This window comes from Salvelinus fontinalis, chromosome 18 (assembly GCF_029448725.1).
Source record: "Salvelinus fontinalis isolate EN_2023a chromosome 18, ASM2944872v1, whole genome shotgun sequence".
In the NCBI taxonomy this organism is placed as follows: domain Eukaryota; kingdom Metazoa; phylum Chordata; class Actinopteri; order Salmoniformes; family Salmonidae; genus Salvelinus; species Salvelinus fontinalis.
In genome coordinates this window covers 48144663-48214393 of record NC_074682.1, presented here as the reverse complement: position 1 = coordinate 48214393, position 69731 = coordinate 48144663, and the positions used below count along the sequence as shown (strand labels likewise).

The window sequence follows — 69731 nt, the reverse complement described above, 5'->3', positions numbered from 1 at the left end:
GCTGTTTTTGTGGCTGCGGCCACCTCGTAGGGTCCTTCTCTCCTCGGCTGATCCCACTTCCTTCGAAACACTCGAACGTAGACCAGATCCCCTGGTATCACTGGGAGAGGTCCCTCAGGTCCAGGCTCCGGCACCGTCTTTTTCTCCTGTGAATATATAGCTTTGTGTATTTTGGTTAGGTACATCACATATGATTTTAATTCACTTTGCAATATATCCAAGGAGGGACCTTTATACAGTCCTCCTAACATTGGTATAGGCATGGGTCGACCCGTAAGCATTTCATGCGGCGATAGATGCGTGTTTCTGTTAGTTTCCATGCGGCAACTCATTAGTGCAAGCGGTAAAGCATCCACCCAATTAAGCCCTGTAGATCTACAAATCTTTGTTATCTTGTTTTTCAGAAAACCGTTAACTCTCTCAACCATCCCCTGCGATTGGGGATGATAAACACATCCCAGCCTTTGTTTCATCCTTAGCTGCTGTATTATTGTTTTTACAACTTTTTGTATAAACGCTGAACCATTGTCTGAGCTAATTTCGGACGGAATCCCGAATCTGGGAATTACTTCTGTTGATAAGAATTTTATCACTGTTCCTGACCCCTGATCCACCGATGGTACTGCTTCTACCCATCTGCTGAACCTGTCTATGATAACTAACATGTACCTTTTACCCCGTATAGGTTTTATCATGTCTACATAGTCCATCACAATATGTCTAAACGGGCCTTCTGGAACCGGTATGTGACCTATAGGCGTAGCTATACCTTTACGTATGTTGTTTTTTGCACATATTTCACATTTTGACAAAATCTCATCTACTGTTGCCTGTAGATATGGTGACCAAAAACCTTGTTGTTTGATTTTTCTTATCACCTCCCCCCTTGCACAATGATCAATATCATGTGCATCATTAATAAGTAGCGTCAGTAGAGTGGTGGTGGCTAATATGGCACCATCATGTGTTCTCCATATCCCATGTCTATCTACAGAGGCCCCCCTCTGTAGCCAGGTACTTTGTTCAGTAATTCCAGCACGAGCCTGAATTTGAATTAGCTCAGTAGGAGATGTAATAGGTGCAATAGCAACCATGTCCATTAATGGTGCAATGAGAATTGGGACAATGCATTTGGATGCTTTCTTGGCAGCTTCATCTGCTGCATTATTGCCCCTAATTACAAAATCATTGCCTTTTCTGTGCGCTTGACACTTGATTATTGCTAGTTTCCGAGGATACATTAATGCTGTCATTAATTTAACAATTTGTGCATGATGTTGGATGGGAGTTCCATCACTCTTTTGAAATCCTCTCTGTTTCCAGACTGCACCAAACAAATGGCATACGCCGTGTGCGTAAGCGGAATCAGTATAGATATTAACTGTTTTACCTCTACCCAGCCCACATGCTGCAGTCAGAGCCTGCAATTCAGCTAGCTGGGCAGAGCAAGGCTGAGGACAATGCTCTAATATTTCCTCAGTGAAAGCTTTCCCCTTTTGCTTAACTACCGCAAACCCTGCATGATTACCCATATAATCTTTAAAACAAGAACCATCTACAAAGTAACTTTCCAGGTCATATCCCTCTTGACCTATTAATGGAATTGATTCTAAGTCTGGACGTAGTTTGGTAAATGTTAAAGCCTCGGCTACACAATCATGTGCTTCTCCTTCAAAATCAAATGGAATCCTTTCTGCTGGATTCACAGTGTTACATCTTTTAATGAGAACGTCTGGATACGTGAGTAAGCTCATATAATCCATCGTCCTTGCATTAGTTAACACAAATTTACCCTGTTCTATCAACTCCACTATTTTATGATGGGTGCTGATAATTACCGGATACCCCATGGTTATAGTTGATGCTTTGTCATATGCATAATGCAATGCAGCTAATCCCTGATAACACGGTGGGTATCCCTGAGCTACCGGATCTAATTTAGAGCTATAATAGGCAATAGGTTGTTTCTTCCTACCACTACAAGTTTCTTGCATAAGAACAGCTGCTGCATAATTGTTGCACCTGTTTGAGACGTATAACAAGAATGGTTTAGTGTAATCTGGGGTGGCTAGAGCTGGTGCTGTTTGCATTTCTGTTTTAAGTGTTTCAAATGCAACCAACGCATCAGTGTTCCAATCTAGTCTTGCTCTTAGATTAAGCTGTCCAGCTTCTTTCATTATTTCTCTCAGAGGAGCTGTTTTAACTACATACTCTTCTATCCAATCAGAACTAAATCCTGTCATTCCCAAAAAGGTCATCATTTGGGCTACTGTTTGTGGTAACGGTGCTTTGCTAATACCCTCTAGCTGTCCAGGAGCTATTGCCTTAGTTCCATGAGCTATTGTTCTGCCTAAGTACTCAACCTGTGGTTGACAGTACTGTAGTTTTGTTTTAGAGACTTTGTGTCCCCCCTCAGCTAGTCGCCGCAGTACTTTTAGTGAGTCAGAGTGACATTGCTCCAAAGTTGAAGCACAGATCAACAGGTCATCCACATATTGGATCAATGTACCATCTAACATTAATTCCTCCAGGTCTGCTCTCAATATCTGATTGAAAAAATGCGGACTATCCTTAAAACCCTGTGGGGTCCGAGTATAAGACAGAGTTTTGCCCCTATATCTAAATGCAAACAAATGTCTGCACTCCTCCGCCAGGGGTATACTAAAAAACGCTCCACATAGGTCAATAACCGTGAAGTATTTGGCCTCCGGGGGAACATTGGTCAGCAGTGTGTGAGGGTTTGGGACTTCAGCAGGACAATCCTGCACTATATCGTTAACAGCTCTTAAGTCATGGACCAGTCTCCATTTTTTACCATCGGCTTTAAGAACAGGTAGCAAGGGTGTATTGCAACCACTGGGCATCTCTATCAATACTCCTGCCCTGAGCAGTCCTTCTATTGTCAATCTTATTCCTTCTTCAGCCTCAGGCTTCATAGGATACTGGGTTTTCCATGGAAGTTTGGCATTAGGCTTTATTTTGACAGAAACGGGACTAGCAGATTTAACTAGTCCTACGTCTGTATCATGTTGCGACCATACCTCAGTTGGTATGGTTTTCTCCATCTCTGCTCTATGTTCACTGATTAATCCTATTCCTTCACCTAACACTACCTGCTGGCCTGCACTAACCTCTACCTCCCTTGGATCACCTATCAACATAGTAGTGGTAACTATTTTGATGAATGATTTATCTTTTGAATGAAAGATTAGTGGATTGTCAGTTTTATCCCACTTCTCTTTCCCAACTTCCTTCATCATTGATCCTAGATCTTTAGATGTATAACCCTGATTTACCAGTAATGTAATGTGAGGGACAGAGTCAGAGACATTGAACCATTTCTGCACAAATTCAGACCCGTCTCCATCCATCACATCCATTGCGGCTCCCTGCTTTCCAATAACTATAATTTGAGACATTATTGGTGCTTTCCTTCCATATGCCCCCATAACCCAAAGTTGTTCAAGCAATGGGTCCTGATGTGGGTCAAATTGCATTGTGCAATGATACTCAGATTTAGCTCTAACTGCTTTAGGTATTTGGGCCTGGATGAATTTACCCCATTTCCTGACAGTTCTATCTACATCTACTTCAATGCCTCCTAGCCAATATACATTAGCTGTTCCTTCTGTACCCATCACCGGTAATTGTAATCCTGTTTTTTCAATTATTACTCCATCAGGAGAACATTTAATTTGTAGGCCCATCTTGCATAGTGCGTCTCTTCCTAATAGATTAACTGGTGTTTGATCTGACACTAAAATTGGAATTGTGACTGATTTACCATCAGTCGTTAGCCGAACTGGAGCGGTCATTGGAATTAACTGCGTATTTCCCGAGAATCCTATTGTTTTGGCATATTTACCAGACATGGGGAGATGAGAGGCATAATTTGGACTCACACATGTGTAAGTAGCTCCAGTATCTATCATCATGGGTGTACCTCTGTTTTCTATTTGAACCTGCAGTATAGGTTCTTGATCAGCCCTTGTTGTTATTATTGGAAACTGACCCTCCCCTTTGGGATTCCCTGGGCATCCCTAGTTTTGTTGATTAGGCCCTGACCATGTGTTCACAGGACCTGAAGGTTGGCTAGGGTTGCCCCGCCAGTCGTTATTTTGATTCCAACTATTCTGATTTTGTTGGAAGTTTGGGGCATTATTCGTCGGTGGCGATCTACTATTTCTATTTCCCTCAGTCCGATTCTGCCATGGGCGTGTAGGGCACTCTCGCCTGTTGTGTCCTGTTTTCCTACATCCCCAACAGGTGCCAGGTGGCCCTCGAGAGTCTACAGATCCCTTGCCTTTATCAAATTGTACAGTTTTCTGTTGTTTTTTCCCCCCATTCCAAATCGGGGGCTGTGTGTACACATTTACTACTGGCGGTGCAGTTGACACTTGGGCCTGCCCAGGGCCGAACAGCTGTGGCTCTCCTGGGGAATCAGCAGCCATTGTTCCCATCTTTGGCCCAGGGGTAGTGACGACAGCCTGGACTTTCTTCTTCCCTTTGTTGGTTAGTTCATCCAACTGCAGCTGGATCAGTTTTCTCTGAATGTCTTTTCCTTGATCCATCTGTCTCTGTTCATCTTTTCTGTGTTTCTCTACTGCATGGACCACGTAGTCACAGAATTCCCTGTAGGGTTTTGATGTGAGTCCCACCACATCCTCCAGCCTGCTCTTTACTGGCTGGGGCATGGCTTCTATTATTGAATTTCGGAACATAGTTGTCATTAGTTCATTGCCCTCAGGGTCTTGCTCTGTTTCCATCCTCCACCTTTTCAACTGTCCATGTAGGTAGGTAGCTGGGTTTTCTGTGGCTCCGATATCTTCACCTCTTAGTGCTTTGGGATCCACTTTTGTTGGATATGTTTCTCTTAAAGCACGCCAGATGGCTGGTCTGTATCTGTCGAACAGTAATCCATCATTTATCACTCCCCCACCTGCACCATCGATGCCACCGTCCTGCATGATCTCTCCCATAGTATGCATACTCGTCACCCTGGCCAGTAGTGCCCTTATGTCCCCCACCGCCAGCAATTTCCCCACTGTATGTTCTTCAAAGGTTCTGATCCATTTACCTGCCCCCTCATGTAAATCTGGTAGACGAACAACCAAACCTTCTAAATCCTGTGTAGCCCATGGCGTATAATGTCCCTGATCGCCTTTTATCAGAATCGGACATTGTTTTCCATAAAAGCCAGATTCTTTTCTTGACCCTTCTCTACGAGCCCTGGGGTAGTCTTCAGACAAATCATCAGTTATGTCCTTATTTGTGCTGCGGGCCCGAGCTTTTTCTTGTTTTTTTAGTCTTCTCTTACTTTCTTCTAGTTTTGACTTTAATAGTTCCAATTCCTTATCTATTTTTTGTCCAAGTAATTGACCCTCTTCTTCTAGTCCGTCCCTATAGTGTCTGTCACTATATTCCTCTTCTTCTTCCGATAACTCCTTATCTACTCTTGCTGTTTCTAATGCTGCCAGAGCCTTTCTTAAACCCCCATAACAATTAAAGCCATCTCCCTCAATCCTAGACTCTTTTGTAGTCTTTTTCTGGTCCTTTTCTGTTGAATAAGATGATGCACATGCTGCTTCAGACTCCTCCCTTTCTTCTCCTTCTGTTACTTCTATGTCGCCTTGTATATCCAAATGACCCTTTATCATTGGAAATTGTCCATTGAAATAAGGTGGGGGGTTAGACATCCATTCTTTTTTCTTTTTCATTGTTTTGTCATCTTTCTTCAGCATTTCTCTTGCCGTTTTCATGCTTTTCAACAAACCAGATCCTTCTTCTTTGAACATTTTCAGTATTTCATTCTCTCTTTCTCGTTTATTTCTTCTTTTTTGTTTCTTGTCATTTGGTTTGTGGTTCTTTATTAGTGTCTCCATTTCCTCACACACAGAGACATCCAATGTTCCCACCGCTGGCCATTTGGTACTTAGTTTTCTTGTGCGTTTTTCCCATTTCATTGAAGTTTTTATTATTTCTTTTTTACTCAAGGGATGCCTTGCCCCTAAGATCTCTACTGGTGTTCTATTCATTTTATTATAGTTCTAATCAATTTTTATGATTTCTTTTTAATACCTTATCTTTACCTTTATTTATTTATATTGTTTATACTTTCTTACCTCTACTTCATGTTCCTTATTGGTTGATTCTATATTCAATTGATTAGTGAGTCAAGCCTCCCCTTTATATTCTGGCCACTCGATTTTGCACCCCTCTCTGCTCTTCAGGCTATTTTTAGACTGTAACTTCTGTAGACACAGAGTGATTTATGGCCTGTTTCACCGTACGTGAATTCTTTATGTCCTGGATTCCACTATTTATCTTAACCTACCTAGATTCGTTTTTAACTTTATAGTATACTTTCAATTTATCGGCGATTCTGTTTTCTCTTTTGTTACCCAATGTACTAACCGTATTTATAATATTCGGTTAACGCCTTTTTAAGTATTTTTATTTATTATTTGTTTTGACACCTTTTTTAGTATTCTACTATGATCGCTTATTACTTTGTCACATCTGTGTTTTTATCCTTGATTTACAACTTATTTTACTTCGACGTTTCTTAATTCAGCTCCCTCTATCTAAGTAGTTAGAGGCACCCTTCCTCAACCTTCTACTCTGTCACAGGAAGGCTGCGCGCTCCCTCTTCTGGACGTTTGCCTACACACACACAACCTGTCTTTCCTTATGTTCTGTCTACATAGATCCACTCATTCTCTTACAGTATTTTCATACATTCGTTTATTTTTCCATTCGTTCATTCAATCACTTTGTTTTCACCTAAAAACAACTTGCAGTCTGTCTTTATTGACTTAATCCCTTTCTTCAACATAAGCCTAGGCTAATTGGATTTCTACGATATGACGAGAGACTACTGTCTAATCGGATCAGCTTGTCTTCATATCCTACCCAAACCCCCAATACTGATCTTTTCTTCTTTCGTTCGAGTAGTATTGTGGCGTGACCTACTGAATTACAAAACCCTGTTAGCTAGACAGAGCGGTTTTTTATTCGCAGGATTTCTTTTGCATTTGAACGCCGCACAATCGGGCAAACGTTCTAAATATTCATCCGTACAGTCCTCCTTTCAGAGCGTTAACCATTAAATATTTTTTTAACTACTGATTTATGTTTTGACCTTATTAACTACTTTTGCAGTTGAACGCCGCACAATCGGGCAAACGTTTTTCCTACAACCTAATATTTATAAGCTACTTTTGCAGTTGAACGCCGCACAATCGGGCTAACGTTCTTCCTACAACCTAATATTTATAAGCTACTTTTGCAGTTGAACGCCGCACAATCGGGCTAACGTTCTTCCTACAACCTAATATTTATAAGCTACTTTTGCAGTTGAACGCCGCACAATCGGGCTAACGTTCTTTCTGCCTTCTAAATATTCATCCGTTCAGTCCCCCATTCTGGGGCGGTAGCCATGAAGTATTTATTTACTAAATATTCACCCACAGACTATTCTGCTGTAAATATCCCACCCAATCAGACCTCCTTAAAAATGTTCCTTTTTTAAAGAGCGGTATCGTGAATTCCTAATTACTTATTTATTCAGTTCTCTGTTATCTTTAGAGCCGTTATTCATAAGTAACCTGTCCAAGCATTCCTTCTACTAATTTTATTGAAGAGGTATCACAGGGTTTTCTACCTATTATTTATCTACTGATTTATGCTTTTAATCGTATAAACTGCCAGTTGTAGCCCTGCGCCTGAGCCCAGCCGCTCAACTAGAGAGTACAAACAGTCGCGCTGATCAGCCCACACAAGGCTGCTCAAAATGAATGGTCCGACGAGAGGGGCAGTCCGAATCACACACACTCGACACGAGTCGCCCGCTCAGGTTGACTGAGGTGTGTTTACGCACATCCCAAAACAGATCCTGATACGGTCGAACCCGGCCAAGCAGAATCAGACGGAACAACTCCCCCAATCAAACCAGACACATGAGCCCGTCTCGAGCAGTCCAACCAGAACAAATGCCCGCTCCCCCCAGCCAAACACCCAACACAAGCGAAGTTCACAGTTCCAGTTCACTCAATCTCTAGACATGCGCATTCATACAAAACCCAAATTCACACATGCATGCACATTTATTTGAATTCAAAAGCTCTTTCGTTTTTATCGTTTTTAGGAAATTTGAGAGAGAGACCTACATGACATTCCTCGCGCTGAGACAGGAACTCTGAAGCAATCTACACAAACATTTCAACTATTGTAAGAACTTGCTTACCTTATTATAGTTGGGCGGCCACCCTTGTTTGTCAGACTGTCCAAAGAACCCGTCATCAGCCAAGAACGTCCCCGTCCCTGTCACTCCTGGCCAAGCTCGCCAAGTTCTGTCGTGGAAAATCACTTCAAATATAACTCTTACAAGAACTTTTGTGAACTCAAATAAATGTTTTTATTACAATTGTATTGCAATCTGGAATGTCCGCGGAACACACCCTCCTCCGAAGTCCAGTCCTTTATATTTATACCCATATAATATTATGCTCATCCCCGATGAAGTCATTCACCACCATCTGCTTTCAATCAGTTTATCATGGTGGCCAGACCCTCTATCCCAGTGTCTCAACTTTCTTTAAGCCTATGTGTCTAACATGTATGTACATAATGGACTGGTCAGACTATATGTCTAGTGGGTCTAAGTGCCCTAAACACATATTTCTCTGACATGTGTATCTCTTTAAAGAATCAGCAGACTATGTGTCTAGTGTCCAACTTCTTTAAGCGCCTATCTTTCTGACATGTGTGTACATAATGGACTGGTCAGACTATATGTCTAGTGGGTCTAAGTGCCCAGGAACTGACATGTCTAGTCAGTCTGTCAGCACAATGGAGAAAATACAAGAGCCAGAACGTCCCTTAGGAAATTTCCATTACCACAGTCTCATAATCAATGTAAACATGTAGTCCATTACTTTAATGTTCAGCTGTCCTATGTCTCCATATTTTTATCCATGTGTCTTATTTTATTACTACACTACCACAATATTTAAAATAGAAACAATGGAGCTCAGAGTAACCGATGACTAGATATCATTTTGGCTCAACACTGTTTATGGTGTTCCCCTCACATTGGGAAGAACAGGAAACCACTGAATAAACAGCCGTTATCGCTATCACCATAGAGACTGAAGCTTGAGGGGAGGCGCATGTAGACCAAGTCTCCCTCTATCTCTAGAATCACTCCATTGGATACACTCACAACATTTCTGTGACTGTTCCACTGATGAGGCCACATTATACTCTGGTCAATCTTGAACAAGTATACTCTCAGGTATTGCGATTAGCGCTTGTCCATGGCACTGACCCTGAAGTAGTAGACTCCTCTAACTGGTGCTTTGAAGACACCTGCATCAGAGGAAAGGCAGCGTGAGATCAACACTGTTCATCTCTCATAGACGCTGAAGCAGCCTCTTATAGTGATGGTGGACTCTCTCCCTGTGGACACTTGTGTTATATTATATCGATTAGTGTGTGATCAGTACCTGTAATTGGACTGTAGGCTTGGCTTATGTTGGTGAGGACTTTAGGGTCAAACAGAGCGGTGTCAGTATTGAAGGGTCCAACATTAATACCTAAACCAGCAGAGAATTCCACCTTTGGCCTCTCATATATTGTTGTTATCGAACACACTGTACTGTATGCATGCCATCCCCTAGAGCTAAACATTTCAGAACTACACTATATATACAAAAGTATGTGGACACCCCTTCAAATTAGTGGATGTGGCTATTTCAGCAATCTCTATAGACAAACATTGGCAGTAGAATGGCCTTACTGACGAGCTCAGTGACTTTCAACATGGCACTGTCATAGGATTCCCCTTTTTCCAAGAAGTCAGTTCATCAAATTTCTGCCCTGCTAGAGCTGCCCCGGTCATCTGTAAGTGCTGTTATTATTACACAAGCTCACAGAACGGGACTGCCGAGTACAGAAGCGCGTAAAAATTGTCTGTCCTAAGTTGCAACACTCACTCCCGAGTTCCAAACTGCCTCTGGAAGCAACGTCAGCACAAGAACTGTTCGCAGGGAGCTTTGTGAAATGGGTTTCCATTGCCAAGCAGCCGGACCCAAGACTAAGATCACCATGCGCAATGCCAAGCGTCGGCTGGAGTGGTGTAATTGGACTCTGGAGCAGTGGAAACACGTTCTCTGGAGTGATGAATCACTCTTCACCATCTGCCAGTCCAACGGATAAATCTGGGTTTGGTGGAAGCCAGGAAAACAGTACTTGCCCCAATGCATGGTGCCAACTGTAAAGTTTGGTGGAGGAGGAATAATGGTCTGGGGCTGTTTTTCATGGTTCAGGCTAGGCCCCTTAGTTCCAGTGAAGGGAAATCTTAACACTACAGCATACAATGACATTCTAGACAATTCTGTGCTTCCAACTTTGTGGCAACAGTTTGGGGAAGGCCCTTTCTTCTTTCAGCATTCATTTATTTTTATTTTTATTGGTAGTTAGTCTTGTCTCATCGCTGCAACTCCTGTACGGACTCAGGAGAGGCGAAGGTCGAGAGCCGTGGGTCCTACGAAACACAACCCAACCAAGCTGCACTGCTTCTTGATACAATGCCCACTTAACCCGGAAGCCAGCCGCAACAATGTGTCGGAGGAAACACCGTACAACTGGTGACAGCGTCAGAGTGTACTACGCACGGCCCACCACAGGAGTCGCTAGTGCATGATGAGACAAGGACATTTCTGCCGGCCAAACCCTCCCCTAACCCGGACGACGCTGGGCCAATTGTGCGCCGCCCCATGTGTCTCCCGGTTGCGGCCGGCTGCAACAGAGCCTGGACTTGAACCCAGAATCTCTAGTGGCTCTAGTGCCTTAGACCACTGCACCACTCGGGAGGCCCTGGAATGAGATGTTTGACGAGCAGGTGTCCACATACTTTTTCTAATGTAGTGTATATTGATCATTGTCTAATATGCTACATTGGAGGAAATAAAATCATAAAATTATTCAATTTCTCTATATACAAATGTTTGACAACACGTTACATAGTAACAAACTCGACTATTATAATAACAATATATTATGTAATTAATATATATTTAAGACGTAAAAAAAAATAGTAAATGAATTACAAGGCTTAGAATGTCTGTTTTCTTACCTTTATTCTCTCTCATCAGCTCCTCCACCTCCCTTCACTGGCTGTCACTCTGACCCCCATGGCTGACAGTTCTGCTAATTCAGCCCGAAAAATACATATAAGAAAAAATGTCTAGAGCACTCTGCCTGACCAAATGATCAATAAAACCCTAATTTTATACTTTCATATGCATGCCATACCTGCATTCTCTCTCTTCAGCTCTTTCGCCTGGCTCTCACTGGCTCTCGTGACGTGCCCAAATGACTATCCTCTGCTGTACTCCATGTTCACCCATGACTGCGTGGCTTTGCACGACACCAACTCCATCATCAAGTTTGCTGAACAAAACCCCGGTTGTAGGCCTGATAACCAACAACAACGAGTCAGCCTATAGGGAGGAGCTGAGTGAACTGGCATTGTGGTGACATGACAACAACCTCTCACTCAACGTCAACAAAACAAAGGAGTTGATTGTTGACTTCAGGAAGAAGAGGAGGGAACACGCCCGATCCACATCAATGGGACTGCAGTAGAGAGTCATGAGTTTTAAGTTCCTCAGCATCCACATCACAGAGACTTGTCATGGACCACCTCCACTTTGGTCAACAGGGCGCAACAGAGTCTCTACTTCCTAAGGCGGCTGAAGAAATGTGGCATGCTGCCCCGAGTCCTCTCCAAATATTACCGCTGTACCATCGATAGCATCCTGACCGGTTGCATCACAGCCTGGTACCGGAATTGCTCCATCCATGACTGCAAGGCCCTCCAGCGGGCAGTGAAGACGGCCCAGTAATTCACTGGGAACCATGCTCCCACCCATCCAGGACAACTACTCTAAACGGTGCCTGAGAAAGGCACGGAGCATCATCAAGGATCCTAAACACCCCAGCCACGGGTTGTTCTCTCCCTTAACGTCAGGCAGATGGTATCGGAGCATGAGGTTTGACACCAACAGTTTCTATCTACAAGCCATCAGATTGTTGAACACTCTTGAACTGGACTGATCACCTGCTCTGATTCTCCACACCTTAGCATACATGCACTCACTCATGCACTCATTCACACAGACGCACACACACACACACACATATACATTCATGCTACACACACAATCACAACTGCTGCTACCAGACTCTTATTATACGGCTCAATTTATACACTTACCCCCCATCCCCAAAACCCATGTAAATATTGGACAATAAATTGTGCCTTCCTGTATTATGCTTATGCTACAATGTTTAATCTATTCTACTAAAGCATTTACTTTATGTTCGTATTCTTATCTTTTACTATTTCTCATTATTGTTGCATTGTCGAGAAGGAACCTGCAAGAAGGCATTTCGTTGGGCAATGTATCCCATACATACCATTAATAAGACTTAATGAAAACCACTAATAAAACTGTCCCTCTGGCCTCCATGGATGACAGTTCGGCTGCTTGGGCTGAGAAAACATGTATGTCACCTTTGTAAGTGTTATACCTGTATACATGCTTTAGTAGGTCTCTTCTCATTTTTGACCTCTTATCTTAATTTGAGAATGTCATTAAAAGCTAGCTGCTGCTATTTATTTCTTGTTCAGCAAGACCAGCTACAGTAGTATTAGGCCTTTCAATTTACAATGAACTGACTGGGGTGACTGGGGTAATTGGGGTGACTGGGATGACTATGGCGACTGGGGTTACTCTGGATGCAGGGGATGCAGTTCTTTTGAAGTACACAGGGGGGCATCAAGACCCAATAAGTAGGCTACCATCTCAGTTGGTGAGTGGAACAACAAAGCAAAATCTTATTGTTTCAATACCAAAGTCGAAGAGGAGATCTGTATGATGTACAATAAATGAATGAGTCATGTTTAATAAGGATATATTTGAAGACTAATGATATTTTATCATTTGTATATCTGTCCAATTGCGAGCAAGAACACAAATTAGTGTAGTGGACAAGAATGAACTCCAGGGCCTGTCTACAATCAAAATAATTTGCTATGTTTAGTGCAATCAAATGTCAACACGATTTAGCATATTTCCTAATAACTACTAATAACTAGTGATGGCAGGAACAATGTTATGAGAATTGAAATTTAACCAAAAATTGGGCCAGTTCAAGTAAATGCCTCCTTATTCTGGGAACAATGGGTAGTTTGTTCCTATTTGATGTGTTTTGGGTTTGATTATTGTCACCCCCCCCCCCCCTCCCCGAGACATTCTCTCACCAGAGACTCATCGGGGTGGAGGGTTGTGGTCATCTGTGGCCATCTTATATGTGTTTTATAGAGGCTGATGTCAGCAGTGTATAAGGCAAGGCTGTTGTCTAATGAATTACTTCAGCAACCCACATGGAGTTATTGCAGACATGACGAGGCACATGGGAAATGAGATGGGTTGACTAACCACAGTTCTACCTTCAACTTACAGGTTGGCTGTATTATTATGAATGAATAGTTATAACCCAAAACATTATTGAAATGTTGGTTAACCATTTTTAGACATTTCCCTAAAATGTACTGTTGCCTTATTTTAAAAGTCAGTGCAGGTTTGATTTTAGCGGGATAGTACCTAATGGCTTCATTGGTCCATATGGAAGAAGCGTTCCCAGTTAAAAATTTCCCCAACATGCTGTCATATAGCTGTGATATAACTCAACCTTGGTTTCTGGAAGTTGAATGTGTATCTGACAGCGCAACTGTACTTTGGCCAGTTTGTCACTATACACAGGTACACTCTTAGAAAAAGGGTTCCAAAAGGGTTCTTCGGCTGTCCCCATAGGAGAACCCTTTTTAGTTCCAGGAAGAACCCTTTTTGGTTTCAGGTAGAACCCTTTTGGGTTCGACGTAGAACCCTATGTGGAAAGGGTTCTACATGGATACAAAAATAGTTCTACCTGGAACCAAAAAGGGTTCTTCAAAAAGTTATCCTATGGGGCCAGCCAAAGAACCCTTTAAGGTTCTAGATTAGACCCTTTTTTCCAAGAGTGTAGGCCTAACTGTAAGCTTCAGGGAACCCAAATTTGCAGCAACAGGTGGGTCACAAATAAGACTGAATGACTTGATTGGAGCAAGCATACTAATAGATGTTGTTCTATCAACATGTTAAATGTGCAACCAGAGGGAAAACAATTCTAAATCACCTGTACTCCACACACAGAGATGAGTACAAAGCTCTCCCACGCCCTCCATTTGGTAAATCCGACCATAACTCTATCCTCCTGACTCCTCCTTACACGCAAAAATTAAAGCAGGAAGCGCCAGTGACTCAGTCTATAAAAAAGTGGTCAGATGAAGCAGATGCTAAACTACAGGACTGTTTTGCTATCACAGACTGGAACATGTTCCGGGATTCTTCCGATGGCATTGAGGAGTACATCACATCAGTCACTGGCTTTACCAATAAGTGCATCGAGGATGTCGTCCCCACAGTGACTGTACGTACATACCCCAACCAGAAGCCATGATTTACAGGCAACATCCGCACTGAGCTAAAGGCTAGAGCTACCGCTTTCAAGGTGAGGGACTCTAACCCGGAAACTTACAAGAAATCCTACTATGCCCTGCTACGAACCATCAAACAGGCAAAGCGTCAATACATACTACACCGTCTCCAACGCTCGTCTTATGTGGCAGGGCTTGCAAACTATTACAGACTACAAAGGGAAGCACAGCCACAAGCTGCCCAGTGACACGAGCCTACCAGACGAGCTAAATCACTTCTATGCTCGCTTCGAGGCAAGCAACACTGAGGCATGCATGAGAACATCAGCTGTTCTGGACAATCATGCTCTCCGTAGCCGACGTTTGTAAGACCATTAAACAGGTCAACATACACAAGGCTGCGGGGCCAGACGGATTACCAGGACGTGTGCTCCGGGCATGTGCTGACCAACTGGCAGGAGTCTTCACTGACATATTCAACATGTCCCTGATTGAGTCTATTATACCAACATGTTTCAAGCAGACCACCATAGTCCCTGTGCCCAAGAACATAAAGGCAGCCTGCCTAAATAACTACAGACCAGTAGCACTCACGTCCGTAGCCATGGAGTGCTTTGAAAGGTTGGTAATGGCTCACATCAGCAAAATTATTCCAGAAACCCTAGACCCACTCCAATTTGCATACCGCCAAAACAGATCCACAGATGATGCAATCTCTATTGCACTCCACACTTCCCTTTCCCACCTGGACAAAAGGAACACTTATGTGAGAATGCTATTCATTGACTACAGCTCCACGTTCAACACCATAGTACCCTCAAAGCTCATCACTAAGCTAAGGATCCTAGAACTAAACACCTCCCTCTGCAACTGGATCCTGGACTTCCTGATGGGCCGCCCCCAGGTAGTGAGGGTAGGTAGCAACACATCTGCCATGCTGATCCTCAACACTGGAGCTCCCAGGGGTGCGTGCTCAGCACCCTCCTGTACTCCCTGTTCACCCACGACTACATGGTCAGGCACGACTCCAACACCATCATTAAGTTTGCAGATGACACAACAGTGGTAGGCCTGATCACCGACAATGATGAGACAGCTTGTAGGGAGGAGGTCAGAGACCTGGCCGGGTGGTGACAGAATAACAACCTATCCCTCAACGTAACCAAGACTAAGGAGATGATTGTGGACTACAGGAAAAGGAGGAACGAGCACGCCCCCATTCTCATCGACGGGGCTGTAGTGGAGCAGGTTGAGAGCTTCAAGTTCCTTGGTGTCCACATCAACAACAAACTAGAATGGTCCAAACACACCAAGACAGTCGTGAAGAGGGCACGACAAAGCCTATTCCCCCTCAGGAAACTAAAAAGATTTGGCATGGGTCCTGAGATCCTCAAAAGGTTCTACAGCTGCAACATAGAGAGCATCCTGACTGGTTGCATCACTGCCTGGTACGGCAATTGCTCGGCCTCTGACCGCAAGGCACTACAGAGGGTAGTGCGTACGGCACAGTACATCACTGGGGCTAAGCTGCCTGCCATTCTGGAACTCTACACCAGGCGGTGTCAGATGAAGGCCCTAAAAATTGTCAAAGACCCCAGCCACCCCAGTTATAAACTGTTCTCTCTACTACCGCATGGCAAGCGGTACCGGAGTGCCAAGTCTAGGACAAGAAGGCTTCTCAACAGTTTTTACCCCCAAGCCATAAGACTCCCGAACAGATAACCAAATGGCTACCCGGACTATTTGCATTGTGTGCCCCTCTTTTTACGCTGCTGCTACTCTCTGTTTTATCATATATGCATAGTCGCTTTAACTATACATTCATGTACATACTACCTCAATTGGGCCGACCAACCAGTGCTCCCGCACATTGGCTAACCGGGCTATCTGCATTGTGTCCCGCCACCCACCAACCCCTCTTTTACGCTACTGCTACTCTCTGTTCATCATATATTTATAGTCACTTTAACCATATCTACATGTACATACTACCTCAATCAGCCTGACTAACCGGTGTCTGTATATAGCCTTGCTACTTTTATTGCCTCGCTACTGTATATAGCCTGTCTTTTTACTGTTCTTTTATTTCTTTACTTACCTATTGTTCACCTAATACCTTTTTGCACTATTGGTTAGAGCCTGTAAGTAAGCATTTCACTGTAAGGTGATACCTGTTGTATTCGGGGCACGTGACAAATAAACTTTGATTTGATTTGTACTGTATTTTATTGCACATTACAAAAACAAAAAAAGTTGTTATGGTTTTCAAAACTGTGTTTCCCAAATAGCCTATTATTTCTGTATCATGACACAGACACAAACACACTTCCACATACGTTGCTACAGTCTATTATCTATCCTGTTGCCAAGTCACTTTACTCCTACCTACAGTTTATTATCTATCCTGTAGCCTAGTCACTTTACCCCTACCTACAGTATACTGCTGCTACAGTCTATTATCTATCCTGTTGCCTACCTACAGTCTATTATTTATCCTGTTGCCTACCTACAGTCTATTATTTATCCTGTTGCCTACCTACTGTCTATTATCTATCCTGTTGCCTAGTCACTTTACTCCTACCTACAGTCTATTATCTATCCTGTTGCCAAGTCACTTTACTCCTACCTACAGTCTATTATCTATCCTGTTTCCTAGTCACTTTACTCCTACCTACAGTCTATTATCTATTCTGTTGCCTCGTCACTTTACTCCTACCTACAGTCTATTATCTATCCTGTTGCCTAGTCACTTTACTCCTACCTACAGTCTATTATCTATTCTGTTGCCTCGTCACTTTACTCCTACCTACAGTCTATTATCTATCCTGTTGCCTAGTCACTTTACTCCTACCTACAGTCTATTATCTATCCTGTTGCCTAGTCACTTTACTCCTACCTACAGTCTATTATCTATTCTGTTGCCTCGTCACTTTACTCCTACCTACAGTCTATTATCTATCCTGTTGCCTAGTCACTTTACTCCTACCTACAGTCTATTATCTATCCTGTTGCCTAGTCACTTTACTCCTACCTAGTCTATTATCTATCCTGTTGCCTCGTCACTTTACTCCTACCTACAGTCTATTATCTATCCTGTTGCCTACCTACAGTCTATTATCTATCCTGTTGCCTAGTCACTTTACTCCTACCTACAGTCTATTATCTATCCTGTTGCCTACCTACAGTCTATTATCTATCCTGTTGCCTAGTCACTTTACTCCTACCTACAGTCTATTATCTATCCTGTTGCCTACCTACAGTCTATTATCTATCCTGTTGCCTACCTACAGTCTATTATTTATCCTGTTGCCTACCTACTGTCTATTATCTATCCTGTTGCCTAGTCACTTTACTCCTACCTACAGTCTATTATCTATCCTGTTGCCAAGTCACTTTACTCCTACCTACAGTCTATTATCTATCCTGTTTCCTAGTCACTTTACTCCTACCTACAGTCTATTATCTATTCTGTTGCCTCGTCACTTTACTCCTACCTACAGTCTATTATCTATCCTGTTGCCTAGTCACTTAACTCCTACCTACAGTCTATTATCTATTCTGTTGCCTCGTCACTTTACTCCTACCTACAGTCTATTATATATCCTGTTGCCTAGTCACTTTACTCCTACCTACAGTCTATTATCTATCCTGTTGCCTAGTCACTTTACTCCTACCTACAGTCTATTATCTATTCTGTTGCCTCGTCACTTTACTCCTACCTACAGTCTATTATCTATCCTGTTGCCTAGTCACTTTACTCCTACCTACAGTCTATTATCTATCCTGTTGCCTAGTCACTTTACTCCTACCTACAGTCTATTATCTATCCTGTTGCCTCGTCACTTTACTCCTACCTACAGTCTATTATCTATCCTGTTGCCTACCTACAGTCTATTATCTATCCTGTTGCCTAGTCACTTTACTCCTACCTACAGTCTATTATCTATCCTGTTGCCTACCTACAGTCTATTATCTATCCTGTTGCCTAGTCACTTTACTCCTACCTACAGTCTATTATCTATCCTGTTGCCTACCTACAGTCTATTATCTATCCTGTTGCCTACCTACAGTCTATTATTTATCCTGTTGCCTACCTACTGTCTATTATCTATCCTGTTGCCTAGTCACTTTACTCCTAACTACAGTCTATTATCTATCCTGTTGCCTAGTCACTTTACTCCTACCTACAGTCTATTATCTATCCTGTTGCCTAGTCACTTTACTCCTACCTACAGTCTATTATCTATCCTGTTGCCTCGTCACTTTACTCCTACCTACAGTCTATTATCTATCCTGTTGCCTAGTCACTTTACTCCTACCTACAGTCTATTATCTATCCTGTTGCCTAGTCACTTTACTCCTACCTACAGTCTATTATATATCCTGTTGTCTAGTCACTTTACTCCTACCTACAGTCTATTATCTATCCTGTTGCCTAGTCACTTTACTCCTACCTACAGTCTATTATCTATCCTGTTGCCAAGTCACTTTACTCCTACCTACAGTTTATTATCTATCCTGTTGCCAAGTCACTTTACCCCTACCTACAGTATACTGCTGCTACAGTCTATTATCTATCCTGTTGCCTAGTCACTTTACTCCTACCTACAGTCTATTATCTATCCTGTTGCCTAGTCACTTTACTCCTACCTACAGTCTATTATCTATCCTGTTGCCTAGTCACTTTACTCCTACCTACAGTCTATTATCTATCCTGTTGCCTAGTCACTTTACTCCTACCTACAGTCTATTATATATCCTGTTGCCTAGTCACTTTACTCCTACCTACAGTCTATTATCTATCCTATTGCCTAGTCACTTTACTCCTACCTACAGTCTATTATCTATCCTGTTGCCTAGTCACTTTACTCCTACCTACAGTCTATTATCTATCCTGTTGCCTAGTCACTTTACTCCTACCTACAGTCTATTATCTATTCTGTTGCCTCGTCACTTTACTCCTACCTACAGTCTATTATCTATCCTGTTGCCTAGTCACTTTACTCCTACCTACAGTCTATTATCTATCCTGTTGCCTAGTCACTTTACTCCTACCTACAGTCTATTATATATCCTGTTGCCTAGTCACTTTACTCCTACCTATATGTACAGCACATATCTGCATCAATTACTTCGTAACCCCTGCACATCGACTCGATACTGGTACTCCCTGTATATACAGTGCTTTCAGAAAGTATTCATACCCCGTGAATTATTCCTTATCTTGTTGTGTTACAGCCTGAATTGGATGAAATGGATGAAATAAATAAAAAATGCACCTATCTACACACAACCCCCCATAATGACAGGGTAAAAATCTGTTTTTAGACATTTTTGCTAACTTATTGAAAGTGAAATACAGAAATATCTAATTTACATAAGTATTCACACCCCTGAGTCAATACATGTTAGAATCACCTTTGGCAACGATTAAAGCTGTGAGTCTTTCTGGGTAAATCTAAGAGCTTTGCACACCTGGAATGTACAATATTTCCCTATTATTCTTTTCAAAATTCTTCAAGCTCTGTCAAATTGGTTGTTGATCATTGCTAGACAACCATTTACAAGTCTTGCCATAGATTTTCAAACAGATTTAAGTCAAAACTTTAACTCGGCCACTCAGGGACATTCACTGTCTTCTTGGTAAGTGCAGACTTGGCCTTGTGTTTTGGGTTTTGTCCTGCTGAAAGGTATTCACCCAGTGTCTGGTGGAAAGCAGACTGAACCAGATTTTCCTCTAGGACTTTGCCTGTGCTTAGCTCCATTCTGTTTATTTTTTATCCTGTAAAACTCCTCCGGCCATTAATGATTACAAGCATACCCATAACATGATACAGCCACCACTTTGCTTGAAAATATGGAGAGTGGTACACAGTAATGTGATGTATTGGATTTGCCCCAAACATAGCACTTTGTATTCAAGACAAAAGGTGAATTTCTTTGCCACATTTTTTTGTTGCAGTATTACTTTAGTGCCTTGTTGCAAACAGGATGCATGTTTTGGAATATTTTTATTCTGTACAGGCTTCCTTCTTTTTACTCTGTCAGTTAGGTTAGTATTGTGGAGTAACTACAATGTTGTTCATCAATTCACAGTTTTCTCCTATCACAGCCACAGGGTTGGGTAGGTTACTTTCTGAATGTAATCCGTTATATGTCCAAAATTGTAATCAGTAACGTAACTTTTGGATTACCCAAACTCACCAAAGTAATCTGATTACATTCAGTTACTTTTAGATTACTTTCCCCTTAAGAGGCATTAGAAGAAGACAAAAATGTATGTTGCCAAATGATAAATATATATATTGCAGGATAAATCGATGTTAAAGTTTACATAGCCATACATGGATGTTCAATTTTACTTTATGTGTTGGTTATGTAGGCTTCATCTAAACCATCCCTTTATAATACATTTAATAATACGATTAAATTATATCTTTACATTAACTAATTATTACAACTACAGATTGCCCCTTTAAGTCTATCAAAAGTGTGTGAGTTTGAGCATGTGTCCATTAGGTCTATGGATGTATTTTTTATCAACATGTTGATACACGTTGACCTGTTTAAAGGTCTTACTCACATCGGCTGCAGAGAGCGTGATCACACAGTCGTCTGGAACAGCTGGTGCTCTCATGTATGTTTTAGTGTTATTTGTCTCGAAGCGAGCATATATGTAGTTCAGCTCGTCTGGTATGCTCATGTCACTAGGCAGCTCTTGGCTGTGCTTCCCTTTGTAGTATGTAATGGTTTGCAAGCCCTGCCACATCCAACGAGCGTCGGAGCCGGTGTAGTACGATTCGATCTTAGTCTTGTATTGACGCTTTGCCTGTTTGGTGGTTCATCGGAGGGCATAGCGGGATTTCTTATAATTTTCCGGGTTAGAGTCCCGCTCCTTGAAAGTAGCTCATTGCGGATGTTGCCTGTAATCCATGGCTTCTGGTTGGGGTATGTACATATGGTCACTGTGGGGACGACGTCATCAATGCACTTATTGATGAAGCCAGTGACTGATGTGATGTACTCCTCAATGCCATCGGAAGAATCCCGGAACATATTCCAGTTTGTGCTAGCAAAACAGTCCTGTAGTTTAGCGTCTGCTTCATCTGACCACTTTTTTGTTGACTGAGTCACTGATGCTTCCTGCTTTAATTTTTGCTTGTAAGCAGGAATCAGGAGGATAGAATTATCGTCAGATTTGACAAATGGAGGGCGAGAGAGAGCTTTGTATGCGTCTCTGTCTGTGGAGTATAGGTGGTCCAGAGTTATTTTCCCTCTGGTTACACATTTTACATGCTGATATAAATTTGATAAAAACAAATTTAAGGTTCCCGGAATTAAAGTTCCCAGCCACTTGGAGCACTGAATGAGCGTTTTCCTGTTTGCATATGGTGGAATACAGCTCATTGAGTGCGGTCTTAGTGCCAACATCGGTCTGTGGTGGTATGTAGACAGCTACGAAAATTACAGATGAAAACTCTCTAGGTAGATAGTGTGGTCTACAGCTTATCATGAGATACTCTACCTCAGGCGATCAAAACCTTGAGACTTCCTTAGGTATCGTGAACCAGCTGTTTACAAATATACATAGTCCGCCCCCCTTGTCTTACCAGACGCTGGTGTTCTATCCTGCCGATACAGCGTATAATCAGCCAGCTGTATGTTGATAATGTCGTTGTTCAGCCACGACTCTGTGTAGCATAAGATATTACAGTTTTAATGTCCCTTTGGTAGTTTAATCTTCCTCGTAGGTGATTGCATGTTAGCTAGTAGAACGGAAGGCAGTGGGGGGGTTTATTTGATCGCTTACGAATTCTCAGAAGCCAGCCAGACCTCCGTCATCTTTTTCTCCATCGTCTCTTCACGCAAATGACAGGGATTTGGGCCTGTTCCTGGGAAAGCAGTATGTCCTTCACGTCAAACTCGTTAAAGGAAAAAAAAGCTTCTGCCAGTTCGTGTTAAGTAATCGCTGTTCTGATGTCCAGAAGTTATTTCCGGTCATAGGAGACGGTAGCAGCAACATTATGTACAGAATAAGTAAAAAAAATAAGTTAAAAACAATGCAAAAAAACAAAACAAAAAACGCATTCGGTTAGGAGCACGTTAAACTTCAGCCATCTTCTTCGGCGCCACGATACGAGCAGTTTCCTTCTTCTTCGGGAACTGAGTAAGGAAGGATGTCTGTATCTTTGTAGTGACTGCATGTATTGATACACCATCCAAAGTGTAATTCATAACTTTCCCATGCTCAAAGGGATATTAAATATCTGTTTTTTTACCCATCTACCAATAGGTGGCCTTCTTTGTGAGGAATTGGAAAACCTCCCAGGTCTTTGTTGTTGAATCTGTGTTTGAAATGTACTGCTTGACTGAGGGAGCTTACAGATAATTGTATGTGAGGGGTACATAGATGAGGTAGTCATTCAAAAATCATATTAAACACTATTATTGCACACAGAGTGAGTCCATGCAACTTATCATGTGACTTGTTAAGCACATTTCTACTCCTGAACTGATATAGAATTGCCATAACAAAAGTTTATTTTTACAGGGACAGTTCACATTAATCAACGTTTCAGTGAAAGTGCCGGTTAAATACTTATTAACTCAAGACATTTCAGCTTTAACATTATGGGGTATTGTGTGTAGGTCAGTGACAAGAAAAATCTAAATTTAATCCATTATAAATTCAGTCTGTAACACCACAACATTTGGAAAAAGTTATCTGAAGGCCTTGTAGCCATGTTGTTTTCTACTCCCTATACAGTATATAGCCATGTTGTTTTCTACTCCCTATACAGTATATAGCCATGTTGTTTTCTACTCCCTATACAGTATATAGCCATGTTATTTTTGCTAATTATTTGTATTCGTTATCCACTAAGTATATATTCCTTGTATCACTATTTCAATGATTATTCTTTTTTTTTATTGGATAATTTTGGGGGGCAACTTTTTATCTTATCTTTAACTCTGCATTGTTGAAAAGGGACCCATAAGTAAGCGTTTCACTGTTAGTCTACAATCTAAGAAGTGTAACAGTATAACTTTAGTCCGTCCCGTCGCCCCGGGCGCGAACCAGGGACCCTCTGCACACATCAGCAACAGTCACCCACGAAGCATCGTTACCCATCGCTCCACAAAAGCCGCGGCCCTTGCAGAGCAAGGGGAACCACTACTTCAAGGTCTCAAAGCGCTATTAGCGATGGGTAACGATGCTTCGTGGGTGGTCTCAAAGCGCTATAAACGCTATTAGCGTGCACCACCGCTAACTAGCAAGCCATTTCACATCGGTTACACTCACCCCCCTTTCGACCTCCTCCTTTTCCGCAGCAACCAGTGATCCGGGTCAACAGCATCAATGTAACAGTATAACTTTAGTCCGTCCCCTCGCGAACCAGGGACCCTCTGCACACATCAACAACAGTCACCCACGAAGCATCGTTACCCATCACTCCACAAAAGCCGCGGCCCTTGCAGAGCAAGGGGAACCACTACTTCAAGGGCTTAAAGCGAGTGAAGTCACCGATTGAAACGCTATTAGCGCGCCCCACCGCTAACTAGCTAGCCATTTCACATCGGTTACAGAAGCATGTAACAAATAACATTTGTCACTACCAGGCTCCAGAGTGATGCAGCGGCCTAAGGCACTGCCTCTCAGCGCTAGAGGTGTCACTACAGACCCTGGTTCGATTCCAGGCTGTATCACAACCAGCCGTGATTGGGAGTCCCATAGGGTGGAGCACAATTGGCCCAGTGTCGTTAGGGTTTGGCCGTCATTGTAAATAAGAATTTGTTTTTAACTGACTTGCTTAGTTAAATAAAGGTTAAAAAACAACCCACTTTATATTTGTAAATACATCCCATTATTATATGCATACTACCTATTCTATTTACTTATATTAGGCCTACTTGTTATTTTGTATTTTACTCTTTTACTTATTATTGATATTGATCAACTGCACTGTACGTCACGACTCAAAGATTTCCTGTCCAGCTACCCTGGGGCAGGGCTGCGTGTGCTCCCTCACGTGTTCTCGTGCGAGGAGATGCACCCACGTTGAAGACCATGCTGGAAGGAAGAAACCATATGGGGAAAATAAGAGGGGGAGAGAAAAGTACATACATGTGTCGAGGACACTTGGAAAAAATGTAAGATGATTGTCCCGGATGTGCACGCAATTTTCATCCAAAGTATGAGTTCTATTGCGTAATTTAATTGTTGATAAAAGTAGGCTGTTTTAAAGACATTGGACCTATTTCAAGAAGCCGAACTGAAGAAAGGTCCTCCTGTTAGCAATGCCATCATCATTTTTATCAATTGGAAATAACGTTTGCTGTTGCGCAATTTGATATGTAGGCCTAGTTTATTGGAGGTTTTATACTGGAAATGCATTCACTGGCAAATGTTTAAACCAGCAACAGTAGAGAAAGCATTATTGTGTTAATTTCACATTACATCATTCCTACACCCCTACTTTAAGAGAATGGTATAGTCTTTAGATTTGCCCTCCCCTCCTTGAATTTTTGCACCGCTAGGCTCAAATGTTGATTGTGTAAGATAATGCCATTGAGCAGTGTGATCAAATCATCCTCACAAACATTGGAAAGTGTATAAATAACAAGCGCTCGTTTGCGTTTTAGTCGAAAGGTATGAAAGGAAAGCAGTGTATACCTAATTTCCTCGTGTATTCGCTTTTAACGTGAAGACATCCATGGATACAGGTGACAACAGACGTAGACGGGCGAGGAGTGTGAGAGCCAAAAGAACTGGTACGCAAGATGCGTCTGCGAAAAGGGAAAATGCAAACGTCCTAAGATCTTTGAGTGTTGGGAATACAGACGACAATGATGCCATGGAGGATGACGCTGGATTTATCAAAAATTGGAGTTTGGAGCGAAAGGTCATGGCTCCGCGGTACAGTTTACTCCGTGAGGTCGGTAGGGGCAGCTATGGCGTGGTCTATGAAGCGATTGCACGGAGGTCGGGTGCAAGCGTTGCAGTAAAGAAACTTCGATGCGATGCACCAGAAAATGTCGAGCTTGCCTTGGCAGAATTCTGGGCCCTGGCTAGCCTTGAGAAACGACACGAGAATGTGGTGCAATTGGAAGAATGTGTGCTACAAAGAAACGGTATGGCTCAGAAAATGAGTCATGGGAACAAGAGATCCAAGCAGTACTTGCGGTTGGTGGAGACTTCATTAAAAGGTATCCAACCTATGATGATTGTGTGGAAATCACACTTCCATATATATATATATATATATATATATATATATATATATATATATATATATATATATATATATATATATATATATATCAATTCACGTTACGTCGTTTCTCTATGCCGGCAGCTGTCCTATGGTATATGGTGGGCATTTTGTGCCGGTTCCATTGTCTATTCAGTTCAACGAAAGTGTCAAATGAAACCAATGCGTGGAACCGATTTTTTTTTTTTCTTCCAGTGATGACGTAACATAGTTTAGATGTATTATAGTGGCCTCTTTGTCAAGCCATTGATTATCATATCCACTAGATTCGGCCTTTTTAATATTCTAATAGTATGAACACCTTACATTTTGACGCTCACCGGTCATTTTCAAGATCAGTCGAGACGGTAGAGCCCAGGTCAGGTTGAAGTGAAATGCTTGGAAACGATGTTGCAATTGCTGCTTCATTGTATTAGTTATTGTCCGGTCTTGGGAGCTGTTTTTTGTTTACATGAATACTTCAATCTGAATGCTTTTGAGCAAAGCTATTTGAGATACGTGAGTTGGTGTCACGTACCAGCTCTCATTGGGGGTCTCTGTGAGTGTCGTCATCTTGGAAGCCTCTTTAATGGCTGTGTCGCCCTCTTGTCACAATGCTGGCCCTCTGTTATGCAACTGCTGCTAGCCAGGTCATACCATACTCTGTAAGCCATAGGGTTCTCCCTGAAATATTTGTTTTCAATATAGTATAGAATGTCGATTTGCTTTTTATTTTGAAGCCTTAAGTTTACTTGCGTACAGTTTTATACCACTTGATTTGGTGATGGAATCAGTATTCAAAATACTTATTCAAGAGGGATAATTTATCCACAGAGGACTGTTAATGATTGAGGTTCTCATTCTTCGCACGTAGATACTTTTATCCTGTTTTCAGGTAGGACCGGGACGATACCAGTAATCGCGGTACTCATTAGTATTGTGGCAAGGAAATAAAACATGAAAAGGTTTTAACAACTGCCCTAATGTTGTAAACAAACATTAATTATGGTGTCATCCAGTCACATTTATTTATTGTCCCCAGGTAGGGCACACAATATTTAACATGTATCAGGATTTAAAGGACCAAAGAATAAGGCCTGCTTCGTGTTTTCATTTTTGCCATGGAAAGAATATCGCAAAAAGGCTATTGTCACAGCCCTAGTTTCTGGTAGCATAATTGCTGTGTTTTATAGTGGGTCAAGTTCTTGACAGTTTGCTATGAGTGCATTCTCTACCACTCTTTCCAGCCACAAGTTCAACTGCCTTGTCATTTGAAGTAGTTTCTCTTGTTTCTATTCAAATGAGTACCTATGATAGGATCACAGTTTGCCTGATTTGATTGCCTCAGTAATGTTGTGTTTAATCCTTTCACCCAGCCCGTTTGTCTTTTTAAATGGGTATCCATTTGATAAACATTCCTACTGATTTCTTGAGGTCATGCTTTGTCACAAAGCTTTGGATAAAGTTGCTCAAGGTTAGACTGTTGTTCAAGTAACAGAGGCATCGTGAACAAAGCAATTGCAGATATCACTGTTTATAATATAGCCTAGGTTAATATGTATTAATGTAGGCCTAGGTAATATTAGGCTTATAAGAAGTTTCTGTAGCACCATAGTCATATCTGTTCCTGTTAGACAGTATTGTCGTGACAGTATACAAACAAGAGAACATTCAAGCTACTCCAAACCTGTTTTTTAACAGCCTAGCCCACTTGTAATTCCTATAGTTGCAGCTTGTCACAACCTTTTTTCCTGGAACACACACACACACACTAGATAATGGGAGTAAGATTAACTGAGGTTATAGACTGAAATGTCCTATATGGCTTCCTTGGCGATACTACAGCTGAAAGCGATGGATTTTGTAATTAAAGCATCTTATGTGTCAATTTTGTAATATTTTCCAGTTTGGGTATTAAACTGTGATCAGAAAAGGAAACCTCTTCATTACCTCGTCATGATTGTCTTTTTGTCAAGCTAATCATTCATCCGTTTATAATTTCCTTTATTTTTCACAGTATTGGCTCATTTGGTATCCATGGTTCTGTAAGGTGGGGGTTCATTTGACTGTTTAGTACTGCTGCACTTTTTAAAATTCATGTCCATCCATTGCAGGTGAGCGAGTGCTGAACCACCCAGAGGAGCCCTGCTACCTTTGGTTCGTCATGGAGTTCTGTGAAGGTGGAGACCTGAACCAGTTCATCCTGTCGCGACGACCTGACCCACTGACCAACAACAGTTTCATGCTCCAGCTCACCAGAGCCGTGGCCTTCCTGCATGAAAACAACATTGTTCACCGAGACCTCAAGCCTGACAACATCCTCATCTCTGAAAAGTCAGGGACACCAGTTCTCAAAGTCGCCGATTTCGGCCTCAGCAAGGTGTGTGCCGGCCTAGGGGGCGCTGGGAAGGATGACGAGGGCGAGGACAAGAACAAAAACGCTGTCAACGTCAACAAGTTCTGGTTGTCGTCGGCATGCGGCTCAGACTTCTACATGGCACCCGAGGTGTGGGAGGGCCACTACACGGCCAAGGCGGACATCTTCGCCCTTGGCATCATCATCTGGGCAATGCTGGAGCGGATCACCTTTATCGACGCTGAGTCCAAGCGCGAGCTGCTGGGAACTTACGTGAGGCAGGGAGCCGACATCGTGCCAGTTGGTGAGGCACTGCTAGAGAACCCAAAGATGGTACTGAACATCCCGCAGAAGCGCAAGTCCTCCATGTCAGACGGGGTGAAGAAACTTTTGCAGGACATGCTGGCGGTCAACCCTCAGGACCGGCCCGATGCGCTTGAGCTACACAACAGGATGGACCAGCTCACATGTTCTGCGTGACCCCCCCCCCCCCGAGAATCGGAACTAGAACTCTTCCCAAGGTACTTATCCATACATTTAATCTTTTGTCTTGTTTTTGCATTGTCTACAATCAATGGTTGTTTCACGCTGGTTGTTTTGTCTAGATGTACTTTATTATTCACAAGCACTGTTCGGTTGACAGATTGGCTTTGAAAGATGTCTCCGTGGCCCAGTAGAGAGGTATGCTTAGTCACAGAAGGTTCTGGTCAGGGCATCGGCTCATAAGTTCCAAATGTTTGTGCTGCCTGCTCCCCAGATGTTTAACTGAATTCCTTTAGCCCCAGCAGTTTCAACTGGTTGAGGAGTACAGGGCTTTCTTCCTCATCCCAGTTGTAGGGCTGCATAAATGCAAGCCAGCAAAGAGATTAATTAATGGAAAATGTAATACGTTTTTTAATATCAAGGCACGTCTTGCATATAACTGCCAGAAGCATCCTTGATTTGTTTTGTTCATAACACCACTTAGGAAAAACTGTTAAGTCAATACTCCCTATGGGAAACGGCTTGCATTATGTCAGGGCTTGACTGAACAGCGTATACTGTAAGTCCTCCATAGGTGTATCCATGTGTAGAGAAGAGCGCTGTTCTCAGTAGATATAGGCTGTGTTTGTGTCATTTCCATGACCACCAACATGTGAAGTTCATAGGAGCATGGAGCGTAGGGGTGGCAGGTAGCCTAGTGGTTAGAGCGTTGGGCCAGTAACCGAAAGGTTGCTGGATCGAATCCCGAGCTGACAAGGTAAAAATCTGTCGTTCTGCCCCTGAACAAGGCAGTTCCCCAGTAGGCCACCATTGTAAATAAGATTTTGTTCTTAACTGACTTGTTAAATTAAAAAGGATAACAATAAAAGAATCTCCATGGACAGAGAGCTGAGGCTTTAAATCCCCCTTTAAACCAGTTACATAACAGGTTGGTGAGAAATAGGACAGCATCAGTAGACAAGCCAATGACAGTCTGCATACAGTCCTCAGTGGTAACCACAATGGATTTCAAATAACTGCAGAATATATGAAATACTAAAATTACTCTGTGGATTGATTCATGAGTATCCTAATAAAATACTAAAATATTATAGAACCACGTGCTTTTTAGGCAAAGGACCATGTTACTGTGGATTTAAATCTCTCATGAGTCTTAATAATTCACATACAAGCGACTGTACTCAACTGTAGAATTTATATATATATATATATATATATATATATACACACCCCCCCCCCCCCCAGTACATCTGCCTAATGTGACCCGGTGGAGCTACAGTCACTAAAGTTCAAGTAGATTTTCCTATTTCTTTTTGATGTAAATGTCATGTTTTATAGAAGGGTTCAGACTTTTACATTTTTTGTGTTTTTTTTTTTTCAAAAACTATTAACTTACTCGTGTAGTATCAAGGCACGTAAAAGACATGAACAAAAAACACCCAAATATGTCCTTTTTAGAAACGGACACTCTCAGTATAGTGATGGTCTTTAGATGTATTATACATGAGATTGTCATTCCAAACTTTATCCGCAACACTATATTCCATTTTGTGCATCACAAGCCGTTTCCTCTACCAGCTGTGCTGCGTGGGCTGTGTCTGTACTATAGAGACACACTCGGCCTCCACAACTGCGTGGGGGAAACGGCGCGACTCGACCAAAATTGATTATAACGTTGCGGATAAAGTTCTTAATGACACAATTTCATGTTTACAACATCTAAAGACTTACGTCGCTATACTGAGAGTGTCCGTTTCGAAAAGGACGTATTTGGGTGTTTTTTGTTCATGTCTTTTGTGTGTCCTGATACTGCACAACAAGCATTGAGGAAGTGAATCGCAGCTGGGCAAAGTTTCCAAAAAAAACAAGCTAAATCACACAAAAGTTTCTGGACCCTTCTATAACAAGCCATTTACATCAAAAATAGAGATTTACTTCAAAAAAAGCCAAATTCTCCTTTAACCTTTTCCTTATCCTTTTATAGTACCTTCTATCACGAAGCCAGGCTTTAGAAGAAGCAAGATTGTCGTGTCTTGAAAATGGTATCATCTGTAATCAAGTTAATACAAATTCCAGTGCAGAGTGCCTAACTAACAAAATCACACTGTCACAAACTAGCTTCTTCATACTTAAGGTGATGTCACATACGACCCAAATATGACCCTATTACCGGGTTGTGTTTTTGCTGAGTAATGATATGATGAACAGTCCTATTGCGTCTTGTCATGTTAGGGCCAAGTTTCAGTCAGCTGGGGTTTGTGGCTCAGACCCAGACATTGGTCCCACTGCAGTGGCTGCTGCAGATGAGTGGGACATGTAGGTAGTAGCCTCGTAATGGTCTGCAGCAGGACGGACCACTGCTGCATTGACTCAGCAATACTAAACACTCTGACCTAGGCCACACAATCCTGGTTTTGTAGGCTATAGTAAGATGAATGTATTTATCGTAGTGAATATGGCTGTTAATCAATCTGTTTTTACACACTCCATGCCTGTCTTTCAGACTATGTAAACACACTGGTGAGTGTATAGCCCCTTAGACTAGCTGGTGGTTTGACCAGTTCAGATGTCCTCCGTATGGCCAGTGTGAAAGACCCGGGTGTTTGTTTACCCTGGCACGCATTCAGAGAAGGATTTCAGTGTTAAGAGCCTCTGGTGTTTTACTGTCTCACGCTAGCTGTCGCTGACCCATTTGTGCTTAAGCCACACATTTAGGTCATGCAACACATTTAGGTTATGCAACTGAAAAAGTCAGCTGTCTTGACATAACAGTAGGTTTTTTAATGAGATTCAATTGTTTATGGTTAGGTGTGAATGCTCTCAATTGTGGTTTTAGATTGTGTTCTTTTGTCTTGGCCCTGAACCCCTCCTCCTGCCACCCACACAACCTCGTGATGGAGAGGTTGGAAGGCCTAGCTACAAGGCTACATCTCTTTTCCCTGCGCCCTTTTTCATTTTTTTTACAATCATGCTTAATACAATTTTTGGATCGAATATATTCACTTTTTTGTTTTAACTGAACATTCTTTGCATGTTAGCTCTGACTTAAATTATGCATTTATTTCCTTTTTTCCCCTCTTGTCTCCTCAGGTACCACTTTCAAACTTCCTGGACCCAATGAATCAGTGAACAGTACACTTTACTTTGGAAGACTGTGAAATATCTATCGTGAGAAAAGGAAGCATTCGAGCCAACTGCTAATTGATACCGCAAATGGAATTAGTATTTTATCAGTACAGTTCTCAACCTATATTGTTACAGGGAATGTTTTACTTGGCCTGACATTAATTGTAGATTAATGATTACACATGTACTCCATTTGTATTGATATACCTGTTATATCTGCTGCTTTGTAATAGGATGGCCATGTTTGGTTGTTTGTTGGTCCTGAATGTGTCTGTTTTGGGTTCACCCTGTGAACCGGTGGCACTGTGTATCAAGACACGTTTGATATATGTTCAACACCTCGGCCACTTCGTGTGCATGCTTCACTGACACCCCACCATCTTGCCCCATCTTCCATTGACAAACTACATTCTCCTACAGACATGTTTTAATCCAGTTTGTTGAACTTGTCCATCACTTGAAGGCATGACATAAAATGGTGAGCAAATTGTTGATTTGAAACCCAGTGGACTGAAAATATATATTTTTTACAGATGGTCTGTGAACCTTTGCTTAAATGATTTAAATCCAAGTAGCCTAAAATGTAACCCCTTTTTTTATTATGCCCCACCGTGCCTTGATAATCATCTGAAAGTGGGATTGAAATGACCATTTTAATTGTTTTCTTTAATTTGACACTTTGAATTTTGACCTTTTTTGGGGGGTTTGGAAAGTGTGCATTTAAAGCCCATGGGTGCCATTTGAGATGTGATGAGATCGATGCTGTGGATATGGTGATATCACCCATAGGGATATTCTTTGATTTAGACTCAGCCCAGTAGTAGGTAAAAAATCTGTTTTAAGGTGTACCGTGTTTTTTAACTATTGGATTTAACTAAGAGACTGGCTGCCACCCTATATCTCCTCTCACAACTCAGTATATTAACTGGTCATGTGTGTTTGCCATCTCACACTTTACATAAGAGCAGCATATTGATCTATTTGATTCTGTTTTTAAGATTATTTGTTCTAAATTTTAAAAATGTTCTTTGCTTTTTGAGCCATATTGTTGAAGGGTACCATCTTTGAGCTTCCCAAGCACCTGGTAGGATCTTACATATCGCAAATGTGTGACAAACATGGGGGGGGCACTTTTTTTATTTTTTTTCGGGACAGTGATTGTTGACTATTACTGAGAATCTTGATCACATTTAGAAAAATCGAATCTTTTGATCGCAGGAAATATCGACTGAAATTCACAATTGTTTTGGTACAAAGTTAATTTTAACTACCTAACAAAACTACAATCTCAGATTTTTGTTGTTGCTTTGTAAAGCGTTGCCATTAATTGAGATCACTTTTAGTTCTGCATCTAAGTGTTTTCCTCCTTTGTGGTTTAGTCACTAAGCAGCCATATAGACTTGTTTCCAATCCTCCTTTGTGGTTTAGTCACTAAGCAGCCATATAGACTTGTTTCCAATCCTCCTTTGTGGTTTAGTCACTAAGCAGCCATATAGACTTGTTTCCAATCCTCCTTTGTGGTTTAGTCACTAAGCAGCCATATAGACTTGTTTCCAATCCTCCTTTGTGGTTTAGTCACTAAGCAGCCATATAGACTTGTTTCCAATCCTCCTTTGTGGTTTAGTCACTAAGCAGCCATATAGACTTGTTTCCAATCCTCCTTTGTGGTTTAGTCACTAAGCAGCCATATAGACTTGTTTCCAATCCTCCTTTGTGGTTTAGTCACTAAGCAGCCATATAGACTTGTTTCCAATCCTCCTTTGTGGTTTAGTCACTAAGCAGCCATATAGACTTGTTTCCAATCCTCCTTTGTGGTTTAGTCACTAAGCAGCCATATAGACTTGTTTCCAATCCTCCTTTGTGGTTTAGTCACTAAGCAGCCATATAGACTTGTTTCCAATCCTCCTTTGTGGTTTAGTCACTAAGCAGCCATATAGACTTGTTTCCAATCCTCCTTTGTGGTTTAGTCACTAAGCAGCCATATAGACTTGTTTCCAATCCTCCTTTGTGGTTTAGTCACTAAGCAGCCATATAGACTTGTTTCCAATCCTCCTTTGTGGTTTAGTCACTAAGCAGCCATATAGACTTGTTTCCAATCCTCCTTTGTGGTTTAGTCACTAAGCAGCCATATAGACTTGTTTCCAATCCTCCTTTGTGGTTTAGTCACTAAGCAGCCATATAGACTTGTTTCCAATCCTCCTTTGTGGTTTAGTCACTAAGCAGCCATATAGACTTGTTTCCAATCCTCCTTTGTGGTTTAGTCACTAAGCAGCCATATAGACTTGTTTCCAATCCTCCTTTGTGGTTTAGTCACTAAGCAGCCATATAGACTTGTTTCCAATCCTCCTTTGTGGTTTAGTCACTAAGCAGCCATATAGACTTGTTTCCAATCCTCCTTTGTGGTTTAGTCACTAAGCAGCCATATAGACTTGTTTCCAATCCTCCTTTGTGGTTTAGTCACTAAGCAGCCATATAGACTTGTTTCCAATCCTCCTTTGTGTATTATGCTACCTCATTTGCCTGCACGTTTGCAGAGACTTTCCTCAACTGAGCCAGCCATCATGTATCATATATTTTTTCTGATTCTTTGGGAAGTGCAGGGTTGTGAATCCCATCGCTATCAGAACTAATTTTATGTAAGTTGTCTGTTCTATTCAACAGTATTTTTCATATTTGTTGCTTAGTTTTCATTTGACCAAAGATGGGTCTAAAATGGGTAATTTCTTGTTTAACCTTAATATCTAAAGGGTTATCCAAATTACACAACTTCTGTCATTTTACAGAAGTTGAACTGGTCAGTTAGGTTTTTTGTCTGTATGATACTGTACCCATTTTGAGTTTGGTTTGCATTTAGCTGAAGCTTACTTTTTAAGGCAGGCAATTGTCTTTCTAATACAATTGTCATCTTTCTTTTATGGTTTCTGCAATGTTTTGATCACCCTTCCCTTGAGAAATATACCTCATGTTCCACTACTTGTTTTCTACCTGGGGTTGGTAAATTGTATGACCTGTAAGCAAGCTCAAGGTCAGAATTTTTTTGTTGTTGAGATACCTAATTTAATGACAGGGACCATGGAGACAAGTATAAGAGACTGTTTTTTTTTTTTTTTTTAAGAATCTTATTTATACTACTTCAGTTTATTTCAAGCTCTTCATGCAATCTTTTTACTCAACTGAAAATATTCCTGTAGTGTGCCATGGAAATGTCCATGGCAGGTTTGCTGTACAAGAGGTGACACCAAATATCCCAATAGTCTCAGATGTACAGTAAAACTAACTCTTCTTTTGCTGCTGGGTTTGGTAAATTACAGATCTACCTGTCAATGTTTAGTAACGTGTGGTTTGCTGCTGATTAGAGACGTACTTTCGTCTCATGTTCTTTACTTTCTCAATCATGCAGAGATTGAGTATTTTATAGTTCTATTTGGTGATTCACACAACAAGCTTCTATGCAACCGTCCCTCACTTACAACACTGTGCAACGAATCAGGTTTGACCTGTTTTAAATTTTTGCTATTTTACTTGCTTGTCATCGTTCTCTGAGGGTTTAGAGGAGGGATCTCCATATTGTCGTGATGTGAATTATGCTTCCTATCGTTTCAATGGAATTCACTGTCCTTGCTCTGGTCTTAGAGCTTACTAGAGATGTTAGCTTCAGTGATGACTTCTTTGGTATTGTTGTACATCTTTTTGGTTTCTCTTTCAATAAAGTCTATATACAAAAATAACATTTTTTTTTTTTTTGTCCTTTCTGTAAGAGTTGTAGGAAGTTTAGTCTGCCTGGTGAGACTGCAGTAAAACAGTTCCTACCAAAGCACTTTGGCATTGGTTTTCACAACGGTTAGATGATGCCTGTGCTTGTTTAAACATGCCTTAAGCCCAATACCCAAAGGATATTTTCACATGATCATTATCGCCTAGTTAAGTAAAGATTAAATATAAAATTAGCTGGGAAGGGGCAAGTCTTTTACAAAGAGAAGCTGTCTCTTTTGAGGCTTGTCTTTTTTGTATTTGTATTATGGATCCCCATTGGTTCCTGCCAAGGCGGCAGCTAATCTTCCTGGTATCCAGTGAAATTAAGAAAGTTATACAATTTTAAAAACATTTCACAACACATTGTGCCCCTTCAGGCCACTACTCTACCACAAACATCCGTGTGTGTATGTTATCGTGTACGCATGTGTCTGTGCCTGTGTCTCCACAGTCCTCGCTGTTCCATAAAGTGTTTTTATTTTTACTGCTTGCATGAGTTACTTGACGTGGAATAGAGATCCATGTAGTCATGGCTCTATGTAGTACTGTGCATCTCCCATAGTTTGTTCTGCACTTGGGGATTGTGAAGAGACCTCTGGTGGCATGTCTTGTGGGTTATGCTTGGGTGTCTGAGCTGTGTGCCAGTAGTTTAAACAGATAGCTCAGTGCATTCAGTATGTCAATACCTCTCACAAATACAAGTAGTGATGAAGTCAATCTCTCCTCTACTTTGAGCCAGGAGAGATTGACATACATATTATTGTTAGCTCTTCGTATACATTTAAGGGCCAGCCATTCTGCCCTGTTCTGGGCAAATTGTAATTTTCCTAAGTCCCTCTGTGGCACCTAACCACACGACTGAACAGTAGTCCAGGTGGGACAAAACTAGGGCCTGTAGGACCTGCCTTGTTGTTAGTGCTGTTTAGACAGTGCTTTATTATGGACATACTTCTCCCCATCTTAGCTACTGTTGTATCAATATGTTTTGGCCATGACAGTTTACAATCCAGGGTTACTCCAAGCTGTTGAGTCTCATCAACTTGCTCAATTACCACATTATTCATTACAAGATTTAGTTGAGTGAATGATTTGTCCCAAATACAATACTTTTAGTTTTGGAAATATTCAAATCAAATTTTAATTGTCACGTGCTGAAAACAACAGGTTTAGACCTTACCGTGAAATGCTTACTTACAAGCCCTTAACCAACAATGCAGTTAAGAAAATATTTTCTAAATAAACTAAAGAAAAAAATACAATAAAGTGACACAATAAAATAATAACGAGGCTATACATGGGGGTTACCGGTACCAAGTCAATGTGCAGAGGTACAGGTTAGTCAAGGTAATTTGTACATGTAAGTAGGGGTAAAGTTAGTCCTAACTCACCCATTCTGAATCTTAAGTGTTCTAGTGGTTTCACCTGCTGTGATAGCTGGTGTGTATAGTGTTGAGTCATCAGCATAACTGTTGAATCTCATGAAATACTGGTTTTGTGCATTCTAGAATAACCCCCATCACAACAGATGGGCCTTTTATAGCGGCGATGTCAAATGGCCGTCTCTCTCTAAGCAAGTTCAACAGAGGGAGTCTTGTGTGACTTCCACTAACACTGCATTCACACAACAAAAGTACAGTATGTAGCTATTCAAACGTGCTATTGGCACCTCTGACTGCACAATTCAAATTGAAACGCAGCGAACCCAGAGAGTCTTCTCAGAATCTCACACCCTAAAAAATGTAACATTAAAAAGATATGATAGAATCTAATCATTGCAAGCAGGGCGCAATGGATCTGCGGATTTCAAAGAGATGTTAGAAGGTGCCAGACTGCCAGTAATGATGTCAACAAGCCCACTCATATTACGCTTAATTAGAATCACCTCATGAAAATCATCTCGTAAAGAACACTGGTAACATGTCAGAACACATCCCAAGTCAAGTCACACCAGGTGAAATCCCCTCAGGGGTGATGCTGTTTTCATATGAAAAGGAGGAAAAACATGACAGAATAACATAACTGCCGTTTTGTGTCAGGAAGAGGAAACAGCTCTCCAACAACGGTCTTAAGAGCTCTCCATCCTGGCAACTGAAAAGAAAAGGTGATATATAATGAAGAAAATACATCTGTAAAAATATTGCATGTAATAGGCGAAATTGCCATGGGCCACCGCCTCAAAAAAAAAACTGGCTTTGGAGGGGGAGGGGGGGGGGGGGGGGGGGGGGTCTGGAGGGCGGAGGGCCACAGATAGCATATGAATATGTCATAGTGTCAAAATGTGAAGAATTGCAGGGAATTTGCTTAAAGTAACTGTCCAGCACTTCCAGATATTGAAGAAATATGTCCTATAGTTAATTACAATATGCGTGAGTTCCACTTATACTGCATTTTCAAAATACCCCTCCAGATACCCCTCCATATACCCCCCTCCATATACCCCCCTCCAGATACCCCTCTATACCCCTTCCATATACCCCTCCATACCCCCTCCATATACCCCCCTCCATATACCCCCCTCCAGATACCCCTCCATACCCCCTCCATATACCCCCCTCCAGATACCCCTCTATACCCCTTCCATATACCCCTCCATATACCCCCCTCCATATACCCCCCCTCCAGATACCCCTCCATACCCCCTCCATATACCCTCCTCCAGATACCCCTCTATACCCCTTCCATATACCCCTCCATACCCCCTCCATATACCCCCCTCCAGATACCCCTCCATACCCCCTTCATATACCCCTCCATACCCCCTCCATATACCCCCCTCCAGATACCCCTCTATACCCCTTCCATATACCCCTCCAGATATCCCTCCATATACCCCCCTCCAGATACCCCTCCAGATACCCCTCCATATACCCCTCTATACCCCTTCCATATACCCCTCCAGATACCCCTCCATATACCCCCCTCCAGATACCCCTCCATACCCCCCTCCATATACCCCTCCATACCCCCTCCATATACCCCTCCAGATACCCCTCCATATACCCCCCTCCAGATACCCCTCCATACCCCCTCCATATACCCCCAGATACCCCTCCATACCCCCTACAGATACCCCTCCATATACCCCTCCATACCCCCTCCATATACCCCTCCATATACCCCCCTCGAGATACCCCTCCATATACCCCTCCAGATACCCCTCCATCCCCCCTCCAGATACCCCTCCATATACCCCCCTCCATACCCCCTCGATACCCCTCCAGATACCCCTCCATACCCCCTCCAGATACCCCTCCATACCCCCCCATACACCCCCCTCCAGATACCCCTCCATACCCCTTCCATATACCCCCCAGATACCCCTCCATACCACCTCCAGATACCCCTCCATACCCCCTCCAGATACACCCCTCCAGATACCCCTCCATACCCCCTCCAGATACACCCCTCCAGATACCCCTCCATACCCCCTCCAGATAACCCCTCCATATACCCCTCCATCCCCCCTCCAGATACCCCCTCCATATATGGGGCGGCAAGGTAGCCTAGTGGTTAGAGCGTTGGACTAGTAACCGAAAGGTTGCAAGTTCAAATCCCTGAGCTGAAAAGGTATAAATCTGTCGTTCTGCCCCTGAACAGGCAGATAACCCACTGTTCCTAGGCTGTCATTGAAAATAAGAATTTGTTCTTAACTGACTTGCCTAGTTAAATAAAGGTAAATAAAAAATAAAAAATACCCCTCCAGATACCCCTCCATACCCCCTCCAGATACTCCTCCATATACCCCTCAAGCGAAGAATAATTTGTCATCTCTAACAATGTATCTGTGTTTTAAAATGTAAAAAACATTCTGGTTAGGACCTGCCAGACGCCCCGTCTATTGTTCGCCCCCCAATATCTACACCACAATTTTGCCTTGTGACGCATGGTAAACACAATGACAACTTTATATCAGTACTTTGTCCACCGTAGCTTAGTTTACGAGTTGGTAATAGTTTCTGCAAGTGGCCATTTCTGTTGATTTCTAGAGATAGGATATGAATTATAGGAAAGGCTACAAAGGTTTCTGCCTTACTGACTACATATATGAGTCTGGCAGAGCACCAGTCCCCCAGGGTGCCCTGGGGTGTGACACCAGTGGCAAAATGACAAAAACAAAGGATTTCTTCCGTTGTTCTTTGTGAAACGTCCTTACAAGTAATTTCCCAGCCCATTGTCATTGAGGAGCATTAGTAGTGCAACACATGGTCACCTGTGTAGATGACATAAGCATAATGTCCTAACCATGCATGCCTCTGCACAGTTCTGTCCTAGATAACAAAGACAGTGTGAGAAAATGGAGGGTTGTGTTCACTGCTCACACAGGCACCAGAGCACCACATTCGGTCCCCCTCTAATTGTGTCACTCCTCCCAGTACAGGCAAGGCACCGTGGGGAGGGTTGTCTAAGAACCACCCCCCTTCCCTTCAGTAAGAGCTCCAACAACATGTCCCCTAACAGTGTACTAACATGGCCATAAAAGCCAGGGTCAAAAAACCCACAACAGCCCACCAAGAGCTGCTGGCCTCTCGTAAAAACCTATACACTGCAAACATGCCTGGGTTCACAATAGTCATGTGTGGTCACTACTGGGGGGATATATTTTTCACTTTATCAACAAAAATCTCATTAGATACATGATGGAATGGTCTGTTGACTTCAAGATGAGTAATAAGACACGTTATGTGCTCTATGACAAAGCGCTATTGACATTGATGTTGTTTTAAGATCAACGGTGATAAAGGAGAGGGCATGTTTCTTTCCTATTTGCGGAATCCCTGAAGAATTTCCTGGTCTAGAAAACTGGCATAAGGAAGGGTAACATTCCAACTGAAAACAAAGGACCGAAAAATACTTCAATTAACACATTTTCCCCATTTTATTGTTGTTTTCACATCCAGATGGCTGTTAATTAATTAATAAATAGGTACATAATATTACATAACAAGTCACACAAGTTCTATTCCACAGACCCACTTTTCTCAGGTGTTACTGATATAGAGGCCCTTGTTTGTGAGGAGCAATCAAACCAGGTGTTCAGTTGGTGGTGCATTTACAAGCATTTTGCTACACCCGTAATAACATCTGCTAAACACATGTATGTGACCAATACATGTTGTTTTTTGTTGTTTTTTTGGTGTCATATGCATATCTTCTAGCTTAAAGCAAAATCCACTCAAAAACGTGTTTCATGTTTTTCTTCATTAGTCCACTATTAAAGCTGCAATATGTAACTTTTTGGGTGACCTGACCAAATTCACATAGAAATGTGAGTTATAGATCTGCCATTCTCATTGAACACAAGTGTAAGAAGTGGTACAGCTGTTCTATGTGCTCTATTTCTATGCTTCCCATTCTTAAGTTTTTGCATCTTTTACTTTCAGTTTTGTACACCAGTTTCAAACAGCTGATATTACAATATTTTGGTTTAATGAAAATATATTTCACAGCGGTTTAAATGGTACAATGTTTCTCTACACCTTTCAAACTCAGTTTCACTGCATTTCTTCATTGTTCCCCTCTAATCAGGGACTGACTTAGAACTGGGACACCAGGTGTGTTTAATTAATTATCAGAGAACAGAATACCAGCAGGCACCGGACCTTGTAGGGTAAAGGTGCTCTACACAATCCATGGCTTGTTTTGTCACGTAATCTGAAATTAGGCAAACTATTTGTACTTGCAACCAGGAAATGCCGGAGGGCCTTCTGCATATTGCACCTTTAATACAGTCCCAAAATGTTTTGCATGTCAGCAGTCACGATATTGGACACGATATTGGCCTTTCAAGAAGCGAAGTGTCACTTGCCACATCATCATGATATAAATATGATATGATGTAAAACGCGTCATCATATGATGCAAAACACGTCATATGATTCAAAATGCATCATCATGATGATGTGGCAAGTGACACTTCGCTTCTTGAAAGTCCACTATCTTGAAAACTTGACCGCTAACATGCAAAACATTTTGGGACTGTGTCAACAGTGGACTAATGAAAAAAATACCAAAATATCGTTTTTGAGTGGAATTTTCCTTGAAGAGGACCAGACTGACATGTAAGTAAGGCCTACACAACAGCCAGCCAACAACCATACAGTACAGCTAAACATGGGAGACAAAGACAAAAACAGGAAGCTACAGCAAGTGTATGGTGGAAGGGGGTTTCGCTAACAGGGGGAGAGTGTGGGCAAGGTTAGGTATTTGCTCACTGAACATGGGGGAGGGGTAGCATCTATGAATATGAGAGGGTGAGTGGAGAAAGGCTGCTAGGGGGAAGAGGAATAGCGTGTGTGTGCGCGTGTGTGCGTTTCTATGTCTGGGTGTGTGTGTGCGTGCACATACATCTGTGTGTCTGCACTCAATGACCGGGCAGAGGGAGGCACCTAGTGAATGGCCAGGATCACAAGGGTGGGTTTGGAGCCTTGTGTGTGAACTGAGTCAGTTGCTGATGATGTTATGTCAGCTGACTGATAAACACTGGCGTGTGGAAGGCAAGTCTGAAAGACAGTAACTGATAACCCAATGTGTTAGAGCTCAGTAGTGCTTATTGTGACTGAGTAGTACTTTCAATGTAAATGTGTTGTATTGTTTACGCCACACCTTGACTAATAGGTCTAGAGGCAAAATAGAGGGGCAATCGTACTACTGTAATGGGGAATTAAACCAAACGCTGTAGCTAATCTTCTGACATACGACATGTTTGTTTGTTTGACAGATTATTCTATTGTATGGATGTGTCTTAATCGCCACAATGGCCAACACGCAGTACAGTTGCGTGGTAATACGCAAACACATACTGATGTAAGCTTTATCATATTACAAAGCCAGAGACCGTTTCCAAGTACAGGTATTCAAATATATTTTCTCTGCCAATAACCTGTCAGGTAAACTCACTAGGCACGCGGCCATCAAATATCTACTTCCCTCACATTACATGCCTCGACGCTCATAGAAAAACCAACAAAACTTCCACTAATCCATGAGCACAGCCGATTGGGCCTTTGAAGCTGTCAGATGTGTTTAACAAGTGATTTAGGCTGAAATGGTATGACAGATTTCTGTGGCTATTGATCAAAACAAAACAGCCTGACAGAGCGCACCAGTATAATCCCATTTAGCAGGAGCACGCAACCCCAAACCTCTAACCTTATACTTTTTCTCACACTACTGAGTTATTCCTGGGCTGGCTACGCATCCATCACTACTGAGCTATTCCTGGGCTGGCTACGCATCCATCACTACTGAGTTATTCCTGGGCTGGCTACGCATCCATCACTACTGAGCTATTCCTGGGCTGGCTACGCATCCATCACTACTGAGTTATTCCTGGGCTGGCTACGCATCCATCACTACTGAGCTATTCCTGGGCTGGCTACGCATCCAACACTACTGAGCTATTCCTGGGCTGGCTATGCATCCACCACTACTGAGCTACTCCTGGGCTGGCTACGCATCCCATCGCTAGTGAACCATTCATGGGCTGGCTATGCATCCATCACTACTGAGACATTTCTGGGCTGGCTACGCATCCATCGCTAGTGAGCCATTTCTGGACTGGCTACGCATCCATCACTAGTGAGCCATTTCTGGGTTGGCTATGCATCCATCGCTACTGAGACATTCCTGGGCTGGCTATGCATCCATTGCTAGTGAGCCATTTCTGGGCTGGCTACGCATCCATCGCTAGTGAGCCATTTCTGGGCTGGCTACGCATCCATCGCTAGTGAGCCATTTCTGGGCTGGCTATGCATCCATCGCTACTGAGACATTCCTGGGCTGACTATGCATCCATCACTACTGTGCCAAGTTGAGCTATCTTGAGCTGGTTACGCATCCATCACTACTGAGCCAAGCCGAAGTGTCCTGGGCTGGCTACATATCCATCACAACTGAGCCAATCCTAGCTGAGCTGTCCTGGGCTGGTTACGCATCCATCCCTACTGTGCCATTCCTGAGCTGGCTAAGCATCCATCACTACTGAACCAAGCCAAGTTGTCCTGGGCTGGCTACGCATCCATCACAACTGAGCCAAGCCTAGCAGAGCTGTCCTGGGCTAGCTACGCATCCATCACTACTGTACTATTCCTGGGCTGGCTACGCATCCATCACTGCTGAGCTATTCCTGGGCTGGCTACGCATACATCACTACTGAGCTATTCCTGCGCTGGCTACGCATCAATCGCTACTGAGCTATTCCTGGGCTGGCTACGCATCCATCACTACTGAGCTATTCCTGGGCTGGCTACGCATCCATCACTACTGAGCTATTCCTGGACTGGCTACGCATACATCGCTACTGAGCTATTCCTGGGCTGGCTACGCATACATCGCTAGTGAGACATTCCTGGGCTGGCTACGCATCCATCGCTACTGAGCTATTCCTGGGCTGGCTACGCATCCATCACTACTGAGCTATTCCTGGACTGGCTACGCATCCATCACTACTGAGCTATTCCTGGGCTGGCTATGCATACATCACTACTGAGCTTTTCCTGGGCTGGCTACGCATCCATCACTACTGAGCTATTCCTGGGCTGGCTATGCATACATCACTACTGAGCTATTCCTGGGCTGGCTACGCATCCATCGCTACTGAGCTATTCCTGGGTTGGCTACGCATACATCGCTAGTGAGACATTTCTGGGCTGGCTATGCATCCATCGCTAGTGAGCAATATCTGGGCTGGCTACGCATCCATCACTACTGAGCCATTTCTGGGTTGGCTATGCATCCACCACTACTGAGCTATTCCTGGGCTGGCTACGCATCCATCACTACTGAGCTATTCCTGGGCTGCCTACGCATCCATCGCTACTGAGCTATTCCTGGGCTGGCTACGCATCCATTGCTAGTGAGCCATTTCTGGGCTGGCTATGCATCCATCGCTACTGAGACATTCCTGGGCTGACTATGCATCCATCACTACTGTGCCAAGTTGAGCTATCTTGAGCTGGTTACGCATCCATCACTACTGAGCCAAGCCGAAGTGTCCTGGGCTGGCTACATATCCATCACAACTGAGCCAAGCCAAGCAGAGCTGTCCTGGGCTAGCTACACATTCATCACTACTGAGCCTAACAAGGCAGAGCTGTCCTGGGCTGGCTAAGCATCCATCACTACTGAACCAAGCCAAGTTGTCCTGGGCTGGCTACGCATCCATCACAACTGAGCCAAGCCAAGCAGAGCTGCCCTGGGCTAGCTACACATTCATCACTACTGAGCCAAACAAGGCAGAGCTGTCCTGGGCTGGCTATGCATCCATCCCTACTGATGGAACCGCACTGGAAGGAACAATATGAAAATAAAAATATCAGAGCCAGCACGATACGATTTGGGGCAGGCCAATGTGTGAATCATGCATTCGATTCCTGTGCTACCATATATACATACTCAGACAAGTGCACTTTGTCCCCTACCCCCTACCCCCAAGGGCCTAGGCCTTTCATGTAGATCTGAAAGACTTGGATAGGTAAAAGGGAAATGGTGGTAACTCCACCTTGCCCTATGTGGAAATATTGCCATATTGCTTCATACCAATTCAACCCTTTCTGATCTGCAAAGTACGTTAGGGCTAGTCAGGGGCTAAGGGTTGTCTCTGGACAATGCCAAACAACTCAGACACTCAAAACAAACCACTTTTACATTCACTTCCCTCCAGACGCTCAATTTGAACCCTGTGACCTCTAGTATAATCCACAACAGGCTTCCTTTCCTCAGTGTAAATCCTAGAGCCATAACACCACAGTGTCAGTCCAAACCACGTGACTGGGGCCTTCCTCATATTCTCATACATGGTTAGTTTAGCTTTTCCATTTCCTCTCACTGCAGTCTTACAGCTGTAACAGCAGCAGGTGGTTGGAAGGCACAGGTCTCTTCTATTTCAGGAAGTCAACATGCAATGGAAACCTGGTCAGTGGAAGTGAGGAGGAGCCTCATATGTCCTGTCCTGTAACTGATTCAGTTTGAGAGTACGGCATGAGGCTTTAAGTGACATACTGCAGAGGTCTATACTAATGTTTGCCCTTGCAAATTACATAATTTGTATTTTGTTGGGGGGGGAAGTAAAGTTAACAGACTATTTCATTAAAACCCATTCATAGCTTGTGCATCTTTATTACATGCACGTGTATACACTGAGTGTACAAAACATTAGGAACACTGTCCTAATATTGAGTTGCACTCCCTTTTGCCCTTAGAACAGCCTCAATTTGTCAGGGCATGGACTCTACAAGGTGTTGAAAGCATTCCAAAGGGATGCTGGCCCATGTTGACTCCAATGCTTCCCACAGTTGTGTCAAGTTGGCTGGATGTCCGTTGGGTGGTGGACCATTTTTGACACACATGGGAAACTGTTGAGAGTGAAAAACACAGCAGCGTTGCAGTTCTTGACTCACTCAAACCGGTGCGACTGGCACCTACTACCATACCCCGTTCAAAGGCACTTCAATATTTTGTCTTGCCCATTCACCCTCTGAATGGCACACATACACAATCCATGTCTCAATTGACTCAAGGCTTAAAAATCCTTCTTTAACCTCTCCTCACCTTCATCTACACTGATTGAATTGGAATTAACAGGTGACATCAATAAGGCATCATAACTTTCACCTGGATTCACCTGGTCAGTCTATGTCATGGTGTGTAGAGCAAAGCTAAGGTGAGAAGATGGTTGCCTTGACTGTTCGTGACAGGACCATTTACTGCTGGGGTGAATATCTGACGGTGATTGGAAAGGAGAGACGTTCTGTGTAATTACATAAAAAAATACTTGATTTATTTTCCTGCGAGTCTATCTATACAGGACGGAAAGATGTAATCTTGGAATGTGACAGTGGGATTTTGTGAGTTCAATTATGGAAACGATTTAACCTTGTAATTGCTCACACAATCTGTCACCCACATTATTCACTGTCATTACAATTACAATCATGGCTAATATATTTTCTGGCACAACCCACCTGCGGGTGCGATCTACCAACACGTGAGTAGATATCAGAACACTGGTTCCATTGTTGAAATACTCAGATTTTCCGACTATCAACCATTTACTTCCCTTTGATTTTCAGGAATCTCTTTATAGTTGTGTCACTGTACTGAAAGTACAGTACCAGTCAAAAGTTTGGACACACTTACTCATTCAAGGGTTTTTACTATTTTCTACATTGTAGAATAATAGTGAAGACATCAACACTATGAAATAACAGATGGAATCATGTAGTACCCAAAAAAGTGGAAAAGAATCCAAATAGATTTTAGATTTTAGATTCTTCAAAATAGCCACCCTTTGCCTTGATGACAGCTTTGCACACTCTTGGCATTCTCTTAACCAGCTTCATGAGGAATGCTTTTCCAACAGTCTTGAAGGAGTTCCCACATATGCTGACCACTTGTTGGCTGCTTTTCCTTCACTCTGTGGTCCAACTCATCCCAAACCATCTCAATTGGATTGAGGTCGGGTGATTGTGGAGGCCAGGTCATCTGATGCAGCACTCAAGCACTCTCCTTCTTGGTCAAATAGCCCTTACACAGCCTGGAGGTGTGTTTTGGGTGATTGTCCTGTTGAAAAACAAATGATAGTCCCACTAAGCGCAAACCAGATGGGATGGCGTATCGCTGTAGAATGCTGTGGTAGCCATGCTGGTTAACTGTGCCTTGAATTCTAAATAAATCACAGACAGTGTCACCGGCAAAGCACCCTCACACCTCCTCCTCCTCCATGCTTCACGGTGGGAACCACTCATGCGGAGATCATCCATTCACCTACTCTGCGTCTCACAAAGACACGGCGGTTGAAACCAAAAATCGAAAATTTGGACTCATCAGACCAAAGGACAGATTTCCACCGGTCTAATGTCCATTGCTCATGTTTCTTGGCCCAAGCAAGTCTCTTCTTTTTATTGGTGTCCTTTAGTAGTGGTTTCTTTGCAGCAATTCGATCACGAAGGCCTGATTCACGCAGTCTCCTCTGAACAGTTGATGTTGATTTGTGTATGTTACTTGAACTCTGTGAAGCATTTATTTGGGCTGCTAATGAACTTATCCTCTGCAGCAGAGGTAACTCTGGGTCTTCCTTTCCTGTGGCGGTCCTCATGAGTGCCAGGTTTTTGCGACTGCACTTGAAGAAACTTTCAAAGTTCTTGAAATTTTCCGGATTGACTGAACTTCATCTCTTAAAGTAATGATGGACTGTCATTTTGCTTTGCTTATTTGAGCTGTTCCTGACATAATATGGACTTGGTATTTTACCAAATAGGGCTATCTTCTGTATACCACCCCTACCTTGTAACAACTGATTGGCTCAAACGCATTAAGAAAATACATTCCACAAATGAACTTTTAACAAGGCACACCTGTTAATTAAAATGCATTCCAGGTGACTACCTCATGAAGCTGGTTGAGAGAATGGCAAGAGTGTGCAAAGCTGTCATCAAGGCAAAGGGTGGCTACTTTGAAGAATCTCAAATATAAAATATATTTTGATTTGTTTAACACTTTTTGAGTTACTATATGATTCCAAATGTCTTATTTCATAGTTTTGATGTCTTCACTATTATTCTACAATGTAGAAAATAGTAAAAATAAAGAAAACCCCTTGAATGAGTAGGTGTGTCCAACCTTTTGACTGGTACTGCATGTCTGTGTCCCTCAGATGTTGTAACACCAGGATATGGACACTAGGCCTTACTTCCTCTCCTAGTGTCTGTGGCACTGTTGAGTTTCCTGTTTCAGCGCACAAACAGGGTGAAGTTGCTCCTAGACGGTGATCTTGGGTCAGTTTTGCATTTCCCACACTAATGGTTAAGGTTAGGATTAGGGGAGAGGAAGCTGATCCTAGATCTGTACCTAGGGGAATCTTTACCCTGGAGCCATAGAGAGAGGCACAATATAGTTTATTTTCTTCTGGCCACTCAAACCAGGTTAATCCTAATCTCATTGGTCCTATTATAACATGGCAGGGCTAGGATTCAAGTTCGTAGTGAAATTGGTGGGTAAGGATCATTGGATGAATAGGGACACTGACTGGAGCAGTGATTCATATGTTGGGCCTATAAGTAGCCTTGGCTTGTGCAAGCCTATATCCTGTTTCTATGGCGTGAGGCATCTTAATGGCAGCTTTGGATAAAAATGTCTTCTAAATGGCATAAATATTGTTGTACGTGTACATCCCCTGGACAGGACGCTAGTCTATCGCAGAGCCTTACCCCTAATCTATTTAGTTAATACTAAGTGCCAAACAGAGATGCATCTGGCCCCATTTTACAGCGTTTTGTATGGCTTAGCCAGGGATCAAACTCCCAACCTTCCAAACTCTAACCACAAGGCCACTAAATAAATGAAGTCCTATACTGACAGATATACTTTAGCAGATCCAATAGGCATGGAGGTGTATGTTCCTTAGTCCATAGGTTATGGAACGTGTTGAGACAACACACTAGTTATGATAGTGATGATTCCCAGTTTGTGCAAATTCAAAGTGGTGACTGATATCAAACCAATTGAGGGGTCTAAAACTAAATGTTTACGTCAATGTGTCAGGCCATGCAAAACTGAAAATGCAAAACTGACCCCAGATCAGCATCTAGGGGCAACCTCACCCTACACCCGTATTGTATAACCAGGTAAGGCCATGTAAAGTCATTATCGGAATTGAAGTTAATCTCTACTGCTGCAATGTAAGTTTGACCTCATGAGGATTATCACTCTGCAGAGTGCAGTTCCGTTGCTTGAGCAGAGAGTCATGGTTAAAATTGGATCATTGAACCAGGTGGCCTTCTCCCCACCCAAGGGAAAGGTGTGAATGGAACTGATAGGAATTGATTTGTCAAATCTCATGATATTTGTAAGACAGCAATAGTAATTTAAAAAACTCAAAAGTGTTTGAAACTAAACATACATATTTTATCTTAAATTGTCTTTTAGACCTAGCAAACAAGAGCACTTCTCACGGTCGCGCTGCCAATCATTTATATCCAAATCTTCAGTAATATTTTTACAGTAATTGATTAGTTCAATGATATCATGGACGCACACAAAAAACATTCTGGTCAGTTTGTATTCAGATGTGGCATTCCCACGGCTGCTACCAAAGGAAATTAGGTCAAATTAGGAAATTCATGTCTCTAAGATGGAGGGTGTGTGTGTGTCAGTCACCAAAAGGGTTGCGTTCAAAAAGGGTTATGAATGCGTCCCAAATGGAATACTATTCCCTATGGAATACTATTCCCTCTACAACACTACTGTTGTAGAGCTCTAAATGGGAGAAAGTGTGCCATTTGGGATTTAACCTAGTTCTTCTTCCTAGAACTGAAAGAGTGAATAGCGAGAGGACTACTGCACCTTTAAAAGAGAAACAGTGAATGATAAAAGGGCTACTGTACCTTTAAAAGAGTAACAGTGATTGAAGAGAGGGCTACTTACTGTACCTTTAAAAGAGTAACAGTGATTGAAGAGAGGGCTACTTACTGTACCTTTAAAAGAGTAACAGTGAATGAAGAGAGGGCTACTGTACCCTTAAAAAATAAACGGTGAATGAGGGGGGGGGGGGTCTCCAACCAATGGAGAGGTACGCATTGTACAGACTAAGGTTTCCTCACAAATGGCACCCTCTTACCTCAATAACCTGCAACTTTTGACCAGGGCCCATCAAAATCTAAAATCATATCAGAGTTTTGTCATATGCACAGGATACAGTGGTGTGTAAAACTGTACAATTAAATGTTTACCGAGGGGTCTAGCCATAGGGGTCTGGTCGAAAGTAGTGCACTGTCTATGTAGGGATAGGGTGTAATTTGGGACGCAACCAGAGACAGAGACAGACAGTCTGTCGACATGTAGGCCTGATGCTCATATTTCGCCTTATCAGGCGAGGCAAAATAGGTGCGCTTTGGGGGAATTTTCCCCTTGTAATCACTGTATGATCTGAAGAATTCTCTCTGTGGCGTTTTTGGTCTGAATAGAAGGTCATTGGGTTATTAAGATCTCCGTGAGAGAGGTCCATCATCACAGATCACTTCTGGAAGACATTGGTGTTGCTGATAACAGACTGCATAGATTCTTTCTGGAATACTTCCCACAAAAACAATGTAAAACATCATAGACGCTGCCCTCTAATAGTAGAATCTATACATTGCAATATTCATGCTATCTATGGTTTATAAACAAATCTCAACCGAATTGGATAAAACAAATATTTTAAATTGGGTGTTGGATGAAATGCAATGTGTCCATTAGAAATGATAGATTTATAAGTTAAGGCGAAGCAAAACAACTATGTTGACAAAGTGATGGTAATACCATTATAGAATAGAGCTTATATAACGATTCATCCAATTATAGACTTATAAGATGTCAGAGATGTTGTCATTTCAATATGTAAAAACACTGGTGACATAAGACTTAATCATGTAGCTAGAATAAACATTCAGTCATATGATTGAATATAATTGTTGAAACAAGCCTATGTAATGATGATTTAGAATGTGTCCCAAATGGTACTTTATTCCCTACATAGTGCACTACTTTTGACCATAGGTCCTGGTCAAAAGTGGTGCACTATATAGGCCAGAGAATAGGATGCCCTTTGGGACGCATCCCCAGCTTTTAACACTATCTCACTCAGCTGTGCTGTGCAAACACAACTATAGTCATTTGAACAGACAGTGATCAGTAATGTAGTAGATCTACACTTGATAACTCTGATATACTCATATTATGAGTACGTCAAAGTTATCAAGTGTAGACCTACTACATTACTCACTGGACTATTACAGTCACAGATTGGAATGAATGCATTTGAGGTTGATAATGTCATCTCTGTCATAATGTCATCTCCTTAATGTCATGTCCATCCAATAATGTCAGGTGTGAACCATTATCCTATCTTATCAAATCAATGTTTATTGGTCGTGTAGGCCACACAGATTTGCAGATGTTATCACAACAGCACGTGCAGCGAAAATACTTGTGTTTAGAGGTTATTCTCCTGGCACCAGTCCGCCAGGGCTCTCACCTCCTCCCTGTAGGCTGTCTCATCGCTGTTGGTAATCAGGCCTACCACTGTTGTGCCAGAAGAGGCCTTATAGAAATGCTTTGCAATCAGAACTGTCTATAGGCCTATGGTCATTTATGATCATTTCAATTAATATAGAACAGAAATGGCATATTTGTTCTTTATGCATGCTTTTATCAACAGTTAGTCCTAATGTCATCGATATAGGCTATCGAATGACTGACTCAAATGTGATATTTGGAAATAATTCTTGGTCTTACATTGTGAAACAACAATTAATTTCCAACTGAAATGCAGCTAGCCTTTTGATTTGGAACCTGGTCAAGAAAAGGGCACCCTTGAAAATGACAATTTCCTTCAGCTGATTTTTCAGTAGGCTACTTTACCTCATAAGTTTGTTATTCAATTTATAATTACATGTATTAAAAGTACATTTCTTCTTTGAGAAGTTTTTGGTACAAGATGACGCTGACAGACATGGAAGCTCTGTTTCTAGCTCCTAAATCCAAGCATTTCGCTACACCCACAATAACATCTGCCAAATATGTGTATGTGACCAATAACGTTTGATTTGATCTTCCCAAGTGCACTGCTCCATTGTATGATTAGCCTAATGAACACACAAGTTAAATGACTTGGGATCGGTTTTCCAATGTTAGGCTATATTTGTGTGTGTATACGGCTTTAGATCATAGTCCTAACAATTGTTTTGAAGGTTCAACCCTATAAGTCTATTGTTCAATCAGATGGTGTGATTAACAAGTCATTACTGCAGTTCCAGTGACAATTGTATAAAGCAACAGATGGTCTTTACTGCCACTTTGTGGTCGTCTATAAATGGTGCAGGTCTCAATATTCTCTCCATCATAGGTTTAAATGTCAGATTAGGTCCTACTCTCTCTAAAAAAAATAGTTGTATTCTCTACTGGAAAACATAGACATTGGAATGAAAATGTCTTGCATTTCATGGTAGTGGTGTAGGCCTAACGGGTGTAAAAATAGGCTAGTAGTGCAAAGTCATTCGAAAAGACGCATGATGTCGCGAATGATTAATAGGCTAATAATCAAAGTTATCGAACATTCAGTTTGCAACGCATTATAAAGAGGTATAATATATTTGGTTTTTAAAATCGGTTTCAGTCTTGAGAAATTAAGCCAAGACCTATGGCAACTGTAATCGTCTCAAAATGTATGCAAGTATGACCTCACAATGTTGCACCTGTGCCATTTGAGTTCGTAGCTATGGTAACTTTTAAAAGCACAATTAAAAACAACATTTATTTTCAAACTATTCGTGGTGCAAGACGGCAATGCATTAGACCGAGCAGGTAAGAAATTCTGCTTGAATACAGTAGGCCTAATGAACACCGTCGGTTGGTCAAAGAGAGTTGAGCTTCTGTGAAAACAGCTTCGCTGTGCATGTTTTGAACACTATCGAAAGCCTTTCTGCAAATTTACACAATGGTTTTAGTAGAGGAAGAGGCGAAGCGAGAGTGATAACTGGGCACAAAATCTGTCTTGTCCAGCAGGTGGCGGTTTTTAGTATTTATTTTTCGCTCAACAAACGATTCGTTTTTGTATGGAGGTCAGTGAGTGTCGAATTTGGTCCACAAAAATGTAATGGCTTATTTGCTACTCGTAACAACGTAATATCGAATAGAAGTGCCGTACTGCTTACGTTGTTACGAGTATCTGGTCAATATAATGGATAATCTTCTGCTTCCAGTAACCTATCAGATATAAATTGTCTGGATACAGTTTCAGTCATTTGAGGAGTGAAGATTAATATATTTTCAAGTGGGCGAATTTCATGGTGCTACTTTAGCTAAGAATTAATCATGACTGAAAATCTATTAGGCTAGCCTATAATTTGATGAGCAGGCATAGGCCATAGCCTACAGATTCAGTCAAATATTGGCAGACTGACCCTTGCATGAATCACTATTTATTTTAAAATACAGTACCACTCAAAAGGGTTTTTCTTTATTTTTACTATTTTCTACATTGTAGATTAATAGTGAAGACATCAAAACTATGAAATAACACATTGAATCATGTAGTAACCAAAAAAGTGTTAAACAAATCAAAATATATATTTTAGATTCTTCAAAATAGCCACGCTTTGCATTGATGACAGCTTTGCACAGTCTTGGCATTCTCTCAACCAGCTTCATGAGGAATGCTTTTCTAACAGTCTTGAAGGAGTTCCCACATATGCTGAGCACTTGTTGGTTGCTTTTCCTTCATTCTGCGGTCCAACTCATCCCAAACCATCTCAATTGGTTTGAGGTCGGGTGATTGTGGAGGCCAGGTCATCTGATGCAGCACTCCATCACTCTCCTTCTTGGTCAAATAGCCCTTATACACCTGGAGGTGTTTTGGGTCATCGTCCTGTTGAAAAACAAATGATAGTCCCACTAAGCACAAACCAGGTGGGATGGTGTTTCGCTGCAGAATGTGTTCCCTGAATTCTAAGTAAATCACTGACAGTGTCACCGGTAAAGCACCATCACACCTCCTGCTCCATGCTTCACAGTGGGAACCAGTCATGCATTCACCGACTATGCGTCTCACAAAGACAGCAGTTGGAACCAAAAATCTCAAATTTGGACTCATCAGACCAAAGGACAGATTTACACCGGTCTAATGTCCATTGCTCGTGTGTCTTGGCCCAAGCAAGTCTCTTCTTCTTATTGGTGTCCTTCAGTAGTGGTTTCTTTGCAGCAATTCGACCACGAAGGCCTGATTCACACAGTCTCCTCTGAACAGTTGATGTTGAGGTGTGTCTGTTACTTGAACTCTGAAGCATTTATTTGGGCTGCAATCTGAGGTGCAGTTAACTCTAATGAACTTATCCTCTGCAGCAGATTTAACTCTGGGTCTTCCTTTCCTGTGGCGGTCCTCATGAGAGCCAGTTTCATCATAGCACTTGATGGTTTTTGCGACTGCATTTGAAGAAACTTTCAAAGTTCTTGAAATGTTCCAGATTAACTGACCTTCATGTCTTAAATTAATGATGGACTGTCGTTTCTCTTTGCTTATTTAAGCTGTTGTTGCCATAATATGGACTTGGTCTTTTACCAAATAGGGCTATCTTTTGTAGACCACCCCTACCTTGTCACAACACAACTGATTGGCTCAAACGCAAAGAAATTCCAGAAATGAACTTTTAACGAGGCAAACCTGTTAATTGAAATGCATTCCAGGTGACTACCTCATGAATGTGGTTGAGAGAATGCCAAGAGTGTGCAAAGCTGTCATCAAGGCAAAGGGTGGCTACTTTGAAGAATCTCAAATAAAAAATATGTTTTCATTTGTATAACACTTTTTTGGTTACTACAAGATTCCATGTGTTATTTCATAGTTTTGATGTCTTCACTAGTATTCTACGATGTAGAAAGTAGTCAAAAAAAATTAAGAAAACCCCTTGAATGAGTAGGTGTGTCCAAACTTTTGACCGGTACTGTACATTGAAATTGAAAAATCTTTTGGTGTTTACATGTGTATTTGTTTAACTTGTTACTTTATTCCTAGTTATATGTACATTTCTACTTCAATTACCTCGTGCCCTTGCACATTGACTCAGTACTGGTACCCTGTGTAAAAGTTATTGTTACTCTTTGTTTATTTATTATTACTTTTATTACGTATTTACTTTTTCAACCTACCCTGCAATCAAACCTGCAACCCTGTACATGTGACTGTTAAATAATCTGAATCTGTTATTTCTCTATTTTCTTTCTCTATGCATTGTTGGGAAGGGCACATAAGTAAACATTTCACTGTTAGTCTACACCTGTTGTTTACGAAGCTTGTGACAAATAACATTTGATTTGATTTGAAATACAACTGCACAGGACCAAGCATCAAAAAATCTAAACTGAAATTTAGATTTTTCACTTCAAAGTCAAAAATGTCCTGGACTAAATTATAAAAAATTCTGATGAATTTAGTTGGAGGCAGTTATTCTCATTTACTGTATAATTTATCTTACATGTGGTAAGTTGCAGGGGAAAAATAACAATTCAACCAGTTTTGAAAAGAATAAAAAGAACATTCTGCTCCATTGAACTTCATTGTAAATTTCAACTGTGCCAATATATTTGACCGCATCTATCTGTAAATAGCGATTTCATTGTATATTTAATTTATTCAGACGTATTTTAACCAACAAGCTGTCAATGTATTATTTAATTTCATTTAGGATTTTTTGTTCAAGCAGGTAGCCAATTGTTTTTTATAAAAAGGCCAAACGTTGTCCAAGTTACTTTCGGTCTTGCTGTATTTGTTTTGAGGGTGGAAAAACATTAACGTTGATCATTGGCTAGGCCTACTTCTTACCTGCTGTACATGTGTTAATGTGCTGTGTTTGGTCTAGCCTATATCTCAGTCTGACCTTTGAATCTGGAATTTTTCACACCCGTTCTATACAACTGGAGATCTCCAAAATTTTGAATGTGAAGCATGCTGTCATGTAATTGTGATGGAAATGATCATGTTAAAGGGAAAGAAATGTTTTACCATTTGTACAAACAATCATGAAAAATAAAACACTAATATATCTTGATAAGATAAGCATTCTTACTTACTTACTTACTTACTGACTTTCAACTCCCTGAGTCAATACATGTTAGAATCACCTTTGGCAGGGATCACAGCTGTGAGTCTTTCTAGGTAAGTCTCTAAGAGTTTTCCACACCTGGTTGTGCAACATTAGCCCATAATCTTTGGGGAAATTGTTCAAGTTTTGTCTAATTGGTTGGTAATCATTGCTAGACAACCATTTTCAGGTGTTTTTATAGATTTTCAATCAGATTTAAGTCAAAACTGTAACTCGGCCACTCAGACACATTCACTGTATTATTGGTAAGCAACTCCAATGTAGATTTGGCCTTGTGTTTTAGGTTATTGTCCTGCTGAAAGGTGAATTAATCTCCCAGTGTCTGGTGGAAAGCAGACTGAACCAGGTTACCTCTAGGATTTTGCCTGTGAATCTCCATTCCATTTCTTTTTTATCCTGAAAATCTCCCCAGTCCTCAACAATTACAAGCATACACATAACATGACGCAGCGACCACTATGCTTGAAAATATGGAGAGTGGTACTCAGTAATGTGCTGTATTGGATTTATCCCAAACACAACACTTTGTATTCAAGCCAAAAAGTTAATTGCTTTGCCACATTTTTTTGCAGTATTACTTTAGTGCCTTTTGTGGCCTGCTGGAGGTCATTTTGCAGGGCGCTGGCAGTGCACCTCCTTGCACAAAGGCGGAGGTAGCGGTCCTGCTGCTGGGTTGTTGCCCTCCTACGGCCTCCTCCACGTCTCCTGATGTACTGGCCTGTCTCCTGGTAGCGCCTGCATGCTCTGGACACTACGCTGACAGACACAGCAAACCTTTTTGCCACAGTTCGCATTGATGTGCCATCCTGGATGAACTGCACTACCTGAGCCACTTGTGTGGGTTGTAGACTCCGTCTCATGCTACCACTAGAGTGATAGCACCGCCAGCATTCAAAAGTGACCAAAACATCAGCCAGGAAGCATAGGAAGAAAACCTCCCTGTTCTTTGTGGTTGAATCTGTGTTTGAAATTCACTGCTCTACTGAGGGACCTTACAGATAATTGTGTGGGGTGCAGAGATGAGGTAGTCATTTAAAAAATCCCGTTAAACATTATTATTGCACACAGAGTGAGTCCATGTAACTTATTATGTGACATGTTAAGCACATTTTTACTCCTGAACTTACTTAGGTTTACCATAACAAAAGGGTTGAATACTTATTGATGCAGGAAATTTCATTTTTTTCATTTTATATTAATTTGTAGAAATTCCACTTTGACATTATGGGGTATTGTGTGTAGGCCAGTGACAAAAAAATCACATTTAATCTATTTCAAATTCAGGCTGTAACAAGACAAAATGTGGAAAGTCAAGCGGTGTGAATACTTTCTGAAGGCCCTGTACTTAGGCCTATTTCATGATCTCTAGCAGTGTCTTAGGTCCGATGGCACAACTGCTTTCACGTTAGAATAACACCACCTGTCGGAAGACAGTGGATCTCTATAGCCTATTTGTTTTTTTCCTTAATGTTGCATCATTTCAACTGTCAAGTGGTGAACCAAAACATTTTTCTTTACAGGTTGACAGTTTGTGGCTTTTCTCTTGAAAGAAGAAGTCTCAAATCTGTCTTCAATGGAAAGCCTGACCAAAGAAATAACTAGCCAAGTTTGTTGTTGCTTATCATTGTTGTTGCTTATCAATCTTCAGAGTACATTCATTGTAAAGAAAAGTTTGTGGTCATATGCTCATCCTTAAAAAAAGTAGGCGCCTGGCTAATGAAGTATACTTAAAAATAACAGAAAGTCCTACACACTGTGTATGCGTCCAATTACCACCTTTATTGACAATGTTCCCATCCACAAAAATCTTCTACAGGTCAACCGGGCTGAGTGCTCACATACACAAATATATATACACATTTCACCCATAGGTTAGAGTGTACAAGGTGGAAAATTGGTCAATGTGCCCTTGAGCAAGGCATTTAACCCTAATTTGCTCCAGGGGCGCCGTACTATTATAGCTGACCTTGTAAAACAACAATTTTCACTGCACCTATCCGGTGTGTATGACAATAAAACATTTTTTTTTTATTCATTCAGTTTAACCTTTACATAAGAGAGAAAACATGTAGCTCGCCAAAGTAATACAGACAGAGATGTTTAATTATATGACGAAGGGAAATCTCCATGTATGTTTTGCAGCTGACATGAAAAGAATGATGACCCCCCCGAGCGATGACAGTGACGTCAGCGATCAGCGCCACCCCATGAAGACACGCTGCGCTGGTGGCCAGGGAGGAGACAGCCCCGGCATGGACCCGAAAAAATGGATCACCTTCAAAGACCTCCATGACCAGGTCACGCAGCTGCTCTCCACTAAGCTCAACCCCTGTAACATCAAGCAGTGCAAGTCCAAACTGGACATCCTCAATAAGTGCTCCTATTACCTGGAGGTCATGCGCCAGGACACACTCCACCAACCAGACCCGCAGCAGCAGCAGAACTACCTGTCCAACTCCACCATCCTCCACCTCATCGATCCCTGGAAGTTCCAACGGATGAAGAAGCTGGGCCACAGCCAGGTGCAGATCCAGCTGAGCCTGCTGGAGGAGCTCTACGAGCAGTTCTGTAAGGGCAAAGTGGAAATGGAGGCCATAGCCAGCCAGAGCGACTATGGCGATGAAGAGGTCGCCCACATAAATGGGAGGATAGCGCATCTCAGGAAGGCGTTCACGGACTTTGACTCGACACTGATGCCCGGGGAGCTGCACACAAAGCACCGGCTCATCTCCGAGACGGGTAACGCCAAGGTGCCCCAGATTCATTTGAGGCTGTCCGTCAAAATGCCCGTGATGTTCGACACGTCACGCTCGGAGGCTCTGGCCGACTGCGCCCGGCTGCACTGGGAAATGGCCGGGCAGGAGCAGCAGGAGCCTGGGGAACAGTTTGAGATCCGCTACAAGCTCCTCCAGCCGACCAACACGGAGGAAGGGAACCAGCTAGGAACGGTGACCTGCAACTCCTACTGCATACAGGTCAACAACCTGTTGCCGCAAAGGTGCTACGAGTTCACAGTGAAGCGGGCTGACGCCTGCTGCCTGGTCTACGGGTTCTGGAATGACACCATGGTGCTCAGAACCATGCCACTATCCCCAGGGGGCTTCACCGGGAGCCAGGAGAAGAGGAGGAGGCTGTTCCCCTGGTAATGGGCTAGCGTGGCGTGAGTGCATGGCAATATGAAAATAAAGACATTTTAATTTTTTTCTAATCTCTCTAATAAAAGACATTGTCAAGATTTTGGGGATTCGAGCCTAGTCCTTTAATCATGTTACAGAGCAAAACAAATATTGTCCTTGTGAATGTGTCTGATATGTTGTAATGGCATTGTTATGTCTGCCACCTAGCCATATGGCCATACCAGACATAACACCTACAACTGTGGAGAGAGTGAAGAAGGTTTTACCTTTCCAATAGCAGCATAAACATGGACATTTCAATACAATAGCGGATGTTCATAATTATGGCGGCCCCCGTGCACTTGTCACAAATGCCTTGTTCGCCGTATTGAACATTGATCTCCTTTTTTTCTTTGCATTGTCTTTAGCAGAGTATACTCTACATTATCCCAATTTTAGCTCCAAGACCGTGGATGAAAGAAAAAAAAACGATACAGTACATTGGCGTATTGAACCATGTTGTGCAATACACTGATGTTTAACTTTAATACACTGACGTTTAACTTAATACAATGATGTTTAACTTAATACACTGATGTTTAACTTTAATACACTGATGTTTAACTTTAATACACTGACGTTTAACTTAAAACACGGATGTTTAACTTAAAACACGGATGTTTAACTTAATACACTGATGTTTAACTTTAATACACTGATCTTTAACTTTAATACACTGACGTTTAACTTAATACAATGATGTTTAACTTAATACACTGATGTTTAACTTAATACACTGATCTTTAACTTTAATACACTGACGTTTAACTTAATACAATGATGTTTAACTTAATACACTGATATTTAACTTAATACACGGAGGTTTAACGTAATAAACTGATGTTTAATGTAATACACTGTTTAACGTAATACACTGATGTTTAACTTATACACTGATGTTTAACGTAATACACTGTTTAACTTAATACACTGATGTTTAACTTAATACACTGTTCCACGTAATACACTGATGTTTAATGTAATACACTGTTTAATGTAATACACTGATGTTTAACTTAATACACTGATGTTTAACGTAATACACTGTTTAACTTAATACATTGATGTTTAACTTAATAGACTAATGTTTAACGTAATACACTGATGTTTAACGTAATACACTGATGTTTAACTTAATACACTAATGTTTAACTTAATACACTGCTGTTTAACTTAATACGCTGTGCTTATGCAATCATATAGGTTATTATTGTACTAACAATGACCAATATTAATTTGGTAACTAATGACTATGACCAGCTCGCCCAGCTACTCACTGGACCCAATGATCACTCGATTATGCATGCCTCTCCCTAATGTCAATATGCCTTGTCCATTGCTGTTTTGGTTAGTAATTTTTGCCTTATTTCACTGTAGAGCTTCTAGCCCTGCTCAATACTCCTTAGCTAACCCTTTAGTTCCACCTCCCACACATGCGGTGACCTCACCTGGTTTAAATTATGTTTCTAGAGACAATATCTCTCTCATCGTCACTCAATGCATAGGTTTACCTCCACTGTATTCACATCATACCATACCTTTGTCTGTACATTATTCTACCGTGCACAGAAACCTGCTCCTTTTACTCTCTGTCCCGAACGTACTAGATGACCAGTTCTTATAGTCTTTAGCCGTACCCTTATCCTACTCCTCCTCTGTTCCTCTGGTGATGTATAGGTTAATCCAGGCCCTGCAGTGCCTAGCTCCACTCCCATTCCCCAGGCGCTCTCATTTGTTGACATCTGTAACCGTAAAAGCCTTGATTTCATGCATGTTAACATTAGAAGCATCCTCCCTAAGTTTGTTTTATTCACTGCTTTAGCCCACTCTGCCAACCCGGATGTCCTAGCCGTGTCTGAATCCTGGCTTAGGAAGACCACCAAAAACACAGAAATTTCCATCCCTAACTATAACATTTTCCGACAAGATACAACTGCCAAAGGGGGCGGAGTTGCAATCTACTGCAGAGATAGCATACAGAGTTCTGTCTTACTATCCAGGTCTGTGCCCAAACAATTTGAGCTTCTACTTTTAAAAATCCACCTTTCCAGAAACAAGTCTCTCACTGTTGCCGCTTGCTATAGACCTCCCTCAGCCCCCAGCTGTGCCCTGGACACCATATGTGAATTTATTGCCCCCCATCTATCTTCAGAGTTAATACTGTTAAGTGACCTAAACTGGGACATGCTTAACACCCCGGCCGTCCTACAATCTAAGCTTGATGCCCTCAATCTCACAAAATTATCAATGAAACTACCAGGTACAACCCCAAATCCGTAAACACGGGCACCTTCATAGATATCATCCTAACCAACCTGCCCTCCAAATACACCCTAGCTGTTGTCAATCAGGATCTCAGCGATCACTGCCTCATTGCCTGCGTCCGTAATGGGTCTGCGGTCAAACGACCACCCCTCATCACTGTCAAACGCTCCCTAAAACACTTCAGCGAGCAGGCCTTTCTGATCAACCTGGCCCGGGTATCCTGGAAGGATATTGACCTCATTCCGACAGTAGAGGATGCCTGGTTATTCTTTAAAAGTGCTTTCCTCACCATCTTAAATAAACATGCCCCATTCAAAAAATTGAGAACCAGGAACACTCCAGACCTGACTGCCCTTGACCAGCACAAAAACATCCTGTGGCGTTCTGCATTAGCATTGAATAGCCCCTGCGATATGCAACTTTTCAGGGAAGTTACGAACCAATATACACAGGCAGTTAGGAAAGCAAAGGCTAGCTTTTTCTAACAGAAATTTGCATCCTGTAGCACAAACTCCCAAAAGTTCTGGGACACCCTAAAGTCCATGGATAATAAGAGCACCTCCTCCCAGCTGCCCACTGCACTGAGGCTAGGAAACACTGTTACCACCGATAAATCACGTGCTCGTGCTCCAGCAGGTATATCTCACTGGTCGCCCCCAAAGCCAATTCCTACTTTTGGCTGCCTTTCCTTCCAGTTCTTTGCTGCCAATGACTGGAACAAACTGCAAAAATCACTGAAGCTGGAGACTCATATCTCCTTCACTAACTTTAAGCACCAGCTGTCAGAGCAGCTCACAGATCACTGCACCTGTACATAGCTCATCTGTAAATAGCCCATCCAACTACCTCATCCCCATACTGTTATTTATTTTGCTCCTTTGCACCCCAGTATCTCTACTTGCACACTCATCTTCTGCACATCTATCACTCCAGTGTTTAATTGCTATATTGTAATTATTTCACCACTATGGCCTATTTATTGCCATACCTCCCTTATCCTACCTCATTTGCACACACTGTATATAAACTTGATTTCTATTGTATTATTGACTGCATGTTTGTTTATTCCATGTTTAACTGTGTTGTTGTTTGTGTCGCAGCTTTATCTTGGCCAGGTCACAGTTGTAAATGAGAACTTGTTCTCAACTAGCCTACCTGGTTAAATGAAGGAGAAAATAAATAAATAAATAAAAATGAGCCATAGTGATTGCCTCTCCCATAACAAATAGAAAATGCTAATATTTATAATGTGTTTATCTATGAAAACACGTGTGAGGCCTTAGTAAGCCCTAGACAAAACAATGTCTGCATCCCAAATGGCACCCTATTCCCTATAGCACTCTATTCCCTATACTATTCCTTAAAGCACTCTATTCCCTATACTATTCCCTATAGCACTCTATTCTCTATACTATTCCCACTGGCACTCCAGATTGAATTTACGAACGCAGCCTTAAGCTGAACATGCCATTATTTTACTAAGAATGACCTATATTAATTAGGTTCTTAACTAATGACTATGACCTATGATAACCAACCAATAACAATTCTTATGAGGCCTTAAGAACACAAACTTTCATAACCAGCATAATACGGAAAACACTTAAACTTAGAAACAAAAGCAACATGTACAGGTATGCTGAGACAGAAGAGCAAATTGTCTAAAATAGGCAGAAAGCAATATAAATGTGATGACAGATCATTGATATGCATTTCACTCACACTGGTGAATCTCAGAGAAGGTATCTCTTCACATACTGTATATTCCCCAGAGCGAACAGACTTGTTTTGAAGATCCTTTAAAATAGTCTATTGTTCATTATTATCAAGCAGATGCAAACTGCTTTTTGTTTTATTCGACAAATCCCATGGTTTAGCCTGCCTGTTATCAGCCAGCTGCAAGATTGATTTGTTTCAATGATTAATTTTCCAGACATGATCAACTTCTCCTGTCTATGGAAAAACGTCATTTCTATTTTGCATAATGTCTACCTACCGTTCTATATTGACCATTCAAGTAGCAGTCTTGTGTGACAATCAAAGGAGGAACTCTCTACAACCTTCTCCTAAATCTATGGGTTTATAATACTCTGTCATATTCTCCTGTGTACATCATGACATTAAAGAAGTTGAAGTGAAGTTTCAATTGTCGTCCTCTCCATTCTTTCACAGCCAATCTCATATCTGGCCTCCCACGTACCAGACAGATAGAGGGTATTGTGAAATATGTGCATGTTTATAGTGCATAAGAACCTGGCAGCATTAAGCCGAAGAACACACCCATACTTCCTAGTTTTTACATTGTGTCATATTGGCTATGTGTCAATTATTTCACCATAAGGGCACTGGGCACTAACGTGCAGCATTATGGTGCGGACATTTCTCCAGTTCATTTCAAGTTCAAGTTCTTGAGTCCACGGGGTTACTCTGTCTTTCCCTAGCCTGGTCGCATATCTGTTTGTGCTATCATATCACATCCTCCTCTTCAACTGTGTAATTCTGTTAAATGCCATGTCATGAGCCAAAATGCAAACCAGAGAGGAAGTGCTGTGTGTCATAGACTCCAGATTAATGAATGAGCAGCTTCCAGATCCTGTTGATCACTGCAAAGACAGGACATGTTGACCACAAGGGGCCAGAGCTGGTTGTAACTAGATGGAGTATAGCCAAGACTAGAAGTACATTTACGTAGCAGGTTAGGAGACCATTTTAACTAATCCTAACCCTAATTTCCCTAACCTGCCATGTTAATTCTCCTAACCTGCTGCGTAAATTCTCTTAAACTGCCATGTTAATTCTCCTAACCTGCCATGTTAATTCTCCTAACCTGCTTTTTAAATTCTCTTAACCTGCCATGTTAATTCTCCTAACCTGCCATGTTAATTATCTTAACCTGCTTTGTAAATTCTCTTAAACTGCCATGTTAATTCTCTTAACCTGCCATGTTAATAATCTCCTAACCTGCTCCAAAAAAGTAACTTCAGGTCATAGCTGTATACCACCTACAGATGTAAGATCTTAATTTGAGCCTGTTTGCTACAGCAGGTAAATAATCCTGCAGCAACAGGAAATGTGAATTATTCTGGGGATTGTAATTAATAGACATTTTTGTAGGGATTGATACATTTTTCATTAGGGCAAATCAAGTCTAACATTTTAAAGTGGAAATTACACACATTTGAAGCCTTCTTAAACCCTGAATAGAAACACACGGTGAGGCGTGGTTTAACGTGACCATGCCCCCTTGTAGCCTACAGCCATAGGGTACTCCTGTTACTCATATGTAATTAGCCTAACTTTGGCATCATCCTAAACTGACACTTTTTTTGTTGTTTCAATAAATGCTTTCAGCTGCCTCACGTGTCATTATTAACATACTTGGATGTTACAACAACAAATTATTTGGATGACACTAATTTGTTACCTGACCTGCTAACACTGACAGTAAAGCTAGTAAAGCTGTCGCATTATACTGACGTCACTGTTTGTTTACCTCTAGCTTTTTTGCCGATTAGTTGACGTTAGCTAGAGAAGTTAATCTAGTTCTAATTCGTGTAACTACTTCGATCTCGATCAACTGGTCGATCTCCAAGCCATTCCTAGTGACTCATCAAACATTTCTGTAAAAAACAACAACGATAAAACCTTGCGTTCCTATTTATTAAAATAATTTCCGCTGTTGGTGGTAGGGGCACTTGATTCAGCAGCCATAGTGCTGGGAAGGCGAAGTATTCCCATTTTCAACCATTTCATGAGTCTTTTTATTTATTTTATTTAACCTTTATTTAACTAGGCAAGTTAGTTAAGAACAAATTCTTATTTACAATGACGGTCTACCAAAAGGCAAAAGGCCTCCTGTGGGGACAGTTGCTGGGATTTAAAAAATTATAATAATAAATAAATATAGGACAAAACACACATCACAACAAGAGAGACAACACAGCACTACATAAAGAGAGACCTAATACAACCACATAGCAAGGCAGCAACACAACATGACAACAACATGGTAGCAACTCAACATGGCAGCAGCACAACATGGTAGCAGCACAAAACATGGTACAAACATTATTGGGCACAGACAACAGCACAAAGAGCAAGAAGGTAGAGACAACAATTCATCACACAAAGCAGCCACAACTATCAGTAAGAGTGTCCATGATTGAGTCTTTGAATGAAGAGATTGAGATAAAACTGTCCAGTTTGAGTGTTTGTTGCAGCTCATTCCAGTCACTAGTTGCAGCGAACTGAAAAGACGAGGGACCCAGGGATGTGTGTGCTTTGCTGACCTTTAACAGAATGTGACTGGCAGAACCGGTGTTGTACTGGCAGAATCGGTGTTGTATGTGGAGGATGAGGGCTGCAGTAGATATCTCAGATAGGGGCGAGTGAGGCCTAAGAGGGTTTTATAAATAAGCATCAACCAGTGGGTCTTGCGACGGGTATACAGAGATGACCAGTGTACAGAGGACTGTAGAGTGCAGTGATGTTTCCTATAAGGAGCATTGGTGGCAAATCTGATGGCCGAATGTTAAAGAACATCTAGTCGCTCGAGAGCACCCTTACCTGCCGATCTATAAATTATGTCTCCGTAATCTAGCATGGGTAGGATGGTCATCTGAATCAGGTGGGATGAAGAGGAGCAATTACGATAGAGGAAACCAAGTCTAGGTTTAACTTTAGCCTGCAACTTTGATATGTGCTGAGAGGACAGTGTACCTTCTAGCCATACTCCCAAGTACTTGTATGAGGTGACTAGCTCAAGCTCTAAACCCTCAGAGGTAGTAATCACACCTGTGGGAAGATGGGCATTCTTCTTACCAAACCACATGACCTTTGTTTTGGAGGTGTTCAGAACAAGGTTACGGGTCGAGAAAGCTTGTTGGACACTAAGAAAGCTTTGTTGTAGAGCATTTAACACAAAATCCAGGGAGTGGCCAGCTGAGTGTCTGAAGGTAGAACTCTGCCTACCCGAGAGGCCAAGAGGACAAATCAAGTGCCCATATAGGTCTACCGCTGGCCAATCGGATAGCTGTCTGCACAGTTTCGTCACGCCATAGACTTTGAAAATAAGTCTTGAACACACAGGAAACTTTTAAAACCATGAATAGAGAGAGACTCAATTAATACAGCAACGAGCTGCTGTTTATATAAGTAAGCTAATATTTAACTTGTTATTCAGCACTGTCAACATTTTGTTCAACAGTTTTATAAGCCATAAAATGTGTGTTCTCCCTACCTCCATTCACGCTACAACTACAACTGCAGGTGCTATGAAGGATAGCAAAGTGTTTCAATAAGCTTGCATTGTTATTATTGTCTTTTTTTATATCAAGAAATATTTTACTTTCTCTGGTCATAGGAGTAACAACATGAATTGGTGCACAAGGCAGAAATAATGCAGTGCGACTAAGTTTCGCCATCAGCTGGAAGAATGTGTCCCTTCAGCAGAGGGAGGGAGAGAGGAGGGATGGTGAGTGGGATGAGAGGCAGCCTCACCGCTGCTCCCTCCCCTCAGACTGACCAGCAGATGCAGGCCATCAGTCCAGTAAAAAAAATATATATATATTATGCTCACTCAGCTGTGCCTCACAAGTAATACAACAAATGATCTATTACCAGTGTGATCATATACCTAACATTTTTAAATATAATTTCAAAATGGTCTGAGAATAACAACATTGGCAGGGCAATTCAAGCGTAGCCAATATGCAGTGATAATGTAGTGATAGCCTACTGCGCAAACCTCATTGCTGCAGAACTATTTTTAATTGGTTAATGTTGCATAGGGTTACATTTTTAAACTCTTCTTTTTAAGAAAATCTGAGCGGTAGATCTCGGCTTGCATTTTGACCCAGAAAGTGATCTTAAATCAGAAAAGGTTGGTGACGCTGGTCTATGTACAGTAAGTGGACTTTATAAAGGGACATATTTTTTCTAATAAAACAATGGCCAGTTTGGGTCGCAGTTGCACATTCTTTTGTAAAAACAGATAGGCTATGTCTGGGCCTCGAATTAGTTATGTTTTTTCAATATGGCCATTGCACTGATTGCGTTTGACACCCCTGGGCTAGCATATATATTTATGTATCTAGCTATTTATTTAGCAAGCTAAAAACACAGAGCCTAACGTTAGCTAGCTAGCTATCTGCTGGGAGGATGTCATGTCATTGGAGGACTGGGTAAGTGACCGACTTTTTCCCCTCATATCGTTTTTCGGTGACTACAGCTAGAGATGCAGGTGTCATTTGGTTAGCTAGCAAGAAATGTGAATTGTCTAGCAAGAAATGTGAATTGTGTTGCTAGCTAGCTACGTTGAACTTGTACGACTGTTATCCACAGTTAGCATATCTCTTAGTTGTCAATCAAATGTATTTGGCATTGATCAAATGGGCGGGCAGGCAGTCAAGTTGTAGGAGGACAAGTTTCATAGTCCAGTTCAAAGTCAATGATAGCAGCATTGTGTGGGAAATGGCTTATTTGCACATAGGCCTACTGTAGCTCTGATTGGCTATGGCGCACCGGTCTGCATAGACTCCTGTCCTGGACAAGACCAATGTTTTTATTAGGTTTTATTTACTGCAGTGTCTATTAATTGCCCAAACGCACAGCCACTTTCCCACTCTATATTGCTATAGAATTTTCACAAATACCTTACTATACATCATTCCCAAACATTCTATGAATTTATAAACACATGAAAATGACCATATCTCAGTTCTCGCTTGTCAGAAAATGAAAAAAAAAGAGTGTAATATTCTTCCTTGTCACGAGAGAGCCTTTTTTATGTCTCTTTTTGGTTTGGTCAGGGTGTGATTTGGGTGGGCATTCTATGTCCTTTATTTCTATGATTTGTGTTTCTAAGTTTTGGCCGGGTATGGTTCTCAATCAGGGACAGCTGTCTATCGTTGTCTCTGATTGGGAATCATACTTAGGCAGCCCTTTTTCCCACCTGTGATTGTGGGTAGTTGACTTTTGTTAGTGGCACTTAGCCCTCGTAAGCTTCACGGTCGTTTATTTTGTTTCCTGTTTTGTTGGCGACATTTTAAAATAAAAGGAAATGTATGTTCACCACGCTGCACTTTGGTCCACTTCTTTCGACGGCCGTGACATTCCTGGGGTGTATATGAAATCCTTAATAAGATTTCATGTTGCTAAAACCCTGGCAGTTCCACTTTAAGACTAGCTGGAAGTATGTTAAAAATTACCAACCGAGCATATCCAAAATGTTTATAGAATGACAAAAAAAAAAAGAATACAGACATTGTTCGGGTTATGAGTAAAGTAGGAAATTTAACGTTGGAGTACCCTACGGCTGTACCCTACACGGGGGCGTGGTCACGTTAAGTCACGCTTCGCCATGTGTATCTATCTATACACTACAAATTTGCATTTCCTGCTGTGCAGGAACATTCTCAGCAACAAAAGAGTGAACAAATTAAGATCCTACATCTGTAGTCAAAACTGCCAGGGCTGGACATCAGACCTGGGTTCAAATGCTATTTGAAATCATTCAAAAACGTTCAAATACTTTAACTGTGCTTGATTTTCAAATAGCTTTTGAACCCAGGTCTACTGGACAGGACAAAGGATATGACAGAGATACTGTAGAAGTCAAAATCAATTAATTTTGCAGTCATTATGGGTTTTCCCCCCTCATTATCTCCACACACTTTCCTGTTTTACTTTGGGTGATTAATGGGTTTTGGAGGGAAGGGTGGGGATGCTTGTTTAATTTACCAGAAACAGCTGTTGTGAGGGGAACAGATTTTATCAGGTCTGTTCTTGTAAATGGTGGCCATTTTAATTTCAGATGAATTGAAAATACCATCTTGACTTTTATTTACAGTCACCGCTGGAGACAAGCAGGTGTTTGGAGTTTCCCTTGTCTTGCATGGCCAGCCCTGATCATGAAACACGTAGAGTCATAACACTGTACACACTCTACAGCATGCCTCTGTCCTTGGCACTTGTCCAATGTATTATTGAAATTGGTGTATTGTGGTACGGCTTTAAAAGGGCAATCAGCAGTTGCTACATACATTTCTGAACTTAAATTAACGATATGTAGCCACCAATTCTTGAAGAATATAGCTTATAAATGCCTCATGACCTTAGTTCAACTGTCGAACCCTGTCAAAA

At 41.8% G+C, this 69731-nt stretch overlaps 2 protein-coding genes and 1 long non-coding RNA gene across 3 annotated transcripts; 2 read left to right on the top strand and 1 right to left on the bottom strand.

The window, feature by feature from the left end:
• Window positions 1-9012: 9012 nt before the first annotated feature.
• Window positions 9013-13307, bottom strand: LOC129815677 (uncharacterized). The gene is made up of 3 exons (XR_008753460.1): window positions 11317-13307; window positions 11138-11211; window positions 9013-9369 (listed from the first exon to the last, which is right to left on the bottom strand). It is a non-coding gene; the product is annotated as an uncharacterized LOC129815677 (long non-coding RNA).
• An 11753-nt stretch (window positions 13308-25060) lies between these two features.
• On the top strand, window positions 25061-35490 carry LOC129815675 (serine/threonine-protein kinase 35-like). Its single transcript, XM_055869677.1, has 3 exons — window positions 25061-25753; window positions 27912-28674; window positions 31727-35490. The coding sequence occupies exons 1-2, from the start codon at window positions 25261-25263 to the stop codon at window positions 28631-28633; spliced, it is 1215 nt and encodes a 404-aa protein (XP_055725652.1). The 5' UTR covers window positions 25061-25260; the 3' UTR covers window positions 28634-28674; window positions 31727-35490.
• A 22712-nt stretch (window positions 35491-58202) lies between these two features.
• LOC129815999 (fibronectin type III domain-containing protein 11-like) lies at window positions 58203-59303 on the top strand. The gene has a single exon (XM_055870200.1). The coding sequence runs from the start codon at window positions 58245-58247 to the stop codon at window positions 59292-59294; it is 1050 nt and encodes a 349-aa protein (XP_055726175.1). The 5' UTR covers window positions 58203-58244; the 3' UTR covers window positions 59295-59303.
• The last annotated feature ends 10428 nt before the right edge of the window (window positions 59304-69731 follow it).

Coding starts and splice junctions, on each gene's coding strand:
- LOC129815675 (XM_055869677.1), top strand. CDS start 25,261: ATGGATACAGGTGACAACAGACGTAGACGGGCGAGGAGTGTGAGAGCC. Junction 25,754..27,911: donor GGTGGAGACTTCATTAAAAG/GTATCCAACCTA, acceptor CATCCATTGCAG/GTGAGCGAGTGCTGAACCAC.
- LOC129815999 (XM_055870200.1), top strand. CDS start 58,245: ATGTTTAATTATATGACGAAGGGAAATCTCCATGTATGTTTTGCAGCT.